Source organism: Cervus canadensis, chromosome 25 (assembly GCF_019320065.1).
Source record: "Cervus canadensis isolate Bull #8, Minnesota chromosome 25, ASM1932006v1, whole genome shotgun sequence".
Lineage (NCBI taxonomy): Eukaryota > Metazoa > Chordata > Mammalia > Artiodactyla > Cervidae > Cervus > Cervus canadensis.
The window spans coordinates 24,495,906-24,567,994 of NC_057410.1; the positions used below are offsets into that span (position 1 = coordinate 24,495,906).

Sequence of the window (72,089 nt, forward strand, 5' to 3'; positions counted from 1 at the left end):
AAAAAAGAGTAATTAGAGGGAATGATAGTGTGGTTTAGTGGTTAAAGACTTGGCCTGAAGAATTAAAAACTTTTACTCCCACTCTCTGAGCTGGTGCTATGTCCTGGGTTAACCCTTTAATTCTCCTAAGTGCAGAGCTATCAAAAGGAAAACTAACACTTCTTCAGAGGTGATGAGGTAAGTGTTTTCCAGAATAGAACCACTATGGTACTTGTCTTGGGTGACTGTAATTTATTCTGAGGTTTTACAATCAGTGGTAGATTTTGAGGGCAGCTATTAAGACATCATGACCTGGACTGAGCAAAAGGAACATGCTCTGGCTGGCCTGGGTTGACTACAGCATGCCTGGGAAGCGACAGCAGACTCTGGGAGGCTTACTCAGTTTTATAAAACCTGGGTATTCGAGGAAATCAACCCTGAAGATTCACTGGAAGGACTGATGCTGAAGCTGAAACTCCAATACTTAGGCCACCTGGTGCAAAGAGCTGACTCATTGGGAAAGACCCTGATTCTGGGAGAGATTGAAGGCAAAAGGAGAAGGGGACGACAGAGGATGAGATGGTTGGGTGGCATCATTAAGTCAATGGACATGAATTTGAGCAAACTCCGGAAGTTAGCGAAGGACAGAGAACCTGTTGTGAGGTTGCAAAGAGTCGGACACGACTTAGTGACTGAACAACAACAAAGCACAAATTGAGCCCAGCTAATGGAGAACATCAGGGGCTTTCAAATAGCACGGTAAGTAAAACAATTGTAAAAATCGTGTATTCCATGAACAATTTTCAGATTACACAATTTTCATTCATGGAAATTAAAGAACATAAGACAAGAGAATGATGTAAATGAGAAGTTATTTATCCAAAGGAAAAAATTACAAGGAAAGATAAAATTTCAAAACATGAGTAGAACTGACTTTGGAGAAAATAAAACTAATAACATTGAGATATGAAAAAAGAGTAAAAAGAAGACTTACAACTCAACAATAAACAAGTTAAAACCTCTTTTTTAAAATGTGCAAAGGATCTAAAGAGGTATTTCTCCAAAAGAGAAGGCCGTGAGCACATAAAAAGATGCTAAGTCATTAGTCATCAAGGAAATGCAATCAAAACCACAATAAGGTACCAATTTACACCCACTTGGATGGCAAAAATAAAAAAGACACACAAGAAGAGAGTTAATGAGGATGTGGAAAACTTGGAAACCTCACACATTACTTGTGGGAATGTGAAATGGTGCAGCCACATTCTGGAAATTTAATCATGGAGTTGCGATATGACCCAACACTTCCACTTGGATAGACATCCAAGACAGATGAAGAAGTGTATACACAAGAGCTCTGTACAAACACTCATAGCAATATCAATCACAACAGCCAAAAGTGGAAAAAACCCGAATGCCCATTAGATGAACGGACACACACAGTGTGGCCTGTGCATACAAATGAATATTATTCAGCCCTAAAAATGAGGAAAGTTTGACACATGCCACTCCATGCATGAAGCTTTATGACATTATGCTAAGTAAAGTAAGCTGATCACAAAGGGATAATATTGTATCATTCCAAACAAGGTCACATTCTGAATTTCTGAGTGGACATCAATTTTTGAGGGATACTATTCAAAACATAGTTATTTCTGTGCTAAACAATATTCTAAGAATATTTTCAGATATCATTTATTCCTCATTATAACCATGAGGTCAGGCTTCCCAGGTGGCTCAGTGGTAAATAATCTGCCTGCCAATGCAGGAGACACAAGAGAAATGAGTTCGATCCCTGGGTTGGGAAGATCCCCCAGAGAAGGAAATGGCAACCCACTCCAGTATTCTTACCTGGAGGATCCCACAGTCAGAGGAGCCTGGTGGGCTACTGTCCATGGGGTTGCAAAGAGTTGGACACAGCTGAGTGACTGAGCATACATGATGCTCCTACAGGTGATGACTTTTACAGATATGTCACTAGTTTTTGGTTTTCAGCTCAACTCTTGGAATCTAAAGAGTTGTTTGGACTTTCCTGATGGTCCAGTGGTTAACAATCTGCCTGCCAGTGCAGGAGATGCAGAAGACGTGGGTTCAATCCCTGCATCAGGAAGATCCCATAGAGGAGGAAATCGCAATCCACTCCAGTATTCTTGCCTGGGAAAATCCCATGGACAGAGGGTTACAGTCCATGGGGGTCGAAAATAATCAGACAGGATTGAGCATGGACACAGGCTGCACTTGCTGCAAATTCCTAGAAAACACAGAAAATAATGTTAAAATTTGTAATCCCACTGTAATACAAAAGAGAAATACAAAAGATTTCTTGAGAAATCTGTATGCAGGTTAGGAGGCAACAGTTAGAACTGGACATGGAACAACAGACTGGTTCCAAATAGGGAAAGGAGTACGTCAAGGCTGTATACTGTCACCTGACTTATTTAACATATATGCAGAGCACATCATGTGAAATGTCAGGCTGGATGAAGCACAAGCTGGAATCAAGATTGCCAGGAGAAATATCAATAACCTCAGATATTCAAATAATACCTCCCTTATGGCAGAAATCAAAGAAGAACTAAAGAGCTTCTTGATGAAAGTGAAAGAAGAGAGTGAAAAGTTGGCTTAAAACTCAACATTCAGAAAACTAAGATTATATCATCTAGTCCCATCACTTCTTGGCAAATAGATGGGGAAACAGTGGAAACAGTGAGAGACTTTATTTTGGGGGGCTCCAGAATCACTGCAGATGGTGATTGCAGCCATGAAATTAAACGATGCTTGCTCCTTGGAAGAAAAGTTATGACCAACCTAGACAGCCTATTTAAAAATAAAGACATTACTTTGCCAAAAAAGGTCCATCTAGTCAAAGCTATGGTTTTTCCAGTAGTCATGTATGGATGTGAGAGTTGGACTATAAAGAAAGCTGAGAACTGAAGACTTGATGCTTTTGAACTGTGGTGTTACAGAAGACTCTTGAGAGTCCCTTGGACTGCAAGGAGATCCAACCAGTCCATACTAAAGAAAATCAGTCCTGAATATTCATTGGAAGGACTGATGCTGAAGCTGAAACTCCAATACTTTGGCCACCTGATGCAAAGAACTGACTCATTTGAAAAGACCCTGATGCTGGGAAAGATTGAAGGCAGGAGGAGAAGGGGATGACAGAGGATGAGATGGTTGGATGGCATCACCAACTCAATGGACATGAGTTTGAGTAAACTCCAGGAGCTGGCGATGGACAGGGAGGCCTGGCGTGCTGCAATCCATGGGGTCCCAAAGAGCTGGACACAACTGAGCGACTGAACTGAACTGAATAGAAAAGAGAAACTAGAAGCTGTGAGGAGTCTCTATATGTTGTAAAATAAACAGGATCAGCCTGAGAAATGAGATGAGAGATGAAATTGTGCATAAGCCAATTACAGCAAAACTAAGCATTGGAGCAAGACCCAGAGTGTCCCCCACCCAGAGTGGAGAGAGACGGAAAGAGGAAGGGACCCAGCGGGAATCTACAGAAGCCTTCCTGGAGATGCTCCATCAGAAGTGGTCAAACGGTCCCCACTCTCACAGCCACTCCTCAGGGCTCAGGCCAGGCTGCAAGCCAGAGCTCTGCCTCTGCCCGGGACTCGGCAAAGCCCCAGGCTGCACCCCGCAGGGCTACAGCTGGAAGGACCTTGGAGGGCACGCACAGGAGACCAGCCAGATGGCACGTCAAGAACATCCGTTGTCTCCTGAGAAAACGCTGAGTGTGACTCACAACAGCCTCTCCCTGTCGCCAGTGGGCTGCATAAACACACACAGCAGGTAAATGAAATTCTGCATCCTGACTCCAAACTTGCCTGGAGAGTGAGAGGAACTCAACAAACCAGAGAACTCACACCTGAAGAAACAAAGTTTATAGAGCGGTGAAACAGGGCTTTAAAATAAGACTTTGCTCAAAGCCAAAGGAGAGTGTCAATAAAAATGTATCTAAGGAAAATGGACATTGAAGAAAGGAGATAGAGTAAGCTAAAGAAGTAAGTTAACTTTCCCACAGTGTCATTCAAATGGATAAAGAGAGAGAAATCATAAAAGAGAGACATAGAATAAAACCAGAATACTGACCTCTAATTAAAAACAGTGTCAGTGGGAGAGAATGTGAAGAATAAACATTTAAAGAAGCAATAAAAGAATGTGTGTAATAATGGGAGAATGGATTTTCAAACTGAAAAGGCCAATTAAGTGCTGAGTTGAATTTATAACGCAAGCAAGCCAACCCCTCACACAAACACAGGAAATCAGTGGTAAAGTGAAAATCTTAAAATTTCCCAGAGGGAAGGAACAGATTATTTATAAAGAAAGGAGAAACAGGTGGACATTAAGACTCTTGGCAACACTACTGAAAGACAATGAGGTAGTATCTTCCATATTCCAAGGGAAAATAACGTTGAACATAGAACTTTAAACTAAGACATTCAAGCCCTATTTATAAAATGAGAGGTAAAAAGACAACATTTATGCATGCATAGAGCAAAAACTCTATCAACTACCTTTCTTTTCTGAAATATGTATTAGAGGATAAACTTCAGAAAGAAGAAAATAAATCCTTGAGGAGGAAGCACACAGAAATCAGAGTTGTTGTTTAGTTGCTCAGTCATGCCCAACTCTTTTTCTACTCCATATTCTGTAGCCCGCCAGGCTCCTCTATCCATGGGATTCTCCAGGCAAGAACACTGGAGTGGGTTGCCATTTCCTCCTCCCGGAGATCTTCCTGACCCATGAGCTGCAGCATGCCAGGCCTCCCTGTCCCCCACTTTCTCCCAGAGTTTGCCCAAGTTCACATCCATTGAGTTGGTGATGCTATCTAACCACTCATCCTCTGCCACCCCCTTCTCCTCCTGTCCTCAATCTTTTCCAGCATACAGGTCTTTTCCAGTGAGTCAGTTCTTCACATCAGGTGGCCAAAGTATTGGAGCTTCAGCTTCAGCATCAGTCCTTCCAATGAATATTCAGGGTTGACCACCATGCTTTCCTACCACCTTCAGTTGACTCATTGTGAGTCAGGATTCAGTCAGGTGCTATCAGCCTTTGATCATTTTCCAGAGTTCTGACCAGGTTGGTTCTGTTTCCACTTGAGTTTTTAACAGTTCTTTGTAGGCTCGGGCACCTGGAGCTGCCCACGGGGCCATTAATGCTGACATACCTCTTTCACACCCACATACTTTTATATAGTGGGGAGATGGTACATTTTTCTTGGAAAACACAAATTATAATTGGCTGAAGAAAGGGTAGAAAATTGGACAAGAACCATAAATAAAGAAGAGATTGAAGTCACAATGAAGCTGTGACCCAGAGTGGAACAAGGCTCTGGAGGTTTTATAGTTGATTTTCTGCAAAACTTCCAAGACATGAATAATCCTGAGCACATAAGAAGTCACCCCAGGGGGGAGGAGCCAAGATGGCGGAGGAGTAGGACAGGGAGACCACTTTCTCTCCTACAAATTCATCAAAAGAAGAACTGAACACAGAGCAAACTTCGCAAAACAACTTCTGATCACTAGCTGAGGTCATCAGGAGCCCAGAAAAGCAGCCCATTGTCTTCGAAAGGAGGTAGGACAAAATATAAAAGATTAAAAGGGAGACAAAAGAGCTAAGGACGGAGATCCGTCCCGGGAAGGGACTCTTAGGCGGCATTGCTTGGAGTAGGGTCCGGGCCTGAGTGCCCTGAGGGCAATCGGAGGGAGCTTCTGTGAGTTGCCAACTTGAACTGTGGGAGACCAAAGGAGAGAGAGTAAATTAACCGGCCCGAACACACTGCCGGCCGTTTGCAGAACAAAGAGACCGAGAAAATCCAGAGAAGAGCTCGCAGGCTGCGGACCGGCCCAGCCCCGTCGGAGGCAGGAGGCAGGGGGGAGGGGAAGGTCTCGGCGAGACACAGGGCGCAGGCACCCGACCGGCGCGGGGCGGGGACTGGGGCTGGGGACGCGGAGGGCGGAAGGCGCGCGCACCCGACTGGCGCCAGAGGAAACTGAGACTGGGTCCGCGGAAGGGAGTGGGCGCGCCACACCTGGGGAGAGTGCACCCATCAAACCCCTGGCTGCCTGGACCTCTCTGACGGGGAAGGCACGGAGAGCAGGCGCAGCTTTTCGTTCTGCGCTTTTGTGGAACACCCGAGGGCTGGACCTCGCGCAGCGCGGGGCGCGCTCCATATAGAACAGCCGGGAGCCTGAGCAGCGCAGACGGAGAAAGCAGCGTCAGCCCCTCCCGGCAGCGCCAGTCCGACCCCGCAGGGCCAGCCCCTCCCCGCAGCGTCAGCCCCGCCCCGCAGCGCCAGCCCATCCCCGCAGCGTCAGCCCCTCCCAGCAGCGCAACGGAACTAGCTAACTGAATAAGAGTCCACCTCCGCCCGCCTGTGTCAGGGCGGAAATGAGGCTCTGAAGAGACCGGCAAACAGAAGCCAAATAAACAAAGGGAACCGCTTCAGAAGGGACTGGTGCAACAGATTAAAATCCCTGTAGAAAACACCGACTTCACGGAAGGGCCCTGTAGATATCGAGAAGTGTAAGCTGGAACGAGGAGCTATCTGAAACTGAGCCGAACCCACACTGACCGCAACAGCTCCAGAGAAACTCCTAGATATATTTTTACTTTTTTTTTTCTAAGTAAGGAAAAAAAAAAAAATTTTTTTTTCTTTTTATATTTTTCTTTTTTATTTTTTCTCTTTTATTTTCCTTTAAAATTCCCTATTACTCCCCCATTACTCCTTAACTTTGATTTTCATAGATTTTTACGATTTTTTTTAATTAGGGGGAAAAATTTTTTTTTTTTCTTTCTTTTTTTTTTTTTTTTTTTTTTTTTTTTTTTTTTTTTTTTTTTTTTTTTTTTTTCTTTTTTCTTCTTTTTTTTCTTTCCGTTTTCTCTTTTATTTTCTATTTTTCTTTTTCTCTTATTTCTTTTAAAGTCCTCTAGTACTCCTCTACTACTCTTCATTTTCATTTTCACTACACTATAACCTTACCAAAAAAAAAAAAAGAGAAGCCCTATCTTTAAACCGAAGATTATTCTCTCCCAATCTTGACTCTCTGTTTTCTACCTCAGAACAATCTTGACTCTCTGTTTTCTACCTCAGAACACCTCTTTTCCCCTTTCCCCTTCTCTTCCCAATCCAATTCTGTGAATCCTTGTAGGTGTCTGAGATACGGAGAACACTCTGGGAACAGACAGCTGCGTAGATCTGTCTCTCTCCTCTTGAGTCCCCCTTTTTTTCTTTTTTTTCATCTCTATCTCCCTCCTCCCTTTTCTCCTGTTCATGTAACTCTGTGAACCTCTCTGGGTGTCCCTAACGGGGGAGAATCTTTTCGCCATTAACCTAGAAGTTTTATTATCAGTGCTGTATAGTTGGAGAAGTCCTGAGACTACAGGAAGAATAAAACTGAAATCCAGAGGCAGGAAACTTAAGCCCAAAACCTGAGAACACCAGAAAACTCCTGACTACATGGAACTTTAAGTAATAAGTGACCGTCCAAAAGCCTCCATACCTACACTGAAACCAACCACCACCCAAGAGCCAATAAGTTTTAGAGCAAGACATACCACGCAAATTCTCCAGCAACACAGGAACATAGCCCCGAATGTCAACATACAGGCTGCCCAAGGTCACACCTAACACATAGACCCATTTCAAAACTCATCACTGGGCACTCCATTGCTCTCCAAAAAGAAGAAATCAAGTTCCACGCACCAGTACACTGACGCAAGCTTCCCTAACCGGGAAACCTTGACAAGCCAATCGTCTAACCCCACCCACTGGGTAAATCCTCCACAATAAAAAGGAACCACAGACCTCCAGAATACAGAAAGTCCACTCCAGACACAGCAATCTAAACAAGATGAAAAGGCAAAGAAATACACAACAGGTAAAGGAACAGGAAAAATGCCCACCAAGTCAAACAAAAGAGGAGGAGATAGGGAATCTACCTGAAAAAGAATTTAGAATAATGATAATAAAAATGATCCAAAATCTTGAAAACAAAATGGAGTTACAGATAAATAGCCTGGGAACAAAGATTGAAAAGATACAAGAATTGTTTAATAAAGACCTAGAAGAAATAAAAAAGAGTCAATTAAAAATGAATAATGCAATGAATGAGATCAAAAACACTTTGGAGGGAACCAAGAGTAGAATAACGGAGGCAGAAGATAGGATAAGTGAGGTAGAAGATAAAATGGTGGAAATAAATGAAGCAGAGAGGAAAAAAGAAAAAAGGATCAAAAGAAATGAGGACAACCTCAGGGACCTCTGGGACACTGTGAAACGCCCCAACATTCGACTCATAGGAGTTCCAGAAGAAGAAGACAAAAAGAAAGGCCATGAGAAAATACTCGAGGAGATAATAGCTGAAAACTTCCCTAAAATGGGGAAGGAAATAGCCACTCAAGTCCAAGAAACCCAGAGAGTCCCAAACAGGATAAACCCAAGGCGAAACACCCCAAGACACATATTAATCAAACTAACAAAGATCAAACACAAAGAACAAATATTAAAAGCAGCAAGGGAAAAACAACAAATAACACACAAAGGGATTCCCATAAGGATAACAGCAGACCTATCAATAGAAACCCTCCAGGCCAGAAGGGAATGGCAGGACGTCCTGAAAGTAATGAAAGAGAATAACCTACAACCTAGATTACTGTATCCAGCAAGGATCTCATTCAGATATGAAGGAGAACTCAAAAGCTTTACAGACAAGCAAAAGCTGAGAGAATTCAGCACCACCAAACCAGCTCTTCAACAAATGCTAAAGGATCTTCTCTAGACAGGAAATGCAGAAAGGTTGTATAAACGTGAACCCAAAACAACAAAGTAAATGGCAACGGGACCACACCTATCAATAATTACCTTAAATGTAAATGGGTTGAATGCCCCAACCAAAAGACAAAGATTGGCTGAATGGATACAAAAACAAGACCCCCATATATGCTGTCTACAAGAGACCCACCTCAAAACAAGAGACACATACAGACTAAAAGTGAAGGGCTGGAAAAAAATATTTCATGCAAATGGAGACCAAAAGAAAGCAGGAGTCGCAATACTCATATCAGATAAAATAGACTTTCAAATAAAGGATGTGAAAAGAGACAAAGAAGGACACTACATAATGATCAAAGGATCAATCAAAGAAGAAGATATAACAATTATAAATATATATGCACCCAACATAGGAGCACCGCAATATGTACGGCAAACACTAACGAGTATGAAAGAGGAAATTAATAGTAACACAATAATAGTGGGAGACTTTAATACCCCACTCACAACTATGGATAGATCAACTAAACAGAAAATTAACAAGGAAACACAAACTTTAAATGACACAATGGACCAGCTAGACCTAATTGATATCTATAGGACATTTCACCCCAAAACAATCAACTTCACCTTTTTCTCAAGTGGCACACGGAACCTTCTCCAGAATAAGATCACATCCTGGGCCATAAATCTGGTCTTGGAAAATTCAAAAAAATTGAAATCATTCCAGTCATCTTTTCTGACCACAGTGCAGTAAGATTAGATCTCAATTACAGGAAAAAAAATTGTTAAAAATTCAAACATATGGAGGCTAAATAACACGCTTCTGAATAACCAACAAATCATAGAAGAAATTCAAAAAAAGAAATCAAAATATGTATAGAAATGAATGAAAATGAAAACACAACCAACCCAAAACCTATGGGACACTGTAAAAGCAGTGCTAAGGGGAAGGTTCATAGCATTACAGGCTTACATCAAGAAACAAGAAAAAAAACCAAATAAATAACCTAACTCTACACCTAAAGCAATTAGAGAAGGAAGAAATGAAGAACCCCAGGGTTAGCAGAAGGAAAGAAATCTTAAAAATTAGGGCAGAAATAAATGCAAAAGAAACTAAAGAGACCATAGCAAAAATCAACAAAGCTAAAAGCTGGTTTTTTGAAAAAATAAACAAAATTGACAAACCATTAGCAAGACTCATTAAGAAACAAAGAGAGAAGAACCAAATTAACAAAATTAGAAATGAAAATGGAGAGATCACAACAGACAACACTGAAATACAAAGGATCATAAGAGACTACTACCAGCAGCTCTATGCCAATAAAATGGACAACTTGGATGAAATGGACAAATTCTTAGAAAAGTATAACTTTCCAAAACTGAACCAGGAAGAAATAGAAGATCTTAACAGACCCATCACAAGCAAGGAAATCGAAACTGTAATCAAAAATCTTCCAGCAAACAAAAGCCCAGGACCAGATGGCTTCACAGCTGAATTCTACCAAAAATTTAGAGAAGAGCTAACACCTATCTTACTCAAACTCTTCCAGAAAATTGCAGAGAAGGTAAACTTCCAAACTCATTCTATGAGGCCACCATCACCCTAATTCCAAAACCAGACAAAGATGCCACAAAAAAAGAAAACTACAGGCCAATATCACTGATGAACATAGATGCAAAAATCTTAACAAAATTCTAGCAAACAGAATCCAACAACATATTAGAAAAATCATACATCATGACCAAGTGGGCTTTATCCAGGAATGCAAGGATTCTTTAATATCCGCAAATCAATCATGTAAATACAGCCACATTAACAAATTGAAAGATAAAAACCATATGATTATCTCCAATAGCATGCCAGAGAAAGCCTTTGACAAAATTCAACACTCATTTATGATTAAAAACTCTCCAGAAAGCAGCGAATAGAAGGGAACATACCTCAACATAATAAAAGCTATATATGACAAACCACAGCGAAGCATCACCCTCAATGGTGAAAAATTGAAAGCATTTCCCTGAATTCAGGAAGACAAGGGTGCCACTCTCTCTCAACCACTTACTATTCCCAACATAGTGTTGGAAGTTCCTGGCCACAGCAATCAGCGCAGAAAAAGAAATAGAAGGAATCCAGATAGGAAAAAGAAGAAGTGAAACTCTCACTGTTTGCAGACGACATGATCCTCTACATAGAAAACCCTAAAGACTCTACCAGAAAATTACTAGAGCTAATCATGAATACAGTAATGTTGCAGGATATAAAATTAAGACACAGAAATCCCTTGCATTCCTATACACTAACAATGAGAAAACAGAGAAATTAAGGAAACAATACCATTCACCATTGCAACAAAAAGAATAAAATACTTAGGAGTATATCTACCTAAAGAAATGAAAAACCTATATATAGAAAACTTAAACATGATGAAAGAAAATCAAAAGAGGACACAAACAGATGGAGAAACATACCGTGTTCATGATTGGAAGAATCAAATATTGTCAAAATGGCTTTGCTACCAAAGCAGTCTAGTAGATTCAATGCAATCCCTATCAAGCTACCAACGGTATTTTTCACAGAACTAGAACAAATAATTTCACAATTTGTATGGAAATACAAAAAACCTCGAATAGCCAAAGTAATCTTGAGAAAGAAGAATGGAACTGGAGGGAATCAACCTGCCTGACTTCAGACTCTACTACAAAGCCACAGTCATCAAGACAGTATGGTAATGGCACAAAGACAGAAATATAGATCAATGGAACAGAATAGAAAGCCCAGAGATAAATCCACGAACCTATGGACACCTTATCTTTGACAAAGGAGGCAAGGAAATACAATGGAAAAAAGACAACCTCTTTAACAAGTGGTGCTGGGAAAACTGGTCAACCACTTGTAAAAGAATGAAACTAGAACACTTTCTAACACCATACACAAAAATAAACTCAAAATGGATTAAAGATCTAAATGTAAGACCAGAAACTATAAAACTCCTAGAGGAGAACATAGGCAAAACACTCTCCGACATAAATCACAGCAAGATCCTCTATGACCCACCTCCCAGAATATTGGAAATAAAAGCAAAACTAAACAAATGGGACCTAATGAAACTTAAAGCTTTTGCACTACAAAGGAAACTATAAGTAAGGTGAAAAGACAGCCCTCAGATTGGGAGAAAATAATAGCAAATGAAGAAACAGACAAAGGATTAATCTCAAAAATATACAAGCAATTCCTAAAGCTCAATTCCAGAAAAATAAATGACCCAATCAAAAAATGGGCCAAAGAACTAAACAGACATTTCTCCAAAGAAGACATACAGATGGCTGACAAACACATGAAAAGATGCTCAACATCACTCTTCATCAGAGAAATGCAAATCAAAAAACCACAATGAGGCACCATTACACACCAGTCAGGATGGCTGCTATCCAAAAGTCTACAAGCAATAAATGCTGGAGAGGGTGTGGAGAAAAGGGAACCTTCTTACACTGTTGGTGGGAATGCAAACTAGTACAGCCTATGGAAAACAGTGTGGAGATTCCTTAAAAAACTGGAAATAGAACTGCCATATGACCCAGCAATCCCACTTCTGGGCATACACACTGAGGAAACCAGATCTGAAAGAGACACGTGCACCCCAATGTTCATCGCAGCACTGTTTATAATAGCAGGACATGGAAGCAACCTAGATGCCCATCAGCAGATGAATGGATAAGGAAGCTGTGGTACATATACACCATGGAATTTTACTCAGCCATCAAAAAGAATTCATTTGAACCAGTCCTAATGAGATGGATGAAACTGGAGCCCCTTATACAGAGTGAAGTAAGCCAGAAAGATAAAGAACATTACAGCATACTAACACATATATATGGAATTTAGAAAGATGGTAACGATAACCCTATATGCAAAACAGAAAAAGAGACACAGAAATACAGAACAGACTTTTGAACTCTGTGGGAGAAGGTGAGGGTGGGATGTTTCAAAAGAACAGCATGTATACTATCTACGGTGAAACAGATCACCAGCCCAGGTGGGATGCATGAGACAAGTGCTCGGGCCTGGTGCACTGGGAAGACCCAGAGGAATCGGGTGGAGAGGGAGGTGGGAGGGGGGATCGGGATGGGGAATAAGTGTAAATCTATGGCTGATTCATATCAATGTATGACAAAACCCACTGAAATGTTGTGAAGCAATTAGCCTCCAACTAATAAAAAAATTAAAAAAAAAAAAAAACAAAAAAAAACCTATAAATAGAAGTCCACTTTTCCAGAGCATGGATTTAATACAATGTGGTTCCCTAGGATACATTCTGCATAAAAGTCTTACAATCCCTGGGGCAAACACAGCACCAGTTTTGTAACAGTGAAGAGCAAATCTGACTCCATATGAGATCTGTTTCTTTTACTTTAACCTTTGTATTCTATTGCCTTTGCTGCCAGATAAGAATGCTACCTATATCCTGAAATAGATAGGACAGCCCATTCTCAAGATTCTGACCTTTTATTTTTCCATTCATACAGAGATAAAAAGTTGCAAAATAAAGGATAACATTAGTCATGCTGAAAGTTTACAAGTACAGCATGACCTGACCTGTGGGGGTAGCTGTTAAGAACAAGGGATTCCCCCACCAAGAAGTTTCCCACAACCAACCCTCCTTCACCCTGCTTTTAAAAATGTTTTGCTGAAACCCTTCTGGGTGTTCAAAGTTTTGGGGGACATGAGTCACCAATTCTCCTTGTATGGCCCTGCACTAAACCTTTCTCTATTTCAAACTCCAATATTTCAGTTTGCTTGGCCTCACTATGGATCGAGCACATGAACTTGTGTTTGGTAAGTTTTTTCAAACCAGAAATAGGAAGTTGGAAATGTGTTGTTATTGTTAACAGAAAATATTTAAAGTATCGCAAGTATGCAAGAAAAGATACAGAATCTGAATAGCCACAGTCCAACAGTTATCTTGGCAGCAAGTGTGTAGTACTTGGTTACACTGAAACAAATGCCTTAGGACTGTCTGTCTTTTGCTGAACAAGCCTCAGCTATATACACTCAGAGAGTTGAATATTTATGAGAGAAATTAATAGAAGCAATCACTCAAATGTCATCTCTGAATAGGGAATGGTACTTATCCTGATATTCCTAAAGGACTTTGTTGAAAGATTTAGAAACCTGGGATATTAATACTAGGAACACTATCAATTCATTTAATTTTTCTGGGCATAAGAGAACGGTGCAAAGGTGGACAGAGTGTGGTTTGCCAGATCCTATGAAACCAGATTTTTTCGTCTTTCTCCTTCCCCCACCCAAACATTTGAAAAATGAAAAGATTTAGACTTTCTCTTTAAGTCACCTCACACTGCCCAATTATCACAGAGGTGAAAGTGGAGCATCCAGAGAAAAGCAACTAAGAGCCGAATGATAGAGAAATATAAGACAGCCCAAACTGAGACTTTTGGGGAAGTCAAGGCTTTAGTTAAAAAGTTAGGCCATCATTCTAGAAATCTCATGTTTTCTGAGTTATAAACAATGTAGACACCTTACTTCTGATCATACAGGGCCAGCTTTATCTGATCAACATTCCCTTTGAGAACTAGAAAAACATAAATGAAAAGGAAAATGCATTTGTTTGAAAGTACTGGAAAGTCTCACAAGTCTTTCAAGAGTCAGAGAATAAGACCTCACAGGGAAGAGAAGAACACCGAGATGAGCTTGATATTCTGCATTAACTGTCTCCTCAAGGCCTCTGACTATTTGTAAGTGGTACATGGCAAAGAGACTGAGAAGCCTAGCAGAAACTGATAGCTAAGAGGCTGAGAACATTAGCTGTGCTTTTGGCAGTTCATGGGTATATGGACACAAAACTTGAAGTTCAGGGATACCAAAACAGCCCAGATTTATTGGGCCAAGATTCCCAAAAGAAGCAAAATGTTTTAAGGTTAGCTCGACACTCTTCATCAATTTTCCCCAGGAGATACGTTTATGCCATATGCAGCACAAGATAAGAGGATAATAAGATGAACAGAAAGTAGAGGCTATAAGGTTGAGAACCCAAGCAGATCTATCTGTAGAGCTGAGGACCCACCAAGAAGGGGTGAGTGGTAATTATTCCTCTAGTTAGAACCATGGAAGGTCATGGAAGCACTATACCATAAGAATAATGCTGAACAAGAAATAGGACAAAGCAAAAGTCATTCTTTTCTGTACTAAGATAACATAAGCCAGAGTCTCAATTTCATTTCTAAAAGTGTCAGATATTCCTTAAGACAGAACTAAATGAGTCAAAAAAAAAAAAAACCATAGGAACAGATTCACTGGAGATCTCAGATAGTAGTTATTAGACATGTATTTTATATTTTTCATATTCATTCATCCGTTTGTTCAATAAACATTTGCCTTTTTTCCTACCTTTATATAATTGACAAATAGCATTGTGTGAGTATAAAGCACACAGCAGGATGATTTGATATACATGTATATTATGAAATAATTACCGCAATAACAGTTCTGTCCCTGGGTCAGGAAGAATCCCTGGAGTAGGAAATGGCAACACACTCCACTATTCTTGCCTGGAAAATTCCATGGACAGCAAAGCCTGGCAGGCTACAGTCAATGGGGTTATAAAGAGTCAAACCTGATCAAGCGAATGAGCACAGCAAGGTTAATTAACACATTCATCACCTAAAGTAATTACCATTTTGTGGATATATGCTAAGGACATTTAAGACCTACTCTGTTAGAAAATCTAAAGAATGTAATACAATGTTAACTAGTCACCATGTTGTACAATAGGTTCCCATAATTTATTCATCTTGTAATTTGAAGTTCATACCCTCTGACCAGCAACTCATTTCCCCCAATCCTCAGCCCCTGGCAACCACCAATCTTCTCTCTGTTTCTAATTTAGATTTTTTAGATTCTATATATAAGTAAGATTATACAGTATTTTTCTTTCCCTTTTTGACTTATTTCACTTAGCTTACTGCCCTCCAGATCTATCCATTTTGTCACAAATGGTAGGATTTCCTTTTTATGGCTGAATAATATTTCATTGTATAGATATACCACATTTTCTTTAACCATTCATCCACTGGCATACACTTAGATTGTGTCCACGTCTTGGCCCTTGTGAGTAAACTGCAGCGAACACAGTAATGCAGATATCTCTTCAATTAATTATTTCTCTTCCTTTGGGTACATACTCAGAAGTAGGATGCTGAATCATACATCAGTCCTATTTCTTTCATTTTTTGAGGACCCTCCATACCGTTTTCTATAATGGCTATACTAATTTATATTCCCAACAACAGTGCACAAGGGTTCCTTTTTCTCCACATCCTTGGCAACACTTGTTATCTATTCAGACATGCATTTTTAAATGACTTTGATTAATATGTTCAAGAAAATATATGACAAAATGGAGAAAGAGGACTGCGACCTGGGGACCTTTGCTGCAGTGCTTACACCTGGACAAACATCTCCTCCAGAGACAGAATACATAAAGGACTGAAATTAACTGCAAAATATAACCAACAGTAAACTCTAGAATTGAAAAATATAATAACCAAAATTAAACAGATTAGAAACAGAAGAAGATAATAAAACTAGAATGTGGGTCAACAGAAAATATCCTAACTGAAAGAGATTTTTTTAAGAGAGAAATATAGCATAAAATCATCGAAGTCTTGTGGGAAATAGTAAAGATCTAATATATTTAGGGTTATAGAAAGAGAGGACAGCCAGAATGGGACAGAGCAATATAATTTAATATGGAAAGTAGTTAAACAGAAGTTGGAAAATTAGAAAAGTGAACATTATAGTAATATGGAGATAGTAATCACAGGAACTGGGGCTAAGGGAACAAAGATAAGAGGTTGGATCATCAGTAACTGAAAGCCTGCAGGAGATCTCTGTGATCTGGGATTCAGATCCCTAAGGGGGATGCTGTCCATATGTGTTGCCATCTCAGGAGCTCAGAGAAGGGGGTGTTTTATAGACCTGGGAAGGGGTGCTCTCTTGCTGCTGCTATGTCTGAGAGGGTATGGGGAGCCTAGTTCAGGAGTGCTGAAAAAAGCTGAAACTGGAACCCCAGCTATGTGGTGAGCACAGGGGGTGATGTTAACAGAAACATCAAGTAGTCTGCCTTTGGTGCCACAGCCTAAGAGCAGTGGTATGTCAAAGAAGAAATATACTTTCCATATTCTGCACATCACAAAGCATAAGAGTGGGTTTAGAGACAAGAGTAGTTCAGTAACTACTATGAAGCTCCAGAAAGATCAATACAAAAGAAACCACATCTAGGCATTCGTAATAAAATACTGAAAACCAAAGACACAAAGAACAATTTTAAAACAGCCTGAGGCAAAAGACAAATTGCCTTTAAGCAGTACAGAGACAGGCTGCGACCTGGGGACCTTTGCTACAGTGCTTGCCCCAGGACAAACATCTCCTCCAGAACAGAATACATAAAGGACTGAAATTAACTGCAAGCATGTGCAGCTGGGGCAAATCAAGAGCAACAACATACAAAAAGACCAAAACCCAACTGCTACTTCTGAGGTGTCAGTAGCAAAAACAGGGTATGACCTAGGACCCCTGCAAACAGCACCATCAAGGGAGTGGGCAGACCATCTAAGTCACCCACTGGCCTGAGCCATGTGTCTGCCCCTACCCTCAGCCCATTTAAGGGACTAGGTCACCCCACCATCTCACAGAGCAAGCAAGGGCCCCTGTTACTTGTTTTCACTTCCTCCAGCTGCAGCGAGTCCCAGTAAAGCCTTGCCTGAATTTCTTATCTGACCTCACATCAATTTGTATTGATTAAATAAAGAGTTTAAGAACCCAGGCTGGTAAGGGTACCACCTTTAGACACGGGGCAACTGTGGTCCAGGCCTGAAACTGTGTTTTAGGACTTGTTTGACCTCCTTCCCCGCCTGTTACTCTTAACAGGGTGAGGGTCTTGCAGAGTTAAGTGGATACAGCCAATCACAGCCAGCACACTCTGTATCTCGAGCTCCAAAGATCTGGGCCTCAGAAATCTCTGCCCAAACAACCTCAGGTCGCTTCTGGGTCTCAGGGCCCTCTTTCCACAGAAGCGCAGGCACCAGGCCAGAGGAGTGAGCATTGAGCTCGACGGTGTGTGCTGAATTATGCAACCATGTACAGACTCCCTCACTTCATGAAAGACCCAAGGGCCTCCATCTGTACTTTTTATTCGGGAAATAAAGTAAATACGAGCCTGCCTTCCAAGGAGCCAACATTAGACTGAAACTGATTTCCCAACAGAAGTGATGGAAGCCTAGAGACTGTGGGTTAATATTCTGGAAAGCATTAAAGAAAATAAGTGAAACGCGCTCTATAATCAAAATGTACCTCAAAGGGAAAGAAAACATACCTCATAAAGCCCTGGCGAGGAGAGGCGACAGGAGGCCCAGCCCCGCACGCTGGACGCCTGGTTCCACACCACGCTTTACCGTGTTGTTTGGCACCAACAGACGGATTCGGCTCCTCCAGATCAGGTATCCGGTGGCAAGAAGCGAGAGGACTGTGAAGAAGGCTCGAAGCTTAGAGGAGCCTGCCCCAGGGCCAACGAAAGCACACCTCTCCTCGTGGCCCCGACGCAGCACTCACCCGTGCCTTGGCCTCTGGCCTCCATCCAACCACGCAGGCCGGCTCCGCCCACCTGGCTGCACCATAGCAACCGTGATGAAACGTAAAACTGGTTTCTCCAAGCTGGCTCCTTCGGCCATGGCGCTAGCATAATGGAGGACAAGCTGATGGAAGTCGTCGAGACCTGGGAGAGTGAGGAGCAGAAGCGGTGCATGGCATCCTGAGAATCATCAAACCCTGCAACCAAGTGCTTATCCGGTCCATCCCCATCCTGCACCATGGCGGCTCCTGGGAGGTCACTGAGGGCTACTGGGTCCAGCAGAGCTTAGCATTGCACGCCCTGCAAAGTAATTATTGGTTAGTGAGAAGATGTGAGTGTAGATGAAGTAAAAGCTTTGGTTTGTCTAATGGCGTATAAATGTGCTGTGTTGATGTGCCACTTGGCGGTGCTAAAGCTGATGTTAAGATCAATCCCAGGAATCATACTGATAATAAAGTGGAAAAGATCACAAGGAGGTTCACCATGGAGCTGGCAAAACAGAGCTTTATTGGTCCTGGCATTGATGTGCCTTCCCCAGTCAGGGTCACAGGTGAGCGAGAAAATGTCCTGGATTGCTGATACCTGTGCCAGCACCCTTGGGCCCTGAGATATTAATGCACATGCCTGCTATTACTGGTAAATCCATCTGTCAGAGTGGCATTTGCAGAGGTATCTCTGCCACTGGTCATGGTGTTTGCCATGGGGTTGAAAATTTCCTCAATGAAGTTTCTTACATGAGCATTTTACAAATGACACCAGGGTTTGGAGATAAAGCATTTTTTCAGGGATTTGGCAATGTGGGCCTATACTCTATAGTATATTTACATCTTGTTGGTGCTAAATGTGTTGATGGTGGTGAAGTCGATGGGAGCATATGAAATTCAGATGGCATGACCCAAAGGAACTAGAAGACTTCAAATTGCAACATGAATCAATTCTGGACTTCCCCAAGGCAAAACCCTTGGAAGGAAGCATCTTGGAAGCAGACTGTGACATACCTGTCCCTGCAGCCAGTGAGAAGCAGTTTAGCAAATCCAGTGCACTGAAAGCAATGAACATTGCTGAAGCTGCCAGTGGCTCAACAACTCCAGAGCCTTAGGATTTTCTGGGGAAGAACAGTATGGTTATTTCTGATCTCTCCTTGAATGCTAAGGGCTTCCCTGGTGACTCAGATAGTAAAGAATCTGCCCACAACGCAGGAGACCAGGGTTCGATCCCTGGGTCGGGAAGATCCCCTAGAGAAGGGAATGGCAACCCACTCCAGTATTCTTGCCTGGAGAATCCCATGGACAGAGAAGCCTGGCAGGCTACAGTTCATGGGGTCACAAGAGTTGGACACAACTGAGCGACTAACACACATGCACACACTTGAATGCGAAGGGAGTGGCTGAGAAGTATAATCATGTCAGCTGTGGCCATTTGACCTTCAAATATGACAGATTCTAACCACCACTTGCTCACGTTTTTTCAAGAGAATTTAGAAAGAAAATTTGGAAGGTGTGGTGGAAATATTCCCATTGTACCCACAGCAGATTCTAAAACAGAGTACCAGGTAATCCAAGAAAGATATTGTGTAGTTTGGTTTAGCTTACACTATGGAATTTTCTGCCAGGCAAATCATGCTCACAGTCACAAAGTATAACCTAGGATTGGCTGCCTATGTCTGTGCCATTGAGAAAGTCTTTGGGGTATACAATGAAGCTGGTTAACTTCTTCACTACCCTATTTATCCATAACTTCTGTAAAACTATCATAAGTTCTATAACCACAGATATCTTTTTCTGTTACGGACATCATTCTCAACAAGTCAACCCAAATCAGCCCTTTAAGAAAGAAATTAAGGTTTAGAATATCATAGACAGGTTGAAGAGTGTGAAAGTATTACAGAAATTAACTGTGCCAGGGGGCTGTTTGGGATATTATACCTTTAAATAAAAAGACTCTTCTGATCTAGTCATGCTCCCTTGCTCCATAGCTTGTTCTCAATATGTTAGTTACCTGTTGTTTGACCTCAGTAATCAGTTGCTTGCAATATTTTGCTCTGGCCAAGTCTGAGATGGGACTATAACTTTGCATTTAAGAAGTGGGTGTGTGGCATTTTCGGCAAGTGGTATGGTCCTTAAGTGAGTTTTATTACTTCACATCAGCAAAATAACTTAATTTCACAGGTTGCAAGCAAAAATAACAGTTGTTTCTCTTTATGCAATCTATTATTTTAGAATGAAATAAGGACACGATGCTGTAATAAAATTGCCTTTAATCACTTAAGCCTATACTGGAAGCAATGAATGCTTATAAACATGAATTTAGAAAGCTAGCATTTTTATGGTATCAGCAGTATCATTTGTAGCTCATCAGTTCTATATTGTCATCCTGCAAACATTAAAAGCTAGATGGATAATTGCTACAGTTTTGAATATAACAACTATCCATCTATAGAGGATAGATGGTGGAAGCTGTTTTTGTTATGGCTCTTTGAATTTGCTAAATGCAAATATGACATGCAGTCCAAATAATGCAGTAATCTCCTTATGATGTTAATTAGTTTTTCATTTCTCTAATTATCTATTGAATTCAAGTAGAGTATAATAATTCAAGTAGAGTAACCCAGAAAATTACTACTTAGTCTCCTTGTCTGGAGTCTGCCTGATAGCTCTAAGCATTGCCAATTTCCCCAACCCTGCCTGATTTTGTATCCCTTTTCTTTTAGAGGCCTCACATGTACACACAAGCTTAATTAACACAGTGGAGCTTAAAACACTGAGTTGAGTGTTTTGTTTGGGATTTTTTGGTTAAGGCCTTTTGAACAGCAGAATATCAGTGAAATACTATACATTATTTATGTAATGAGTGAGTCATTTTTTAAAAACAGTCATTCTCTTTCAGAAATTTCTAATTACTTTGTAACTTTATGACTTAAACTGGTAATAAAAGTAACTGTTTAAAATTTACCTTTTCAAAACAAAACAAAAAAAAAATGAAAGGGAAATATTTTCAGATAAGAAATAGCTGAAGACATTTGGCACCAGTATACTTTCCCAACAGAAATAACTGAAAGTTTTTCTTTATACAGAAGGAATAAGTCCCTAAATGGAAACATTTTGAAATAGAGGAATAAATTTAGAGCAGCTAAAAGTTTGAACATGTAGGTAAATTTAAACGGCTATTGATCTCATAATAACAGTAATGTCTTGAGGCATTATACACACATGTAATATGTATACATACATACACACATAATCAAAATACATGATAATAACTTTACAAAAGGCTGGAGAAGGGTGAAAGTTTAAAACTATGCTGAGATCTTTATATTGTCCCCAAAATACTATAAAGTACTCATTTACTGGATGCATATGCCAATATGGGGCTTCCTAGGTGGCTCAGTAGTAAAGAAAATGCCTGCCAAGCAGGAGACACAGGTTTTATCCTTGGGTCAGAAATATTCCTTGGAGAGGGAAATGGAAACCCACTCCAATATTCTTGCCTGGGAAATCCCTTGGACAGAGGAGCCAGGTGGGCTACAGTCAATGGGGTCACAAAGTGTCGGACATGATTTAGTGAAACAACATCAACATATGCTAATATCCAGGGTAACAACTAAAACAAGGGTAAAATTTTGTTTTTTAACAGAAAGAAAAGATTTTTCTTTTTTCTTTTCAAGATTTAAGAAGAAAAAAAGGTTAATCCAAAACAAAGTAGTAGAGAAAAAGGATATCAAACAGGTATGACAGTAGTAAGGTGGGAAGTTAAATCCAACACATCACTAAGTATATTAAATGTGATGGACTAAATACTGACTAAAAGAGATTATCAACCAAATTCTGCTTTAAAGAGTTACATCTTAAATATAAGATACAGAAAGTTTGACAAAAAAAGCACAAAAAAATGCTACATCTTCTAAATTAAAAAAAAAAAAAAAGCTTGTAAGGCAACAATAGGGCCACCCCTGTGGTTTAGCTGGTAAAGTACGTACCTGCCAATGCAGGAGATGGAAGAGACACAGGTTCATCCCCTAGGTCAGGAAGATTCCCTGGAGAAGGGAATGGCAACCCACTCCAGTATTCTTGCCTGGAAAATTCCACAAACAAAGGAGCCCTTGGCTTTGAAGAGTTGGACATGACTGAGCACACACACACCGCCACCACCAAGGCAGCAATAAGAACTCGGTCAAAGGCTCTCCTATGTCTTTCTCCAGGGAGGGATGTTGGAGTTGGAGGGGTAAATCTAAGATTATTGAAGTGGGGTGGCACTTAACAATCAATTCTAGTTTGTACACATGAGGCAATATCAATAACCTACCCAGAGGTGCTTTTGGAAAATACGCAGTCTAATTCAAGAGAATAGCTGTTGTTCAGTTGGTAAGGCATGTCCTACTGTTTGCAACCCCATGAACTGCAGCATGCCAGGCTTCCCTGTCCTTCACTATTTCCCCAAGTTTGCTCAAATTCATGTCACTTGAGTTGGTGACACCATCCAACCATTTCATCTCCTGTCACCCCCCTTCTCCTCCTGCCCTCAATCTTTTCCAGAATCAGGGTCTCTTCCAAAGAGTCACCTCTTCACATCAGGTGGCCAAAGTATTGGATCTTCAGTTTCAGCATCAGTCTTTCCAATGAATATTTTGTGTTGACTTCCTTTAGGATTGGCTGGTTTGATCTCTTTGCTGTCCAAGGGACTCTCAAGGGTCTTCTTCAGCACCAATTCGAAAGCATCAATTCTTTGGTGCTCGGCCTTCTTTATGGTCCAAAACAACAGAGATAGTAGTATTTGAGAAGCAATATTCTCTTTAGCTCAAACATACAGGTATGGGCCTGGGCCTGGGATCACTGGAGCTGCTTAAAATAAAATAAAGTCCTTTTAAAAGCCCAGTGTCCAGAAATTTCTTTTAAAAGGCTCCACATTTACCACTCCTCATTTTCAGGTCAGACACACAATGACTTAATTGAGTTAGGAAGCCTTTTATGATCCTATCATGTCTTTAATTAAAATGTCTGAATTGCATATTCTAATTGTTAAATTAAGTCACTGCTTTATGGATTTTAAAGGGTCCTTAAAATACCTGTTTCCAGGACCTTGATAGTATTTCAGCGACTGTTTCAGTTAAAGAGTAAGCAAAGTACTAAGGAGAAATAAGTGTCTATTTTTACTGAAATCTTTTTTGAATCTTCCATAAACATTGGGAGTGGCCCTATGTCAACCACATTTTAGCATTATGTCACTCTTTATTCTTGGGAGATTCTCTACTGGGCCAATTTTGAGTAGTTTTTCTCCCGTTAACATCCGGGATATTGCATTAGTAATTTCCACAGCAGAGACTTTGGTGAGTGACAGGAGACTATGTTTTTGTAACAGGCATGTTGCATGGCTTGGACACCTCCATTCCTATCCATAGCATGTATCCAACTGGCTGCCTTCAGAAAGTAGACCAATGCATCACCTTAGTATGCCCCTACTCTGAGCCAGTAATTGGGTTATTTTGATGAGTATCTGTGTGATCTACTCTAATTTTCTTTCTAAAAAGTCTTCCACAGCTGTTCTTTACATACAGCATTCTTTAATTGTTCATCCATCAGACATTTATTAGCTAGACCATTGGGCCATTGGCTATGGCCTAAGTCTGTGATAACCTGACTTTTTATGTACCATTTTACTGATTAGGACTTTGGTCTAGAGCAGAATTATTTTTGTACTGCTAGTGAACTGCTTTCACCTCAGTACATTGTGCAGAATACTTTTGCCTTTTCAACTAGGGATTTACTGTCCCCTGGGCACATAGCTGGAGAAGGAAATGGCAACCCACTCTAGGATTCTTGCCTGGAAAATCCCATGGACAGAAGAGCCTGGCGGGCTACAGTCCTTGGGGTTGCAAAGAGTCAGACAGAATAGCCACTGAGCAGGCATGCATGGCCACATAGCAGCAGGATGCTACAAGAAATGTTATTTTTCAATACAGGAGCTCCCACTGGTGGAGCAAGCAGACTATTACACTTCCATGAGAAGGGGGTCATAAAAGTCAGATCATTCAGATCCCTACCAATAGAGAGGCTGCTGCTAAGTCACTTCAGTCATGTCCGACTCTGTGCCACCCCGTAGACGTCACCCCACCAGGCTCCGCTGTCCCTGGCACTCTCCAGGCAAGAACACTGGAGTGGGTTGCCTACTCATGAATATTAGGCCACGTACAAGCCACTGTGTCCTTGTCTTTTGAAGTAAAATGCTGATTCAAGAATTAATGATTGGGAAATGTGAAGATACAGAAACAAAGAATAGTTGTTGGACTAGGGAACTGATAACAATTTAGACTATAATTCTGCCACATAACAGTATTACCAGACTCCCAGTTCCCTGAAAGATAGAAAGGCCTGACACACATTCCTAAGTTGTTTTACAGAAAGCAGACTCCCCTACAGTTGAAAACTGCTGACCACAAGAACATACACCCTAGACTGGTTGAAACCAGAAAGCTGATGATGCTTGAAACTTCACCTTGATGCCAACCAATTCCAGAACTGTACACAAGCTGATCACGCCCTGCTCCTTGGACATTATAAAACTATTCACTACCTCCTCTGGGGTGGGTCAGATGGTCTTCAGGGAATTAGCCCACTGCAGCCCCTTTTCCCTGGCAAAGCAATACAAGCTACTCTTTTCTACTTCACCCAGAACTCTGTCTCTGTTTCTATTTGCCACCAGTGACGAGAGGCTGAGTTTCAGCAACAAATAAGGTACACTCACTCCATCTCAGCATATTCCTAAGTATAGCATTTACATTTTTCCAAGGAATTTTGTTATACAGTGCTCTCTTTATATGAATGTTTTTCTTAAATCTCTCATATCTTGGTAATTTGTTGTCCTTCAGCCAAATGGGTTGTTTCCACCAGAGCTTAAAAGCTTGCTAGGAGCTGTGTGTGAAGTGGGTTGTACTTCAGTTCAGTCAGTTCAGTTGCTCAGTCGTGTCCGACTCTTTGCGACCCCATGAATCACAGCACGCCAAGTCTCCCTGTCCATCACCTACTCCCAGAGTTTACTCAAACTCGTGTCCATCGATTCGGTGATGCCATCCAGCCATCTCATCCTCTGTCGTCCCCTTCTCCTCCTGCCCCCAATCCCTCCCAGCATCAGGGTCTTTTCAAATGAGTCAACTCTTCGCATGAGGTGGCCAAAGTATTGGAGTTTCAGCTTCAGCATCAGTCCTTCCAGTGAACAACCAGCACTGATCTCCTTTAGGATGGACTGGTTGGATCTCCTTGCAGTCCAAGGGACTCTCAAGAGTCTTCTCCAACATCACAGTTCAAAAGCATCAATTTTTCGGCACTCAGCTTTCTTCACAGTCCAGCTCTCACATCCATACATAACCACTGGAAAAACCATAGCCTTGACTAGATGGACCTTTGTTGGCAAAGTAATGTCTCTGTTTTTTAATATGCTATCTAGGTTGGTCATAACTTTCCTAGTCACAGCATAGTTTTCAAATTCAAAACACCACTAACTGCCATTGGATGGCAGAATTAGACTTTTGCTAATAACTTCAGTCTACCTGAATGGTAATAGTAGGCACGTGTAAAATCATTGGTCCGTTAGTATTATATAGTCACAGAGGTGCAGCTTGTATTATTACCCTTTGAATATCCTCAAAGATATCCTTTGTTCCAGTTTATTCATATTTAGTCTTTTCCCCTAGTTAACTCTATGAGAGATGACAGGATACCCACATGTGGTATGTGTCCATTAGAACCTACAGCTCCACAAGACCTTGTCCCTTTTCTTGTTACTAGGACCCACTACAGATAGTAATTCATTCCTTACTATTTATGAAATACCACTAGAGGCCTCAACCTGGGATATCCCCAAATATTTTATTTGTTTCAGCCCTAAATCAGTCATCCTTGACTACTCCTTCACACGGTAATTTCCAAATTCTTTTGACTTCCTTTTCCAAAGAGGAAATTTTATTATCAATAATATTGATAATAATAATATTATCATCATTATTATATTGATAATAATATTGAGGATATTATCAATGTCATGAATCAGCTTATTTTGGAAGTGATCATATCTAAATCTCATCAGGTGTGACAATGACAGTACAATGTGTAATTCAGGCGCCCTTGTAGAAGGGCGGTAATTGAATAATGGAATCCATCTTGCAGGAAGAGGAACTGTATTTGGCCTGCTTTCCAGAATGAGGTATAAAAAAACCAAGTCACTTTAAGCAAAGCATTGACATTTAACCTGCTGAACTATCCCCATATCTGGCATAGCCAAGGTTGTGGATAGAAGCACTTAAAAATTCAATAGTCAATAGTCAGCTGTTTGATGTTTTCCATAAGCCATATAGGAATGTTACAGAGAGAGTTAGAGGAGACTTGCACGCCTATTCTTTCGCTTCTTAATAAGGACTGAGTTTCACTGTTCTCTTGTACTCGGGTACTGACTAATAATTACTATAAAAGAGGGTGCGGGCAGTGCTAATGGCTCCCACTTAGCATGTAATTGGAACCAAGCAAAGGGTGAACTTTCCCAACATTTGGCTACAAGCTGATAATAGCAAGGCCCTCTACTCAAGTATCTCCTCTCTTCAACACATTTGGGCCACTGTGATGTCATCTCGAGATGTACATCTCTCACTTCTCATTTCCTGTCTACACTTTTACTTGACCTTGGTACCTTCTGCCACAAAATCAGCATAACACCTCAAGGTTTATTTTGGGTCCCTGAACATTGCTTTCTGATTTCCCTGCAAATACAACTGACATCATGCAGCAGAATTCCTAGAGAAGTTAGGATGTTTTCAGTGTTAAAAAGCATGGAAGTTATAATACTAATTTGGGGATGATCATGGACAAATTTTTTTTTCATTTATTTTTATTAGTTGGAGGCTAATTACTTTACAGTATTGTAGTGGTTTTTGCCATACATTGACATGAATCAGCCATGGATGTGCATGTATTCCCCATCCTGACCCCCCCTCCCACCTCCCTCTCCACCTGATTCTTCTGGGTCTTCCCAGTGCACCAGGCCCGAGCACTTGTCTTATGCATCCAACCTGGGCTGGTGATCTGTTTCACTATAGATAAGATACATGTTTCGATGCTGTTCTCTCGAAACATCCCACCCTTGCCTTCTCCCACAAAGTCCAAAAGTCTGTTCTGTACATCTGTGTCTCTTTTTCTGTTTTGCATATAGGGTTATCATTACCATCTTTCTAAATTCCATATATATGTGTTAGTATGCTGTAATGTTCTTTATCTTTCTGGCTTACTTCACTCTGTATAATGGGCTCCAGATTCATCCATCTCATTAGAACTGATTCAAATGAATTCTTTTTAATGGCTGAGTAATATTCCATAGTGTATATGTACCACAGCTTCCTTATCCATTCGTCTGCTGATGGGCATCTAGGTTGCTTCCATGTCCTGGCTATTATAAACAGTGCTGCAATAAACATTGGAGTCTACAAGCAATAAATGCTGGAGAGGGTGTGGAGAAAAGGGAACCCTCTTACACTGTTGGTGGGAATGCAAACTAGTACAGCCACTATGGAGAACAGTGTGGAGATTTCTTAAAAAACTGGAAATAGAACTGCCATATGACCCAGCAATCCCACTTCTGGGCATACACACCGAGGAGATCATGGACAAATTTAAGAGATGAGATCAGAAAGATTAGAAATGAGGTTTTTCATGCCTATACACAGAACTGCCAGAGCCAAGTATCTTCAACAGCCATATGGTTTTCAATTAAAAAAAAAAAATGTTCTGCTTAATAAGCTGAGACATTTGGAGAATTGATATCCTTTTTCACACTGTAGCAGCTAATGGCGTGATGTGCTGTGTTCAATCACATATGTCTGACTCTGAAACCCCCTGGCAGCCTGCCAGGCTCCTCTGTCCATGGGATTTTCCAGTCAAGAATAGTGGGTGGAGTGGGTTGCCATTTCCTTCTCGAGAGGATCTTCCTGACCCACAGATAGAACTTGTATTTCCTGCATTGCAGGCAGAATCTTTACCACTGAGTCACCTGGGAAGCCCTCTATTTCTTATGCTTATATACAAAACTGACAAAGGGAGAATGAAAATCACTAGGAAACACTGCAGTCTGAAAACACTTCAACACATCATAATCTATTAAGACTCAACACATGATCCATTCAACAAGTAAATACTTCTTTAAATAAAATCTTAATCACTAATCCTTGAAATTGTCCTACAGCTATTGCAAGGCCTGAGAATATATAGATTCTGCTGCTGCTGCTAAGTCACTTTGGTGGTGTCCAACTCTGTGTGACCCCATAGACAGCAGCCCACCAGGCTCCCCCATCCCTGGGATTCTCCAGGCAAGAACACTGGAGTGGGTTGCCATTCCCTTCTCCAATGCATGAAAGTGAAAAGTGAAAGTGAAGTCGCTCAGTCGTACCTGACTCTTAGCAACACAGTGGACTGCAGCCTACCAGGCTCCTCTGTCCATGGGATTTTCCAGGCAAGAGTACTGGAGTTGGGTGTCATTGCCTTCTCCGATATATAGATTCATCATACTACAAAAAGTTTACTGGGTGGTTTAAGCAAATGACTGGTTACTGAGTTTTTTCTCCTTTAAGTTTGTCATAATTTTCTACTCATTTTATATTCAACTCACATGTCCTTTGGAGTAGGAAATGGCAAGCTACTCCAGTATTCCTGTCTGAAAAATCCCATGAACAGATGAGTCTGGTGGGCTATGGTCCATGGGGTTGCAAAGAGTTAGACATGACTGAGCATGCACACACACACACACACACACACGCATGCATGCACCTGCGCTAAGTCACTTCAGCCGTGTCTGACTCTTTGCAACCCTATTGGCCATAGCCTGCCAGGCTCCTCTATCCTTGGAATTCTCCAGGCAAGAACACTGGAGTGAGTTTCCATGCCCTCCTGTAGGGGATCTCCCTGACCCAGGAATCGAACCATGTCTGTAGGTCTCCTTCATTGGCAGTCTGGTTCTTTACCACTGGTGCCACGTGGGAAACCCACATACACATATGCATAGTGTCAACTGAAAAATATTTTCTATAAGGAAAATAGTTAAACATCCTCTGCCTCCTCTTTTCCTATGAAACTCCTTAGCAAGAGTTCACATTTTGTAGTTCTGGTCATTGCTTCAACTTAGAAATTCCAAAAGCCACATTTAAGAGAGTCCCATTGACACCACTGACTACAAAGTCTTACCTCAAGTTCTCACCACAGGGAATAACTGCCTCTGCTTCAGCCATCCTCTGGGCAAGTGATGCCTGGGAGTCAAACTCCGACTACCTAAGCACAGCTGGGGATCAATTAGACTGATGTATTCTATAAATGGTTGAGACCAACCATTTAGAAAAACAGGTACAAATGAAGAGGTGGCAGGATGATGGTGTCTCGGACAATCTGAGAGAATTTCCCTATATTATTTCATTTTAACAATGAAGAACACAAGAAAACATTATCAGTAGAATTGTATAACATCAGTCATAAAGCCAGATGTAAAGCAAATATTTTCTCCAGATTATTTTCATTCTTAGCAGGTGAATCAAACATAAGCCCTGCAGCCACACTGGGGAACAGACTGTCTTCTGAAGCAGATGTACAGGTAACATACATTTGGGTACTGGGAAAGTACTTGGGATGTGTTCATGACTGAACAGCTGAAAAGTAAGGACTCAAAGTCCCCCTTGGATGGGTTATGGGTCTATTGGAAAGAAGGCAGTAAAGGAATGGCCAGGGACAGAAAAATAGACTCAGCCACTATGGCAAGTCCTACAAGTGACCCAAAGGTCCAATTCTAGCACATCAGACCAAAGCTGGAACTCACAGATAATATCTAGTGTTCAAATAGAGTATTTCTGTATATCAGACCTGAGCAAGTAAAAACCAAGTCAAGGAACACAGAAAAGTCTTGGTACTGGAATATTGAGAAAAGTGTATTAGGATGAAAGTCAAAGGATAAATCCAAATATCTGCACAATTGAGATATATAGGACTGAATACTAGCTCTGTTTCCCTCCTTAGGAAGCCTTCTTAGGGGAATTAACATATACACACTATTATATATAAAATAAGCAACAAGACCTACTGTATAATACTCCAGTGCATGCATGCTCAATCATGTCTGACCCTTTGTGACCCTGTGGACTAAAGCCTGCCGGGGTCCTCTGCCATGGAATTTTCCAGACAAGAATACTGGAGTGGGTTGCCATTTCCTCTTCCAGGGGATCTTCCCAACGCAGGAATTGAACCCACGTCTCCTGCACTGCAGATGGATTCTTTACTGGATGTATTGTATAGTACAGGGAACCATATTCAATTTCTTATAATAACCTATAATAGAAAGGAATCTGAATATATGTATATATCACTGAATATCACTGAATCACTTTGCTATATGCCCAAAACCAACACACTGAATTAGCTGTACTTCAATTAAAAAATAGTAAAAAAATAAATAAAATTTTTAAAAAGAAGCCTTAGAATGAGCACAGAAATATTATTTAGTAAGGATTTCTTCTTGTGGCACAGGAAACAGCCACAACTGGTGATTCCAAAACAATTTAGGTGTCCTTGCAAGCTCTCAAAGTTCTAGGAACATGGGACCCTACCCTGGGTGCCTGCTCAGTCGTATCCAACTCTTTGCAATCCCATGGACTGTAGCCTGCCAGGCTCCTCTGTCCATGGAATTTCCCAGGCAAGAATACTAGAATGGGTAGCCATTTCCTTCTCCAGGGGATCTTCCCGACCCAGGGCTCAAACCGACGTTTCGTACATTGCAGGCAGATGCTTTTCCACTGAACCACCAGGGAAGCCCACTTGTGTCCCTACTTTACTACCGTGCCCGAGTGAGTGGTCCATGCCATGAACCCTGGCACAGTACTCCTTTAAATCACCTCTTCCTTATTCGAATGGAGGCTTGACACTTCATGGAATACACATCCACCCCAGAAAGTAATTTTAGGACAGGAGCCAAGGGTCCTAGTTCTCTTTTCCTTGTCATTTCTTGAGTCTGGCTGCCCTTTCCTCCTGAACAATGCTGTCCTCGGCAACTTCAAGTTATTTGATACTTGGACACATCAGTGTGATTCCAAATGCCAGAGTGTTTCCAAATGCCATCTCTTCAACTGGAAGATGGGAAAAGGAGAACAGCTACCTTTAGTGATTTCAAAATGACTTTATTACACCCCCTTCAGTAAAGTAAGAGGATCAAAAGTGGAAAGAACAGCTTTAACTCTGATAGAGGATCATCCTACCTGAGGATATTATTTTTGTAGGCTATATTATAATTACAAATAATAATGATGATTATTACATTGAGTAATACTATACAGATTTTTTTTAACACAATTCATGTGTTATCACACCTAACTCTCATAACAGCTCTAACAGAGTAATTTATTGTTACCCCAATTTTCAGCAAGGAAACGGAAGTCTAGGAAAATTATGTAACATGCACAAGGTGGAGCTGGGATTTGATCCTAGTCTAATGCAAGAGCCTACATCTTTAGACATTGTACTAGGTTTTTTGCCCATATTCTGAGCTCTAGCTATCAAGAAATGTCCATGTTTTACCAAACATATCTTGCTGCTTCTCAACCCTAAACCTCCTGGTACACAGCTTTGTTGTTGTTCAGTTGCTCAGTGGTGTCCGACTCTTTGCAACCCCATGGACTGCAGCACGCCAGGCTTCTCTGTCCTTTGCCATCTCCCAGAGCTTGCTCAAACTCATGTCCATTGAGTCAGTGAGGCCAACCAACCACCTTGTCCTCTGTTGTCCCCTTCTCCTCCTGCCTTCAATCTTTCCCAGCATCAGGTTCTTTTCTAATTAGTCCGCTCTTCCCATCAGGTGGTTAAAGTATTGAAGCTTCAGCTTCAGCATGAATCCTTCCTATGAATATTCAGTACCGATTTCCTTTAGGATTGACTGGTTTGCTCTTTCTGCAGTCAAAGGGACTCTCAAGAGTCTTCTCCAACACCACAGTTCAAAAGCATCAATTCTTCAGCACTCAGCCTTCTTTATGGTCCATCAGCCATACATGACTATTGGAAAAACCATAGCTTTAACTAGACAGACTTTTGTTGGCAAAGTAATGTCTCTGCTTTTTAATATGCTGTCTAGGTTTGTCATAGCTTTTCTTCCAAGGAGCAAGCGTCTTTAATTTCATGGCTGCAGTCACCATCTGCAGTGATTTTGGAGCCCAAGAAGATAAAGTCTGTCACTATTTCTATTGTTTCCCCATCTATTTGCCATGAAGTGATGGGACCAGATGCCACATTCTTAGTTTTTTGAATGTTGGGTTACTGCAAGCATCTAGAATGCAGTAGTTTTAAGCCAGGTTTTTCACTCTCCTCTTTCACCTTCATCAAGAGACTTCATCAAGGTCCTCTTCGCTTTCTGCTTTAAGGGTGGTGTCGTCTGCATATCTGAGGTTGCTGATATTTCTCCCAGCAATCTTGATTCCAATTTCTGCTTCATCCAGCCTCACATTTTGCATGATGTACTCTGCATTTAAGTTAAATAAGCAGGGTGACAATATATATCCTTGACGTACTCCTTTCCCAATTTGGAACCAGTCTGTTGTTCCATATCTGGTTCTAACTTGCTTCTTGACCTGCATACAGGTTTCGCAGGAGGCATGTCAGGTGATCTGGTATTTTCATCTCTTTAAACATTTTCCAGTTTGTTGAGACCCACCCAAAGGCTTTAACCTAGTCAATGAAGCAGAAGTAGATGTTTTCTGGAATTCTCTTGCTTTTTCTATGATCCAACAGATGTTGGCAAATTTATCTCTGGTTCCTTTGCCTTTTCTAAATCCAGCTTGAACATCTGAGAGTTCTTGGTTCGCATACTGTTGAAGCCTAACTTGGAGAATTTTGAGCATTACTTTGCTAGCTTGTGAAATGAGTGCAACTGTGCAGTAGTTTGAGCATTCTTTGGCATTGCCTTTCCTTGAGACTGGAATGAAAACTGACCTTTTCCAGTCCTGTGGCCACTGCTGAGTTTTCCAAATTTGCTGGTATATTGAGTCTAGCACTTTAATAGCATCATATTTTAGGATTTGAAATAGCTCAGCTGGATTTCCATCACTTCCTCTACCTTTGTTCATAGTGATGCTTTCTAAGGCCCATTTGACTTCACACTACAGGATGTCTGGCTCTAGGTGAGTAATCACACCATCATGTTATCCAAGTCATTAAGATCTTTTCTGGATAGTTCTTCTACGTATCCTTGCCACCTCTTAACATCTCCTGCCTCTGTTAGGTCCATACCATTGCTGTCCTTTATTGTGCCCATCTTTGCATGAAATGTTCCCTTGGTACGTCTAATTTTCTTGAAGAGATCTCTAGTCTTTCCCATTTTATTGTTTTTCTCTATTTCTTTGCATTGTTCACCTAGGAAGTCTTTCTAATCTCTCCTTGCTATTTTTTGGAACTCTGCATTCAGATGGCTATATCTTTCCTTTTCTCCTTTGCCTTTCACTTCTCCTCTTTCTCAGCTATTTTAAGGCCTCCTCAGACAACCATTTTGCCTTTTTGCATTTCTTTTTCTTGGGAATGGTTTTGATCACTGCCTCCTGTACAATGTTATGAACCTCCGTCCATGGTTCTTCAGGCACTCTAATCCTGAAGATTAGATCTAATTCAGATCTAATTCCTTGAATATTTGTCATTTAAACTGTATAATCATTAAGGATTCAATTCAGGTCATACCTGAATGGTCTAATAGTTTTGCCTACTTTCTTCAATATAAGTCTGAATTTTACAATAAGGATTTTGTGATCTGAACCACAGTCAGCTTCCAGTCTTGTTTTTGCTGACTGTATAGAGCTTCTCCAACTTCAGCTGCAAAGAATATAATCAATCTGACTTTGGTATTGACCATCCAGTGATGTTCATGTGTAGCGTCATCTCTTATATTGTTAGAAGAGGGTGTTTGCTATGACCAGTGCATTCTCTTGGCAAAACTCTGTTAGTGTATGCCCTGCTCCATTTTGTACTCCAAGGCCAAATTTGCCTGTTATTCCAGGTATCTCTTGACTTCCTACTTTTGCATTCTAGTCTCCTATGATGAAAAGAACATTTTTTTGCGGTGTCAATTCTAGGTCTTGAAGGCCTTGAAGGTCTACACAGGAGATCTTCCCGACCCAGGGATTGAACCTGGGTCTCCTGCATTGTAGGCAGACACTTTACTGTCTGAGCCACAGGGAAGTCCATCTACACAGCTACCTCAATCTAAACGTGCTTCCATTCCATGGCTCCATAGAGAAATGATACTTATCCTTAACAATTTTGCTCCACTACCTTAAATTAGATGATATCACCAACTTTTCTCTAAATCACAGCATTTCCATTGCAGTTAATCACACTCTGTTTCAACTACTTACCTCTATTTTTATATTCTTTTTTGAACTACTGCCTTTTAAAAAATTAGCAGTGAATTTTATTCTCTATGTTCCACGAGACTGACACAAAACTTGACCCAAGTTGAAGTCATATTTCCTGAATGCTTGTGATATTAAAAGACAATCAGTACAGTATGAAAATTGCTTGGAGAAGGATAGTAGAAATTTCACTGTCATGCTTTTCTTTATCATATTTAGGGACAAGTCTCTGTACATGGCCTTGGGAAACCACAGCACCATCATGGAATTTATCCTCCTCGGGCTGTCTAGTGATCCCCATGTCCAGGCTCTGCTCTGTGTGCTGTTCCTGCTGGTTTACCTCCTGACCTTGACGGGAAACATGACAATGATGCTGGTAATCGGGGCTGATTCTCACCTTCACACCCCCATGTACTACTTCCTGAGTCACCTCTCCTTCTTAGATCTCTGTTTCTCTTCTGTTACTGTGCCCAAGATGTTGGAAAACCTCCTTGCTAAAAGGAAAACCATCTCAGTAGAGAGCTGTCTGGCTCAGGTTTTCTTTGTGTTTATCACTGCAGGGACTGAAGCCTATCTACTCTCAGTCATGGCCTATGGCCGCTATGTCGCCATCTGCCAACCACTACTCTATGACCAGGTGATGAGTAAACAGCGGTATGTACTGCTTGTGTGGGGTTCATGGAGCCTGGGCATTCTGAACACACTCATCAATGTCCCTCTGGCAACGAAAATGGACTTCTGTGATACCCATATCATTCCACACTACAGCTGTGAACTGCCCTCTCTCTTCCTTCTCTCTTGCTCAGATGTTTCCACCAACCTCATTGTCATGTTCTGTTCCCTCATCCCACATGGCCTTGTAACTTCCCTCTCAATCTTGTTCTCTTACGCCTGCATAGTCTCCACCATCTTGAGCATCACCTCTACCTCTGGCAGAAGCAAAGCTTTTTCTACATGCTCCTCCCACCTCACCACAGTAATCTTGTTCTATGGTTCAGGTTTTCTCCGTTATTTCATGCCAACCTCAGGATCCTCTCTGGAGCTGGTCTTCTCCGTGCTGTATAGTGTAGTCATTCCCATGCTGAATCCTCTCATCTACAGCCTGAGGAACAAGGAGGTGAAAGCAGCTCTGCAAAGAACACTGGGAAAGCATTTACAGTGTTTTTGAAGGCAGAATAAAGAGAGATAATGACAAGTAATTGTAAGAGAAATACATAAAGCAAGATATCACATCACTGACATTAGGAATTTTCTGACTGCTCATAATGTCAAATTTGGAAAAATCAATCAGAAAGGACTAAAGAAAAAAGAATATAGATCTATTATACAGTGGATCATTCAGTTCAGTCTTCTCAGAGGCAAAAAATTGATTAAATATTCATGTGACACTGTAAAAATTTGCTTAGACCGTATTCATCAATATTCCCACTTGTTCGCATATATGCGTATTAAGGTGAGTTTGGTGTAAATTAGATATCAGAATTTGTAGCTGAGTTTGCAAAAGCCACTGAAAGCTATAGTTTTCCTAAGCAGAAAATTTCCTGGATCTTTAAAGGACAAAGGTCATAGTTCATAGGGCCATTGGATAATGAGTTCAGGTTAAAGTTACAGGGAGATAAATGAGTGAGTCATCATAATGGGGCTAAAGCCATCCCAGATGTTTTCTCTTACAGGGAGCTTAGGTTGGGAACAAAGCCTGTGGAGAATTCCACCCCTAGTGTGTGTGTGTGTGCACGGTCGCTTCAGCCAAGTCTGACTCTTTGTAACCCCAAGGACTGTAGCCCGCCAGGTTCCTCTGTCCTAGAGTGGCATAGCAAACCTACCCACCATTTCCTGGATTTAAGTAGGGCCCACAGCTACAAGTAGAAGGATACTGCTTGAAAAACCCAAGTACTGGGGTGATGCACTCCTGTTTCTAAAATGACCATACAGAAGTTAGGTTCTAGACAGAATTGCAAAGACAACATGGTCAGCGACTTCTTCCTTTCCTTTGTGGATCCTTTCCAATCCTTGATGCCTCTTCCGATCTAAGTGATCAGGGCAACATTTTTATTCCCTGAAGGAATCTTGCATTTCCTTAGGTTAGCAGTTGAAAAATAACTCACTGAAACTGAATATTCCTAAATGTCCTTAATCTCAATGATACATTTCTCATTTAAATTCTATCATCAAAATATTTTAAAATTTCTTATAGGAGAAAAACATTTGAGCACCTATAGTATTTTGAGATGTTTTTCACTTGGTTTTTGGAGAATGTGAAGGATTACTAGCCAACTGAGAAAAACCATTTTATGTTTAAATCATTTTAAATGCTTATCAGTAGGCCATCCTTAACATAAAATTCATCAAGTATGCATTTTTTAAAATTATTTATCTGTTTTTTCTATTCATTCATATTTGTATACACATTCTATCACAAGAAATTATAGATCAATTTAACTGCTGCTCAATATTCATTTCTGAATAATGAGGTATTGCTCTGTGGACAGCAAATGTGACAGATGGTAATAGCTACAATAAAACATTTGCTGTTAAGGTTCCATTAACTTTTCACTACATTCAAAATAAAATGTTTTGTTACTATATCAAGAAATACACATTACCATGAACCAATTTGAAAAAAATAGAATTTATCAAAAGTTTCCAGAGAAATGACAGATCAGTCTCCCCTCCTTTCATGAATCACTGTGTTTTATAAATAAATTTCTTAGTGCTTCCTTTACTTGATATCCAGGAAGAGAGTCATCCATGTCTCAGCTACAAGAAGGGGAGGAAATGTTTGTCCATCAAACATACTTTGGAATTCCACACAAGGACAAAAGCATCAAGGCTCACTCTCCTGCCTTGAAGACTTCAGAATTTCTTTTACGTATTGTTCAGTGTGTGTTAGAATAGTAGTATGAGATCTTTTTTATCACCTGTTAGAAAGCTGAAGGGGAAAGGATCTAATCACAGCTGCTGACAGTTTTATTTAAAATGAGGAATTTAGCATCTCTTCCACTGTGAGCACAATAAGTACATTTAATCTGGTCTGGCATAGCTGATTCCAACTTGTAGATTTTCTTAGAATGTGTTTTAATACCATGGGCTTCTTCTTTTTGATAGAATGTTAATTTTTATGCATTCAAATATGCTTAACTTCTTTTACAAAGATTCTTTTTACCCTAAGCTTATAAAATGCTTTCATTAATATGAGGTAAACAATAATATCAACCATGTTTTGACAATTTGTCTCAGAACTCAAATGCTTTACATTCACCCTCCCATTAATTATTGACATTATACCTTATTACATATAAGGTAGAGTTTGATCAGCCATGTTATATGGACAAGGAAACTCAAAATGAAAGAGGTTAATAAAAATAACTCAATCATCCATATTAAATGGTGTAACTCTGAAATCAAACTAGGCAACTCAGAATCTAGAGGCCATGTTCTTAACTATTGCAAAACAGACAAACTGAAACAAATGTGACTTGATTACTGATGTAAATAATGACTTGCTCTAGCGTTCTATATACACACATGCAGACACACACATACACTTACAGAGAACTATGTGTTGTCCACTTGTACAAGCAAGCAAATTTCAAGTCTGAAATGCTACAAAGAAGCTTTGCAATATAGAAATTTCTATGCCTCATATAATCTTCATTGTCTGATAAGGAAAACTTTTTTCAATTCCTTTTTATTTTCACATCCATTCTTCTTAAGGTATAAGGGTGCATGCACTTGCAGAACACAGGGTATATATAGTAGCCCAGACTAGTCGTCTGGTTTTGTGCTTATCTTTAATGGGTCCTGAGACCATCTTGGTGGTTCTCTGTTTGTCAAATAGGCAACTAGTGAATGTTTAGTGCATGCTGTGTTAGATGATTCTAATGCCAGTGCTTAAGTCTGCTACAAGAAGTCATGTCTTTCTAAAAATTACAAATACATTTTAACATGGCTTTGCATATTTCATTTATATTTAAAATTATCTGATTTACTGTTATCATAAACTCCCTTGGACTGCAAGGAGATCCAACCAGTCCATCCTAAAGGAGATTAGTCCTGAGTGTTCATTGGAAGGACTGATGTTGAAGCTGAAACTCCAATACTTTGGCCACCTGATGTGAAGAGCTGACTCATTTGAAAAGATCCTGATGCTGAGAAAGATTGAAGGCAGGAGAAGAAGGGGATGACAGAGGATGAGATGGTTGGATGGCATCACCGACTCAATGGACATGAGTTTGAGTAAACTCTGGGAGCTGGTGATGGACAGGGAGGCCTGGCGTGCTGCAGTCCATGGGGTCACAAAGAGTCGGACACGACTGAGCGACTGAACTTACTGGCTGTTATTATGTGAAAAGTGATGCTAGAGGAATCAGAATTTCCAGAATTATTTAATGTCAATTTATACCTTTCTCAAGCCCCATTTACAAACTCATATTTAATGATTTGACTTGAATAATGGCCTTTCTTACTCTTTTCTCATTTGACGTCCTTCAAGTGGAGTCTTTTCACAATCACTACTTTTAAAAAATAAACAGGTAAACAGACAAAAAATTCTGAAAGCTTTATAACCTTCCATAGAACGTTCCAGATGTCCACCTAGTATGGGGCAGTTTAGGGTTGCCAGATAAAACTGAACTTTAGGGCCAGTCAAAAGGGAATTATTATTTATTCTTTTGATGTTTATTTTGGTGAGCAGTTTTTAATTGTTATGGGGCTTTCTAGGTGGCTTAGTGGTAAAGAACCCACCTGCCAATGCAGGAGACACAAGAGACAAGGTTTCGATCCCTGAGACAGAAATATCCCCTGGAGTAGGAAATGGCAACCGCTCCAGTATTCTTGCCTGGAAAATACCTATGGACAGGGGAGCCTGGTGGGCTACAGTCCACAGGGTCACAAAGAGTAGGCCAAATTCATCAATCTTTTCTTTTATGTTTAATTAGACTTTTTCTTTCCATTTAAGAATCATTGCATATCTGAAAGTCATAAGAAATTATCCTTTTTTCTCTACAGCATTTATTGTTTTACCTTTATATTTGTGTCTCTGCAATAAATTGATTATAATATGAGTCAGGAGTCAAGATTTACTTTGTATATAATATATTTGACTTGTCAAAAAGACTTTTAATACCCCCCCACTGAATTTGAATGTAATCTTTGTTATAAATCAGAAGATTTTATATGAATCAATCTGTTTCCAGACTCTCAACTCTCTACAGTTTGTCTATTTCTCTCTCCACCAATATGAATCCATACTCTAAGTTTTACACTTTCTTGTTTTTAAGATTGTTTCTAGTCTGTTCTAGGTTCTTTGCATTTTTATATAAATTTTAAAACAATGATGTCAATTTTTATACAAATAATTGCTAGACTTTTACATTAAAGATCAATTTAAGGAGAAATGAAAGCTTATATTTATAGTCTTCCAGTACATGAATATGGTATATTACTCAGTTTATTTAGGTCTTCTTTATCTCTGCAAAGTTTATCGTTTGATGTGTAGAAGTTGTCTGTGTCTTCTGTAAAATTTATTCCTAGGAAAATGACTTTTTTATTCCATTGAATTCGAATTATTCTTGATTTTTCAAACTGATTAATACTTATAGTTATGAACAAAATAGACTTTTGTATATAGAGCCTATATATCAGCTACTTTGCTAACTTTACTTGGTTCTAGAGGGATGGGTGAGATTTTAGGCTTTTTTTTTTTTTTTTTACATTCACTGTTATATTATCGGGTGGTTTTATTCTTCATTTCCAGGTCACTATGCACAAAGTTTCTTTGTCCTATTGCACTGACTAGGAACTCTAGTAAAAATACTTAGAAGTTCTGAAAGTATTAATGGACATCCACTTCATTTTCCTAAATTCAGAGGGAAAAATATTTAGCATTTGATCTGCTTCCCTGGTGGCTCAGAGGTTAAAGCGTCTGCCTGGAATGTGGGAGACCTGGGTTCAATCCCTGAGTTGGGAAGATCCCCTGGAGAAGGAAATGGCAACCCACTCCAGTACTCTTGCCTGGAGAATCCCATGGAGGGAGGAGCCTGGTAGTCTACAGTCCACAGCGTTGACAAAGAGTCGGACACAACTGAGCGACTTCACTTTCAATGTTACCTGTAGATTTTTTTGTAAATGCCTTTTATCATATTGAGAATGTGTGCTTACATTCCTAGTTTGTTGAGAATTATAGTCATTATTGAATGCTGAATCCTGTAGGTTGCTTTTCATAAATCTATTGATATGACCTTATATTTGTATTATGTTTTTAATTTGATGAATTACATTGATTCTTTAAATTTTAAAATTGTGGTAAAATAGTCATGACACAAAATTTACCATTTTAACCATTTTCTGGTGCAAATTCAATCCAGAGGCATTAAGAACATTACTTTGTTGTGTAACCATCACCACAATCCATCTCCAGGACTTTTTCATCTTCCAAAACAGAAACTCTATAGCCATTAAATAATAACTCCCATTTCTCCTTCCTTTAGTCCATGTCAACCACCATTCTACTTTCTGTCTCTATGAATTTGATTATTCTAGATGTCTCATATAAGTGAAATCATACAATATCTGTGACTGGTTTATTTCACTTAATTTCATCAAAGTTCACCTTTATTGGAGCATATATCAGAATTTCCATTCCTTCCTTTGTAAGGTTGAACAATCTTCCATCTATGTATATACCATGTGTTGTTTATCCATTCATCCACTGATGGACATTTGGATTTTTTCCACCTTTTGGCTATTGTGAATAATACTGCTTTGAACAATGGGCTCTGAGTATTTGTTTGAGTCCTCGCTCTCAATTCCTTTGGGTATATACTTAGAGGGAGAATTGCTGGATCACATCATAATTCTGTGTTTAATTTTGTTTTGAGGAACCAGCATACTGTTTTCCACAGTATCTACACCATTTTAGATTTTCACCAACTTATAGGATTCCAATCTCTCCACATCCTAGCTAACACTTCTTATTTTCTGGGTTTTGTTGTTTTTCTATTATAACAGCTATTCTAACAGATGTGAAGTGTTTTCTCATAGTGATTTATATTTATTTCCCATTGATTTTTGACTGCTATTAGATTAATCTAGCATCCCCAAAATGCACTCATTATAGTAGGTTATCTTTTTTAATGCACATACTTCTGAAACTTTTTAAGCTTTTATTTTGAAATATATATACTTTTAAAATCTTTTATTTTTTTTATTAAAGTGCAGTTGATTTACAATGTTTCAGGTGTATACAGCAAAGTGATTCAGCTATATACATGAATATATATATATACACTATTCTTTTTTAGATCCTTTTTCATTACAAGTTGTTATAAAATGTTGAATATGGTTTCCTGTGCTATACAGTAGGTTCTTGTTGGTTATCTTTTTTATACATAGCAGTATCTATTAATCCAAAATTCCAAATTTATCCCTCCTTTTCCTTTTCCCTTTGGTCACCATAAGTTTACTTCCTATGTCTGTGAGTCTAGTTCTGTTTTGTAAATAAGTTCATTTGTACAATTTTTTAGATTCTACATCTAAGTGACATTGTATGACATTTATCTTTTCCTGTCTGACTTATTTCACTTAGTATGATAATCTCTAAGAGAGCCATTGCCCTCTCCCAGAGGAAACATACCTCAACATAATAAAAGCTATATATGACAGACCCACAGCTAACATCATACTCAATGGTGAAAACCTCAAAGTATTCCATATAAGATCAGGAACAAGACAAAATGCCCTCTCTCACCACTTTTTGGAGAAGGCAATGGAACCCCACTCCAGTAATCTTTTGCCTTGAGAATCCCATGGACAGAAGAGCTGGCAGGCCTCAGTCCATGGGGTCGCTGGGAGTTAGACATGACTAAACGACTTCACTTTCACCTTTCACTTTCATGCATTGGAGAAGGAAATGGCAACCCACTCCAGTGTTCTTGCCTGGAGAATCCCAGGGAAGGGGGAGCCTGGTGGGCTGCCCTCTATGGGGCTGCACAGAGTCAGACACGACTGAAGCGACTTAGCAGCAGCAGCACCACTTTTGCTCAATGTAATTTTGGAAATTCTAACCACTGCAATCATAGTAGAAAAGGAAATACAAGAAATGCAAATTGAAAAAAAAAAAAAAGTAAAATTGTCGCTTTTGCAGATGACATAATACTACACATAAAAAATCCTAAGTGTACTATCAGAAAATTGTTAGCACTCATCAATGAATCTGGGAAAGTTGCAGGATACAAAATTAATATACAGAAATCTATTGCATTTCTATACACTAACAACAAAAGAAACAGTCCCTTTTACCATCATAAAGAATAAAATATCTCGGAATAAATCTACCTAAAGAGGCAAAAGACCTGTACCCCAATAGTTATAAGACAATGAGGAAAGAAAATTGAAGATGACATAAACAGATGGAAAGATGGATTGGAAGACTCATTACTTTAAAATGAGCATACAACCAAAGGCAATCTATAGATTCAGTGCAATCCATATCAAATTACCAATGGCATTTTTCAGAGAACTAAAACAGAACAAAATATTACATTTGCATGGAAACACAAAAGACCCTAAATAGCCAAAACAACCTTTAGAAAGAAGAATGGAGCTGGAGGAATCATGCTCCCTGACTTCAGATTATATTGTAAAGCTACACTAACAAAAACAGTATGGTACTGGCACAAAAAAATAGACACATAGATCAATGGAACAGGATAGAAAGTCCATAAATAGACCATGCATTTATGGCCAATTAATATACAACAAAGGAGGCAAAAATATAAATAGGAATAAGTCTCTTTAATAAGTGGTGCTGAGAAAACTGGACAACTACATGTAAAAGACTCAGAACTGACTTGACAAACCTATATGTTTTACTCATACATTGCTCTCCTAATCTATGTTAATGAAACTATATATTTACTTGGAAAACTGCCTTTCTTCAAGATACATGGCTCTGGATGATTATGACCTGAATGACTCACCTGGTGCCAATGTAATCTCAAAATGCCTGCTGTGGGTGACAGGCCTGGTGCCAGTCTCTGAGTTTTGCAATATTTCCTTCCTCTAATTAGCAGAATGCTACTAGTTATATAACATCTGGCTAAAGACTAGAAGTGGGGTGCTCTTTCTGACCCCTTCTGATGTCTATGTCAGAAGCTTTCTCTATCTCTTTACTTTAATAAAATTTATTACACAAAAGCTCTGAGCAATCGAGCCTTGTCACTGGCCCTGGATTGAATTCCTCTCCTCCGGAGGCCAAGAATCCCAGCTTTGTTCATGTTTCAGCAACAACCATTCACAGTCATCTCATCCTCTGTCGTCCCCTTCTCCTCCTGCCTTCAATCTTTCCCAGCATCAGGATGTTTTCCAATGAGTCAGTTCTGCCAGAGTATTGGAGTTTCCAGCATCAGTCCTTCCAATGAATACTCAGGACTGATTTCCTTTAGAATTGACTGGTTGGATCTCCTTGCACCAAGGGACTCTCAAGAGTCTTCTCCAACACCACAGTTCAAAAGCATTAATTCTCTGGCACTCAGATTTCTTTATAGCCCAACTCTCACATCCATACATGACTACTGGAAAAACCATAGCTTTGATTAGACAGACCTTTGTTGGCAAAGTAATGTCTCTGCTTCTTAATATGATGTCTAGGTTGGTCATAACTTTTCTTCCAAGGGGCAAGGGTCTTTTAATTTCATAGCTGCAGTCACCATCTGTAGTGATTTTGGAGCCCCCCAAAATAAAATCTCTCACTGTTTCCATTGTTTCCCATCTATTTGCCATGAAGTGATGGGACTAGATGACATGATCTTCATTTTCTGAATGTTGAGTTTTAAACCAACTTTTTGACTCTTTCACTTTCACAAGAGGATCTTTACTTCTTCTTAGCTTTCTGCCAAAAGGGTGGTGTCATCTGTATATCTGAGGTTATTGATATTTCTCCTGGTAATCTTGATTCCAGCTTGTGCTTCACCCAGCCCTGTATTTCACATGATGTACTCTGCACATAAGTTAAATAAGCAGGGTGACAATATACAGCCTTGACGTACTCCTTTCCTGATTTGAAACTAGTCTGTTTTTCCATGTCCAGTGCTAACTGTTGTTTCTTGTCCTGTATACAGATTTCTCAGGAGGCAAGCCAGGTGGTCTGGTATCACCATCTCTTGAATAATTCTTTTCCACAGCTTGTTGTGATCCACCCAGCCAAAGGCTTTGGTGTAGTCAATAAAGCAGAAATAGATGTTTTTCTGGAATTCTCTTGTTTTTTCTATTATCCAGCGGATGTTGGCAATTTGATCTCTGGTTCCTCTGCCTTTTTTAAATCCAGCTTGAACATCTGGAAGTTCTCAGTTAATGTACTGTTGAAGTCTGGCTTGGAGAATTTGGGCATTACTTTGCTAGCGTGTGAGATAAGTGCAATTGTGCTGTAGTTTGAACATTCTTTGGCATTGCCTTCATTTGGGATTGGAATGAAAACTGACCTTTTCCAGTCCTGTGGCCACTGCTGCTGAGTTTTCCAAATTTGCTGGCGTATTGAGTGCAGCAGTTTCATAGCATCATCTTTCAGGATTTGAAATAGCTCAACTGGAATTCCATCACCTCCACTAACTTTTTTCGTAGTGATGCTTCATAAGGCCCACTTGACTTCACATTCCAAGATGTCTGGCTCTAGGTGAGTGATCACACCACGTGGTTATCTGGGTCATGAAGATCTTTTTTGTATCATTCTTCTGTGTATTCTTGCCATCTCTTTGTAATATCTTCTGCTTCTGTTAGGTCCATACCCTTTCTGTCCTTTATTGTGCCCATCTTTGCATGAAATATTCCCTTGGTATCTCTAATTTTCTTGAAGAGATCTCTAGTCTGTCCCATTTTATTGTTTCCCTCTATTTGTTTGCATTGATCACTGAAGAAGGCTTTCTTATCTCTCTATCCATGCTATTCTTTGGAACTCTGCATTCAAAAGGGTATCTTTTCTTTTCTCCTTTGCCTTTAGCTTCTCTTCTTTTCTCAGCTATTTGTAAGGCCTCCTTGGACAACCATTTTGCCTTTTTGTTTTTCTTTTTCTTGGGGATGGTCTTGATCACTACCTCCTGTACAATGTCACGAACCTCCATCCATAGTTCTTCATGCACTCTGTCTATAAGAGCTAACCCCTTGAATCTATTTGTCATTTCTACTGCATAATCATAAGGGAGTTGATTTAAGTCATACCTGAATGGTCTAGTGGTTTTCCCTACTTTCTTCAATTTAAGCCTGAATTTGGCAATAAGGAGTTCATGATCTGAGCCACAGTCAGCTCCCAGTCTTTATTTTTTTTTTCTTTTTTGCTGACTGTATAGAGCTTCTCCATCTTTGGCTGCAAAAAATATAATCAGTCTATTTCAGTATTGACCATCTGGTGCTATCCATGTGTAGAGTCTTCTCTTGTGTTGTTGGAAAAGGGTGTTTGCTATGACCAGTGTGTTCTCTTGGCAAAACAGTGTTAGCTTTTAACCTGTTTTGTTTTGTACTCCAAGGCCAAATTTGCCTGTTACTCCAGGTATCTCCTACTTTTGCATTGTATAGTAAATATCCAAAATTATATTCACCCTAGTGAATATAAAGTGAAATAAAATTTTTATGAATAAATTATAAAATTAATTGTACTAGTAATATTCAATGTTGGTGAAAATCTAAAGAGATAAGCATAATCATATGCTTTAGGCCAAAGTGTAAACTGGTTCAATATTTCTAGATGTGTGGTTAAATGCATCACAAAGCTCATATTCTTTTCCCCTGCATTTGTAGTTTCACTTAATAAATCATATATTGCATCAACGTTTAGCCACCAGATTGCTTATTAGGATTTTTCATGATAGTGATGAAAATTGTAAACTCTTTAATTGATATACTAGGGAATGAACAGCTTGATTAAGGTAAATCCATTCTATTGAATACTGTAATCCATGTTTTGAAATCACATTTAGAAAAGTGTAGTCATGTATGGATATGAGAGTTGGACTATAAAGAAAGCTGAGCACTGAAGAATTGATGCTTTTGAACTGTGGCACTGGAGAAGATTCCTGAGAGTTACTTGGACTGCAAGGAGATCCAACCAGTCAATCCTAAAAGAAATCAGTCCTGAATATTCATTGGAAGGACTAATGCTGAAGCTGAAATTCCAATACTTTGGCCACCTGATGCAAAGAACTGACTCACTGGAAAACACCCTGATGCTGGGTGATTCAAGGCAGGAGGAGAAGGGGACAACAGAGGATGAGATGGTTGGATGGCATCACTGACTTGATGAACACAAGTTTGAGTAAGCTCAGGAGTTGGTGATGGACAGGGAAGCCTGGCGTGCTGCAGCCCATGGTGTCACAAAGAGTTGGACACAACTGAGCCACTGCACTGAACTGAACATAGAAAAGTATCTAATATAGGAAAAATTTACATGTTAAAATCCTCCATAAAAATGAAACTAAATTATATTTGGATGTAATCCACTGTTTACCAAGCTTTTATGCACAAATGAAGATGTGGTGAATGTAAATCTTAATTTGATAAAGCAAGCATGGAGCCTTAGAGTCTGGTTTTCTAACAAATTCCCAGATGATGCAATTAATGCTGGCCCATAGACCATAGTTTGAGTTGAGAAGCAAGGGTGTAATCATTTTTGAGGGGAAAGTTGATGGTAGATAGAGAAGTGAATACGTGGATGGTAGATGGATGAAAGATAGATGAGTAGAATTAAAAGAAAAATATTAATACCTTAATACTAGAATATTTATCTCTGTGGTAAATAAAGAGGGCTTTCTATCAGTGCAGGAGATATAAGAGACAGGGGTCAATCCCTGGGTCAGGAAGATCCCCTGGAGGAGGAAATAGCAATCCACTCACAGTATTCGTGCCTGGAGAATTCCCTGGACAGAGGAGCCTGGTGAGCTATAGTCCATAGCATTACAAAGAGTCAGATGTGACTGAAGTGCTTTAGCACGCACCAGAGTATTTGTCTCTGTTGCAAATAAAGAGGGCTTTATATCTTCTTATGCTTTTATTTTACTTAAGCTTGCATTACTTTTGTTCTGACACTTTTTATTTCCTTATTTTAGTAGATGCTCAATATAGAAACACAGAGAATCCCCTTAAAAAGAATAATTAATGAAAATAATATATAATATTGTTCATTAAGAGATAACTACTGTTAATACTTGGTACATGTTCTACAACACATGCAGATACCATCACATATAAAAATATATTCTTAGATTATATATATAGCTTTTATAACCAGAGAAATAAATGAAAATTTTACTTTTTTGCGTAGATTTTTCTATAGAGAATCAGTGGTCTGTACCTGAACTGTCCAATGTGGTAGATACTAATCACATGACTATTTAAATTTTATTTTTAATTAATTTAAATTAAATAAAATTAAAAATGCACTTCCTCAGTCTCACTGGCCATATTTCAAAGGCTCAATAACCACATGTGTCTAGTGGCTACTTTACTGGACAGTGTGTATATCAAACATTTTCCTTATGGTAGAAATTTCTTCTGGACCACACCTCTCTCTAGACAGAGAGGTGGACCTGAGTTTTCCAATTTTCTTGGAATTTTGTTTGCTCTCCTAGTAAATATTAAGGATTACTTTTTATTCTAGAGTTAGTAGTATTAATAAGCTTAAAACTCATTTTAATAAATAAATGGAAATCTGTTTTATATCAGGAACATGATAACTTAAACAAATGATTTTCACATGATATCTCAATCTGTGAGTACTCAAACTTTAACAGAACCCTTAAGTGGACTGAATCTACACAGATGTATCACACAAGGGCAGTCAAACTGTTTAGAAAAATGACTGAGTTCACACATTTTTTTTCTCTTTACTAATTTGATAATCAATTTAGTGAGTCAGCAACTCACTTTCAAGTGAATTCCCATTGCCTCATGGGGACCAATCAAATATTCTTGGTACAGTCTATCTCCAATTAACTCCCTCTAGACTAACAAAGGAGAAGGCAATGGCACCCCACTCTAGTACTCTTGCCTGGAAAATCCTGGGCAGAGGAGCCTGGTGGGCTGCAGTCCATGGGGTCACGAAGAGTCAGACACGACTGAGCGACTTCACTTTTTACTTTTTCACAGACTAACAAAGGTTCATGTGTAGTGCTTCATGGTCATTTCCTCAAGCCAGTAGTTCCATAGTAATTCCACATTCAGGCATGCTTTCTGAATTTTAACTTGCTGACATTCTTGAATACAGCTGCTGAAGTTCTTAAGTACAAGATTGGCTTCAAATTGTGACTACTGGGAATAGCAGAGTTGTCATTCCTCTGAACCTCTAAAGCCAGGGAGTCAATGCTTAGGCTGTCTAAACTTAACTGTTCTGAGAATCAGGTAGACAAGATAGGCACATGTGTGGCTGAGACATGTTATAAAGAAATACGTGGAAATCCAAGTGAAGAAATGCCTGGAAGAAAGCATTTGAAGTCATTTGAAAGAAGCCAACTGTCCTGTGGTTGTTTCATGTTGTCAAGTACTGACTCCAGTAATATATCCAAAGATCAATAGATTTCACAAACTTAACCATGTTTCAGGATGCAGAAAACTACCTTCCCCAACTCATTCATCATCTTAGAAGCTAGCCTTAAATCGTCTTCCTACACCTTCTTGGGCATCAGGTTGCCCTGTTGGACAGAATTTATAGGTAATCAGAATTGGGGTTTTGAGAAGGGCTTCAAAGCTGGGATTGTGGATGAAGAATTGCTAAGTAAGGGCTCATCTTTGCTAGGTATTTACACCTGGGCCAGACCTTGCATAATCAGGTACCAAGCAACTCATGACTAGGTAAAACCAGGAATCAATTTGGGACACCGTGATGAATCTTGAGCTACCTAACGCATAGGCCCTAGGCTAGACCAGAGTTGGAAACAGGGTAACAAAGTTTAACTAGACTCCCTGATGTTATAAACTAGTTATAAAGTCTAAGAATAAAAGAGGCTTCCCCAGTGGCTTAGTGGTAAAGAATCTGTCTGCAAGGCAGGAGGTTCAGGTTTAATCCCTGAGTTGGGAAGATCCCCTAGAGAAGGAAATGGCAACCCACTCCAGTATTCTTGCCTGGAAAATTCCATGGACAGAGGAGCCAGGCGGACTACAGTCTATGGGGTCACAAAGAGTCAGACTCGACTAAGTGACTGAACAACAATAGCAAATGAAAAATAAAAGTAGATCTGAGGGCAGGGACATAAGCGGGTATGAGAAAGGTCTGGAACTGAACACAGAAAGTGTTTAAGGATCAAGATCAGAGAGGTACACAACTCAGGTACATAGAGGGCTGAATGTTTTAAGTATGCCTTTCTGGAGAAAGAAGGGTGAGATCCCCTTTATCTGGACAGAGTAAACAGCAACTGGCAATTTCAACAGAAGACAGGGTCCCTCATTAAGCACCAGCTGGTACAGGATCAAGAGGGTGAGTTCCCTATATTCTCTTACATTCTCTCTGTTCTCCTCTGTTTCAGGGAACTGTCCAGAGTCTTGCTCTAGAGAGGACCTTCTGTCCCAGCTGCTCCTCTGAGTACTGGCATAATTTCCATTTGTGTCATTCACTTCCTTCTTTGTCTGGAGTTTTCTGCCCAACTGAGCTATGTATCCATCCCATAAGTAATACAAGGGCAAGTGCCAAAGATAAAGATACACCGAGCATCCCTAATACTGACTGCCCTGTCTCATTACAGCTGCTCTTCCCTTCGAGAATAATCACATGCCCTCCCCTTCTGAGTCAAACTGCCCACAGTGGTGTAGCTTTGGAGGGCTTCCCAGGTGGCACAGGGAACCACTCCAGAGTGACTGCAAAATGCCAATCTTCAGCTAACTTAGTGATCTCTACATGATTTTCTTGTACCTCCTTTACAAAATAAGTGCAGTAATTATCATAGCAAAAACTTGAATTCCTGATGGTGCATCACCCTGCAAGAGGATTTATTTATTATGTAACGTCTGCCTACACTTGTAGCCTATAATAACAATGAAAATAATAATCATAATAGGTGAGTGTTATATAGCATTTCTCTAAATACTTTACATATAAATATATTTTATTCTTACAGAAAGCTTATGAGATTGAGATAGTTATTCCACATAGGCAAGAAAACTGAGATACAGTTAAATCATTTGTACAAGGTTTCAGAGGGAATTAGTAGTGGAGCTGAGATTTGAACCTATACCGATGCTTACCCGTAAGTACTACACTATGCTGCTCATTCATACTCCGCAGTCCAGCTATAAAGAAAATTTCCTATCTTCACCTCTGATTCTCAATCTGCTGCTTTCTCAATCACTGTTCTCTCAATCTGCATGTCTCTCTAGAGAAAGCTTACTCTTTCTCTAAATCTTTTCTCAAAGACCTCAGTATTAATTCATGCACAGCTCTTTCAAAAGTCACCTCTAGGTCTCCCACTGCACTAATCATAATGGTTTCTAATAACCTGTATTCATATATGTATCTCACAGAAGTGTGATCTTTAAAATGAGCAAGACCATGCTTAGTTCTTCATCATATTTAAAGTGACTGATATAATATGTGGCTTAGTTTAGAACATAAATATTCATTTGCTGATTGACAGTATAATAAAAGAAAATCAACACAATGTGAAAAACTGAAGGATAAAGAAAACATCAGTGATATGATTTTTTGAATAACATTTAGGAAACAGCCTTTGTCAATGACTTTGGGGAACCACAGCATCACCACTCAATTCCTCCTCCTCGGGCTGTCTACTGACCCACACATCCAGGCTCTGCTCTTTCTGTTGTTCCTAGAGATTTACCTCCTGACACTAATGGGGAACCTGATGCTGCTGCTGGTGATCAGGGCTGATTCTCACCTTCACACGCCCATGTTCTTTCTTCTTCCTGAGTCATCTCTCTCTGTCTCCTGGATCTTTGTTTATCTTCAGTCACTGTGCCCAAGATGCTGAAGGAACCCCTGTCTGAGACAAAAACCATCTCAGTAAGGGGCTGCCTGCCTCAAGGCTTCTTTGTGTTTATCACTGCAGGGACTGAAGCCTGTCTGCTCTCAGTGATGGCCTAGGACCGCTATGCCACCATCTGCCACCCTCTGCTCTACAGACAGATGATAAAGAAACAGCTGTGTGTGCAGCTTGTGTGGGGCTCATGGGGCTTGGGTTTCTTGAATGCTGTTACCAATATCCTCCTAGCTGCCAACCTGGACTTCTGTGAGAACCATACCATTAGCCACTACAGCTGTGAGGTGCCCTCTCTCTTCCCTCTGTCCTGCTTTGATGTCTCCATCAGCCTCAGTCCTGCTGTGTGCCAGCCTGATGCCTGGGTTTGGGACCCTCCTCCCAATCGTCTTTTCCTGTGCTTATATTGTCTCCACCATCCTGAGCATCAGCTCCACCCCAGGCTGAAGGAAGGCCTTCTCCACCTGCTCCTCCCATGTCATTGTGGTGAGCTTCTTCTACGTATCTGCTTTCCTCTGCTATCTCACACCAACTACAGGATCCCCTCTGGAGCTGATCAATATGGTGTGGTCAGTCCCATGGGGAATCTCTCATCTACAGCCTGAGGAACAAGAAGTTAAAGGCAGCTGTGAGAAGAACACTGATTATGTACTTGCTATGTTCCAGATGGGGGAGAAAAAAAAGCCAGAGGAAAATGGGGAATTAGAATAATATGACACTGTGAAAGTTCACATTAAGAAAACTTTCTGGCTCCACAGTGTCAGATGGCAAAGGTAAATTAGCAGTGCATAAGAAATGAATACAAAGATAGTAGGAAAGTGTTTGCTTAGGCAAAATAGAGGGAAAACTATGGGTTAAATAACCATCTGAATCCAGATAATGTGGTCATGAAAGTATTAATTCTTCATTTTCTTGTGTGCTCAGTTGCTTAGTCGTGTCTGACTCTGCGACCCTCTGAATTACAGCTCCAGGCTCCTCTGTGCATGGAATTTTCCAGGCAATAATACTGGAGCAGGTTGCATTTCCTACTCCAGGGGATCTTCCTGACCCAGGGATCAAACCCGCATCTCCCTGTGTCTCCTGAAGTGGCAGATGGATTCCTTATCTCAGAGCCACCTGGGAAACCCTCATCATTCTCAGCACTTCACAATAATCACTTTGGTCTACTTACAAGGTAAAATACTTGTATCTTAAATTATTACTTTTAATTGAACTTAGGGAAGGTAGTGAAAGCTGTAACTTCACTATTAAGAGAGTATTCAGATATTGGGTAAAAAGAATCATAGATTTGGGGACCAGGAAGTAAGAGAAAAATGAGCATCAACTGGAGTGACCCTTGGAGACAAGCAAAAGGAAGGAGGTACAGGCTCTGGAGACCATGAGTTCCTGTATTAGGACAGAGGCCAGGCTCACAGAAACCTTCCAAGAACCTTGCTATTTCTTGCCAGCACTGGTCTATGGAGAATGCCACATCTCAAGCTGCACAGGAGTCCTGATCATTCCCTTTTCCAGACACTGCCTGGGGCACACATCCCTAAAGACAAGGACTCTTTTGGGAAGATGGAAAAAGGAAAACAAATCCACTGGTACAATTCAGAACTGCTGGTGACTTAAGGTGTGGTTTGTTTCAAGACAGTCACTGAAGCAGCACCTTCATGGTCCTGCAGGTGAAAGTCAGGTTTTCTCCTCAAAACTCCGCAGTAAGCAAGTGAGTCCCAGGACAGGATAAGAGGGATCAACAATAAGTTTGTGGGGGTTTGGGGCCATGCTCTGTGGCATATGGGATCTCACTTCCCCAACCAGGGATGGAACCTGTGTCCTCTGCATTGTGAGCTCAGAGTTAACTGCTGGACCACCAGGAAGTCTGACAATAGCTCTTTAAAATATGGGAAGACAGTGTGGGTTCTGGGCAGAATTTAAAAACCAAACAACATAGATGGTCTCACCCATCTTCCTTTTGTGCACCCAGTTCCTCTTCATCCAGTTCTGTTCTCTACTTTCTGCAGAACTTTCCCAGCATCTTGCTAACTATCTACCTTTATCAATAACAATTTACTCAGGAAACATTAAATGTCCTCTTTTCTAATAACAAATTTCTATCATGATAGAAATAATCATGCATATTATTATGCAACCATAATGCATATTTCATGTAGACATATTTTATCATGTTATGTATATCTCCTTTGCATAAATAATTTTAAAAATTATTAACCAATTACTCAAAATTATTAACCAACTGCATTTTCTCCTAAAGACTATATTCTAAAAAGTGCTTAACAGTAAGCGGATATTATGACATGATATATTTAAGTGTATTTTTAGAAACTTTGTTGCCTTTAAGCTTTTTATTCACATTTGATTATACTTACTGGTCTAGGAGCTTGTCAGTCACAGCAACTACCACATATTCCTTTCTGTATAGTGAGATATTACTCTTTTGCCAGTGGAATCAGAATGCATACATTAAATTATTTGAAGTTGCATTTCACTTAATTTTCACTGTAATTAGAACATAATCATTTGATCCTCTAATACTAGTATGCTTCAATTTTTAATGAAAAAAAATATTTTTCAAAAGTCTATGAAGAGTTTTCATTCTGCTGTGTAGGCATGCATGCTAAGTTGCTTCAGCTGTGTCCGACTCTTTGTGACCCTATGGACTGTAACCTTCCAGACTCCTCTGTCCATGGGATTCTCCAGGCCAGAATACCAGATTGTGTAGCTATTCTCTTTCTCCAGGGGATCTTCTTGACCCAGGGATCAAACCTGAGTCTCCTGAATTGCAGGTAGATTCTTCACCATCTGAGCCATCAGGGAAGCCCAGTTCCTCAGCTGGGCTTCCTGTTCTGCTAGTCTTCACGTTGTTCTCAGAGATAGTTCTCAGGTTGTTTTATATGTAGTTGTAGTTTTGACATGTCCATGGGAGAAAGTGAGCTCAGCATTTCCCTACTCTGCAGTCTGAATCCAGTCCTTCAAGCAACCCTAAACAACATCTTTATCTATTCAACTATTGATGGACATTGAGATTGTTTCCACATCTTGGCTCTTGTACATAGTGCTGCAATGAACATAAGGGTGAAAATATCTTTTCAAGGCAGTGTTTGCATTTTCTTGGGACAGATACCCAGATGTGGAATTTCTGGAGTATATGATAGTTCTATTATTAATTTTTCAGGAAACTCCACACTGGTTTCCATAGTAGTTACACCAATTCATATTCCACCAACAATGCCCAAGAGTTCCACATGACTTCACTTACATGTGTAATCTAAAAAACAAGACAAACAAAACAAAACTCAGACTCATAAATACAGAGAACAAATTTGTGGTTACCAGAGGAAAGAGGGGTTGAGAGGGGTGAAATGGGTGAAGGGAATCAAGAGGCACAAACTTCCAGTTACAGAATAAATATCATGGATATGTAATGCACAGCATAGGAGATACAGTCAACGTTATTTTATTAACTTTTATGGAGACAGATGACTACTAGACTTATTATTGTGATCATTTCACAATGTATACAAATGTAAAGTCATTGTATTGTACACATGAAACTAATAAAATATGGTATGTTGTTGTTCAGTCGCTCAGTCATGTCCGACTCTTTGTTACCCCGTGGACAGCAGCATGCCAGGCTTCCTGTTCTTTACCATCTCCTGGAGTTTGCTCAAACCCATGTCCATTGAGTCAATGATGCCATCCAACTATCTCATCCTCTGTCGTCCCCTTCTCCTCCTGCCTTCAATCGTTCCCAGCATCAGGGTCTTTTCAAATGAGTCGGCTCATAGCATCAAGTGGCCAAAGTATTGGAGCTTCAGCATCAGCATCAGTCCTTCCAATGAATATTCAGGATTGATTCCCTTTAGGATTGACTGGTTTGATCTCCGTGTAGTCCAAGGGGCTCTCAAGAGTCTTCTCTAACATCACAGTTCAAAAGCACCATTTCTTCAGTGCTCAGCCTTGTTTACGGTCCAACTCTCATATCCATACATGACTACTGGGAAAACCATAGCTTTGACTATACGGACCTTTTTTGGCAAAGTAAATATGGTATAATCAATTATAATTAAATAAAAATAATAAATAATTTAAGTGTGCAAATGACCAATTATGATATGTATATAAAATTATCTCATACTGATTTAAATTGTATTCTCCTAATAATGTTAAATGCATACTAATTTGCTTACTATTTTGAAATCTTTTATGAAAGGACAGTTTAACTCTTTTGCCTAATTATAAATTTACTATTTGACATTTTGTTATTTATTTAAAGGATATCTTTTTATACCCTACATATATCTTATCACATGTATGAACTGTATTTATCTTCTCTCAGGTATTGCTTTATTTTCACTTTCACTTTTATTTTTACTTTCACTTTCATAATAATGACTTTCATAATTGTCATTCAATTCATAGAAATTCTTTTTAATTTCAATGAATCCCAATTACTCTTTTATTTTAGGAAATAACTGGCAAGAAAGGTATAATAGATGTCATTCATCATGTTTTATTATACCAAAGCCACCATAACACTTTTTAAAAAGTAATTAATTTATTGTTGTGCTGGGCCTTCATTGCTGCATAGACTTGTCTCTAGTTGTGGCAAGCAGGGGCTACTTTCTAGTTTCAGTGAGTGGGCTTCTCACTTTGGCGGCTTCTCTTGCTATGGAGCACAGGCTTAGTTGCTCCACTGCATGTGGGATCATCCCGGATCAGGGATTGAATCCACATCTCCTGCACTGGCAGGCGATTCTTTACCACTGAGCCACCTGGGAAGCCCTATCATAACACTTTGAATCACGTTCTCTACACTTACACACACACACACATACACACACATGTGTGTAGATATAATTAAAAATTAATTCAAATGATTTTATATGGGCAAATAACCATATCAAATATTCATGGAACTCTTTTATATACACATACATGCATGTATAAATTCTTAGGTACATGAATAAATGCATATGGCCAACAAACACATGAAAAGATGTCCAATATCACTAATTATTAGATAAATGCAAATCGAACTACAGTGAGGTTATCACCTCACATTCATCAGAATGGATGTCATTAAAAAAATCTACAAACAATAAATGCTGGAGAGGATGGGGAGAAAATGAACACTCTTACACTGCTGGAGGGAATGTAAACTGATAAAACCACTATGGAGAAGAGTATGGAGATTCATTTAAAAACTAGGAATAAAACTACCATATGACCCTGCTAACCCACTACTGGGCATATACCTGAGATAACCATAATCCAAAAGATACATGTACTCCAGTGTTCAGTGCAGCACTATTTATGATAGCCAGGATATGGGAGCAACCTAGATATCCACTGACACATGAATGGATAAAGAAGGTATGGTGTGTGTATGTATGTATGTATGTATATATATACACACACACACACACATACATACATACAATGGAATATGACTCAGCCATAAAAAGGAACAAATTTGAGTCAGTTGAAATAAGATGTATAAACCTACACTTGTTATATGGAGTGAAGTAAGTCAGAAAGAGAAAAACAAGTATTGCATATTAGAGCATATATATGGAATCTAGAAAAATGGTACTGAGGAACCTATTTGCAGAGCAGGAGTAGAGACTCAGACGTAGAGAACAGACTTGTGGACACAGCGGGAAGGAGAAAGTGGGATGAGCTGAGAGGGTAGCACTGACACATATATACATTACCATGTGTAAAACAGCTAGCTAGTGGGAAGCGGCTATATAGCACAGGGAGCTCACCTCCATGCTCTGTGATGACCGAGAGGGGTGGAATGGAGGGTAGGTGGGAAGGAGGCCCAAGAGGAGGGAATAAAGGTACACTTACAGCTGATTCGTATTGTTGTATGGTGGAAAGCAACACAACATTGTAAAGTAATTATCCTCCAATAAAAATAAAGTTTAAAAATATTATAAACAAGAGAATAAACTAAAAATAAAATACTTTACAATGCCATATAAAGAAAGAAAATATTTATAAATGTGAACTTCATTATTTCAAACATTCACCAATTATACTACCACTGCTTACTTATTTAATTGATAAGTGATCATGAGGAAAAATATTATGCCAGAGCAGTCTCATTTGACTAAAAACCTTATAGCTCATTGTAATAGAAAAGCAGACATTTTCATCTATAAAACAGTTTTTATCCTACATAAGACTATCAAAAACTTTTTAAACAAATACTTCCCAAAATACACCCAAATTTTGGAGCTCACAAATAATAAAAGGGCCCTGTGTGGGAATCTAATCAGATCCAGCAAGGCAAATAGAGTTGAATAGATATTTTAGGCAAATATTATACTATGTTTAACTTACTTGTTTCTTTTCACTTCTTTGATCAACAAATTACTTTTACACACCAAATTTAACTGGACATGATTTCACCTAAGAAATCCCACAGAGATGAGACAGCCTTTAGAGTGCAAATTGAAAACTTTTCTTTTCCTGCTTGGGGAGCCAGGCAAATACCCACTTGGCCAGTCTGCCTACTTTCAACTCCCACTAGATTCAGAAGAGTTTAGAATTCATGATTAAAGGTCATTACATCACCCAGATATTCCAAAGGTCACACAAAGATGAGATCCCCACTTCCTCAAAAAAGTCAACGTTGCTGAAGTTCTTGACAACTTAGTCCAACTTCAAGTTGTAACTTTATAATATAAAAACCAATGCCCTTGATATTCATGACCTACCAGGAGCATGGAATCAAATCAACAGGCTAAATATAGCTGCTCTGCAGACTGCTTAAACCAAAGCAATACTATGTGCGACTGAGATATGATATTAGAAACAGGGAAAACTAAAGCATATTTGAGACTCCTTGAAAAAGGAACTGCTCTACAGCTATTTAACTTTACAAGTGAAATTGAGTAAAACATTTCATCATCAACAGGATTTTTTTTTTTTTTATCAAGAGGATTTTATAAACTCTACCATGATATGGGACTTAGAAGCCACATTCTTCAGTCCATCTTTCCTCCTAGTAAATGAATCTAAATAAAAACCCTGGAATCAAGTTGGAGAGCAGATTATCTTATTGACAAGAAATACAGGTAATGTGTGTTTGAAGTATGGGAAGCATTTTAAGTCTGGGATTATGGCTAAAAGGCTACTAAGGAATCAGAACTTCTCATTGGTTGAACGCTGGACTTACTGAGAAATGGATAGGACCAGGAAACTGACTTCACTACCAAAGTAAGTGCTATGGGTGACCATGGTCAGATTTTAGGATGTAAAGTCAAAGCTGAGAATCATGAATAAACGTTCAGTATTCTAGGAGATACAGCGTTGTAATCCACAGCTGAAGGCTGATAAGAAAGAGAGTTGAGAGATATGAACAGAATCTAGCTGTTAAAGAGAAATTCAGAATTTGGAGATAGAGGATAATGTCCCAGTATGAAAGTCAAAAAGTTCATCTAAACATCTGTACAAAAGAGGACTAGAAAGGACTGAATGTTCTATTTTGATTTTAAACACGTCTCTGAACATGAGCAGAGAAAAATTAGTAGATGGAAATTTCTTCCTCAAGAACAGAGAGGAGCAGCAGTGGGTCTCTCCAACAGAACGTAAGAACTCTGAGTTAAACTCTAACTGCCCTGTGGTATGAATTGCCACACTTGCTTCCTGTGCTGTCTGGGAACAAGGTATGGAAAATGTAGTAATGGGTAAAGTCCTTTATAGAGGACTTTAGAGGACTTATCCTCTGTAGAGGACTATAGAGGACTTATCCTCTATAGATACCCATTCCTTTATTCCTGGCATGAAACTTGAAAGGTTTCATTCCTCTTGCTTACTTTTCTAGGGATCTAGCCTATTCTAGGATACATGTACATCCCAGTAATGCTTTTCTGGGTGGGTCCGAGGAGCTCACCGAGTCCCAACACTTTCTCTCCCACTTGACATCCCTGCAGTTTGGCAGCTATTAGTGGCAATAGCTGCCCTCCTTTCTGTGAAGGTACCCACAATAATTATAAAGTAAAGACAGGCTTCACTCAAATAATTATAAACCTCCAATTTATCTTACAATTAGACTCATGAACAGACGAGAGCAGCTACTGTGAGTGATTTCAGTGTGATTTTCTCACATCCCTCTTCATAAAGGAACAGAAAGGGCACAAAACAGCAGCACTAGCAGCAATAACTTTGATCTTTGATAGCACCTCACAACATATTCGGCTTCCCAGGTGGTACTAGTGGTAAGGAACCCACCTGCCAATGAAGGGGACATAAGAGACATGGGTTTGATTCCTGGGTCAAGAAGATTCCCTGAAGAAGGAAATGGCAATCCACTCTAGTATTCTTGCCTGGAGAATCCCATGAACAGAGGAGCCTTGGCAGGCTATAGTCCATAAGGTCACAAACAGTTGGACATGACTGAGGCAACTTAGCATGCACGCACAACATATGAGAATGTATTTGACTTTTGCCTCAATCTCAAGAAATAATAATGATTTTTCCACAAAAGATACACTTTTAACTGACAAAATAATATATGTATGTGACTTAAAAGAAAAGATGCAGAATGATATAAAATTAAAAAGTAGTCAGCAAATGTTTTTAAAACATGGTGTGTGTATGGCTAGAGTGGGTGGGAGTCATATATATATGACTAGATCATCAAGCAGGTCTTAACTCAACAGCTAATTATTTTTTCAATGTCTGTTTTCCCCCTTGCTTTATCCAATATTAGTTTTCCATCCCTTAATGATCCCTCAGAATTATTCACAACTTATCAGTTATTTGCAATTATTAAAAGTCTGTGCACGCCAATATTTTAATCTCAAACTCAATGCACACTGCACCTGCCCAGGCTTGATCTGGGCTTTTGGGGGGATCTGCAGTGGGCGAGAGGGTTTTTCAGTCCTTTGCTCCTCATCCCACTCCAGCACTTGAAGCAAAGAAAAATGGCTTTGTCTGTCTCCCAGACATCTTTTCTGTCTCCCACTTCTAAGTGTAGATTCTCCACTGTTAAGGGAGAAAAGGAGATTTGAGTAAGAATGTTTAATCTGCCTGGTGTGAATTTAATTCTCTGTCTGAAAGGCATACCTGTTCAAGCCCAGAGACCTTCTGAGTGACCTTCTGATGCACCAGATACTCACGCTTTTTAAAAACACCCTTCTTAGGATGCAGGCCTCTCCTCTGTTGTCAGTCCACTCCTATTCACTTTCTGTGCCCTGCCATCTGTTTCTACTCCCCTTTCTGGCTCAATTCTTCACTTATCCAGGAAGAGAAGAACATCAATCCATGGAGAAGGAGCCAGTCTCTTCATCTTTTTCTTTTTCAGTATACAGAGCAGTATTATTAACTATTGTCCAATAGGTTGCAAGACTTATTCATCCTACATAATTCAGTCTGTAGCCGTTATGGGTACCAATATATCTCCATTTCCCCACCTTCCTGTCCCTGGTAATGCTCTTTCTACTCTCTGACTCTATGATTTCACATTTTTAGATTCCACAGACAAATTAGACCATGCAGTATTTTTCATTCTGTGTCTGGCATACTTCATGTATCATAATGTCCTCTCAATTCTTTCATTTTGCAAAATTACAGGGTCCCCTTCTTTTCTAAGGCTAAATGATATTCCAATTATATATTTTAATAAATATATCTAATTATAATAAATAATAATGTGTTAGATTTCTTACTGTCATTGAATAGTTTCTTATAGGAATAGATTCTTTTGAAGAGTTTTATATATAAGTTAATATTTAGGGACTTCCCTGTGGTCCAGTGGTTAAGAATACATGTTCGCAATGCAGGGAGCCCAGATTTGATCCCTGGTCAGGGAACTAGATCCCACACACCACAACTGAGTGTTCTCATGCTGCAACTAAAAAAAGATCCTGCATCCCACAACCAAAATGCAGTGTAGCCAAATTAAAAAATAATAATAAGTTAATATTTTCCCCCAAACTCTCCACAGTACTGTGATTTTTTTCCCATGCTTCTAATATCTATTTTGATTTTTCAGACATCTGCTACTGGAACACATGTTGTATTTCATTCTTGTTTGGAAATATTAAGAATATTACCATAACAAAGATTTGAGACAAATAGGCAAGTGGCTGTCTAATACGTATCTTTAAAAGTTGGGCCCAAACTGGTTTCTTATCCATTAGTAACTCAGAGTTTATTCAAAATTCTCTACAGAACTTCCTCCTAGATAACCATTGTCCACAATGCTGTTATTAACTGCATTTTACACATGAGGCAAATGAGGCAAAGAGTTTTACGTATCTTATACAATGTCACACAGTTAATCAGTGGTAGGGCTGAGATTTGAACTTAGTCCGAAGGACAAGCCCACATGGTTAGCCACAGGTCAACAATGCCCACTCAAGCCCTAGGAATTAGTTTTTCAGAACTACTCATGTTTTTACCAAACATGGCTTGATTTTTTTCAGTCTTGAACCTCAGTTCATGCAAACCACATGTCTCTGATAAATGTTTTCCAAGCTCAATCAGATAATTTCTTTAAAATTGTGCTCAAATAAAATGTCACTACTGAACCCTCTCAAAATTGCAATTGTATTATCCATTACATAAATAATACTGTGTTATTATTGGGCTGGCCAAAAAAGTTTGTTTGTGTTTTTCCATACCAACTTATGAGAAAATCCAAATGAACTTTCTTACCAACCCAATATTTATTGGTGTTAAATCCATATTATTCCATGGAGTGGGACCATTTTAAGAGCTGAAACCACCCCTTGATGATCTTTATATTCCAGATACCTAGGTCTAACAGAGAGCAAAAATGTTTACTGAATAATAGTGATACAAGAAGAGAATAAATGCTTTGAGAAAATCATTGGGTGATATCAGAACTTTGCTGTCACACCTTTTTATATTATTTCTAGGGAATAACCTGTGCAAATGACTTTGGGGAACCACAGCATCATCACTCAATTCCTCCTCCTCGGGCTGTCTACTGACCCACACATCCAGGCTCTGCTTTTTGTGTTGTTCCTAAAGATTTACCTCCTGACACTAATGGGGAACCTGATGATGCTGCTGGTGATCAGGGCTGATTCTCACCTTCACACGCCCATGTTCTTCTTCCTGAGTCATCTCTCTCTACTGGATCTTTGTTTATCTTCAGTCACTGTGCCCAAGATGCTGAAGGACCTCCTGTCTGAGACAAAAACCATCTCAGTAAGGGGCTGCCTGGCTCAAGGCTTCTTTGCGCTTATTACTGCTGGAACTGAGTGCTTTCTGCTCTCAGCAATGGCCTATGACCGCTATGCCGCCATCTGCCACCCTCTACTCTATGGACAAATGATGAAGAAACAGTTGTGTGTACAGCTTGTATGGGGTTCTTGGGGTTTGGCTTCTTTGAACGCATTTATTAACACCCTTCTAGCTGCCAACCTGGACTTCTGTGAGAACCATACCATTAGCCACTACAGCTGTGAGGTGCCCTCTCTCTTCCCTCTGTCCTGCTCTGATGTCTCCATCAACCTCACAGTCCTGCTGTGTTCCAGCCTGATGCATGGATTTGGGACCCTCTTCCCAATAGTCTTTTCCTATGCTCGTATTGTCTCCACCATTCTGAGCATCAGCTCCACCAAAGGCCGAAGCAAGACCTTCTCCACCTGCTCGTCCCACCTCACTGCAGTGAGCTTCTTCTTTGGCTCTGGGTTTCTCCGCTATCTCATGCCAACTTCAGGATCCCGTCTGGAGTTGATCTTCTCTGTGCAGTATGGTGTGGTCACTCCCATGATGAATCCTCTCATCTATAGCCTGAAGAACAAGAAAGTAAAGGCAGCTGTGAGAAGAACACTGGGAAAATATATGCGATGGTCCAGATGAAAAAATAAAGCCAGAGGAGAATGGAGAATCAGGATAAAATGATGCCAGTTAGACATTATGAGAGTTCTCACTAAGAAAAATTTCCTGGCTCTATGCAAAGTGATATGTTACAAGATAAATTAGCAGTGCATATGAAATGAGCACAGACATAGCAGAGAGATGTTGGGGTAGTCTAAATACAGGGGAAATGATGAACTAAATAACTATCTCAATCCAGAAAATATGGTCATGAAAGTGTTGACTCATTGTTCCCAGTACTCCCCAAATATTCACTTTGGTCTTATTAGGTAAAGTATTTGTATATTGAATCACTACTTAAAATTGAATTTAGAAAAATGCACTGAGAAGGTCTTCCCTGATAGCTCAATTGGAAAAAAATCTGCCTGTAATGCAGGAGACCCCGGTTTGATTCCTGAGTCAGGAAGATCTGCTGGAGGAGGGGTAGGCTACCCACTCCAGTATTCTTGGGCCTCCCTTGTGGCTCAGCTGGTAAAGAACCTGCCTGCAATGCAGGAGACCTGGGTTCTATCGATGAGTTGGGAAGATCCTCCGGAGAAGGCAAAGGCTACCCACTCCAGTATTCTGGCCTGGAGAATTCCAAGGACTGTATAGTCCATGGGGTTGCAAAGAGTCAGACACGACTGAGCAACTTTCACTTTTTCTAAGTAAACTTTACTATTAAGAAAATATAGATTATTGGGTAAAGAGTCATAAACTTGGAGGCCACAGGAAGGAAAACAATGAACTTCAACTGAGTGGCCTTTGACATAAGTAAAAGAGATAAAGGTTCTGAAGAAAAGTTGAGTTTGCTTTCAGGGATAGATGTATCATGTAAACCTTCCCCAGACTCTTCCGTTTCTTGCCAGCAGTGGCTCACAGATTAATTTCAGCTCCTGGGAGTCCTACTAATTTCTTTTACCAAGATTTACCTGGGAACACATCACTGGAGAGGGGAACACTCTGGAAACACAGAATAAGGAAAGTCAGACTCACTGGTACAATACAGAACCACGAGCTATGGTTTGGGTCAAGATGGTTACTGGTCCAAAAATGCCTGCCTGGATCTGCAACTGAAGGGCAGTCATTCTCCATTTGAGTTTTTAAAAGTCATTACAGTTTTTTAAAAATATGGTAAAACAGCATGGGCTCTGGGCATAATTTTTGTTGTTGTTCAGTCGCTTGGTCGTGTCTGACTCTTTGTGACCACATGGACTGCTGCACACCAGGCTTCCCTGTCCTTCACCATCTCCCAGAATTTGCTCAAACTTATGTTCATTGAGTTAGCAATGCCATTCAACCATCTCATCCTCTGTCATCCCCTTTTCCTCCTGCCTCCTTTTAAAATTTTAAAGTGAACAATTTTAAATCATAATTTTAGAGCATAATTTTTAAAGTGAATAATTTGATAATATCTGCCTACCCATTGTATAATTGTTCTACTTCTTGGTGACCCCCTTTCATCCATTTCCATCCTCTGAACTTTGCAGAACTGTTCCAGCCTCTCACTAGCTGCCCATCCTACAATAACAATTTACTCAAAAAGAGGCTTATTAAATTCCTTTTCTCTAATAATAAATTTTGTCTATAATAATAAAATCAAACCAGTCAATCCTAAAAGAAATCAATCCTGAACATTCATTGGAAGGACTGATGCTGAAGCTGAAACTCCAAAACTTTGGCCACTTGATGCGACAGGCTGACTCATTAGAAGAGACCCTGATGCTGGGAAAGATTGAAGGCAGGAGGAGAAGGTGAACGACAGAGGATGAGATGGTTGAATGGCATCACCAACTCAATGGACATGAGTTTGAGCAAGCTCTGGGAGCTGGTGATGGACAGGGAAACCTGGTGTGCTACAGTCCATGTGGTTGCAAAGAGTTGGACATGACTGAGCGATTGAACTGAACTGACTGAATAATAAAATAATAAATAATAAATTTTACCAAATACATTGATTTGGTAATATCACAAATTTTGCATAGAAACATATTATACCTTTTAATATCTTAGCATTTATTTTTCCTTGGCATTTGATTAACTTCCAGAATAATTAAATTATAGATTTTACACATATATTTTCTCCTAGATGTCATATAGTACTAAAATTATTTATCAATAGGCAGACATTGATGTATGACATACTAACTGTGGTTTTTTAAAAAATATTTCATTACCCATAGCTGTTTCTACTCACATTTGGTAACACTTTTTGTGACATAAGCTTATCAATCATAGCACCTACCACACATTCATTTCCTTATAGTAAGGGACTACTCTGTGACCAGTGGACTTAGAATATATACAGCAAATTATTGGAAGTTTATTTTATTTTCACTGTAATAATCACTTGATTCTATATGACTAATAAGGTTTTTCATTTCCCAATGTTAAAAACATAAATTTAAATTTATAAAATTTAAATTCCTCTACTTACTACAAATAGAAGAATGAGCTCTCATATTACCCTACTAATAGTCATCTGTCTGATTTAGACATGGAAAAGATCTTACGGGAAATAATTTTGTGGTCAAATCAAACACCACTCTTTTCCACATGATGAAGACATCATAGACTTCTGCACTCTCTCAAAATATCTTCCAGATTTCTTAGACACATTGGAAACAGGAGTGGCATGGTTAACACTGGCAGATCTGGTCTGGCAACTATTACTAAGGCCATAGAAAAGGCATCTGACCACAACTGTTGGTCATAAAAATATAGATGCTGGGAAAGATTGAGGGCAGGAGAAGTGGGCAACAGAAGATGAGACAGTTGGATAGCATCCCTGACTCAATGGACAGGAGTTTGAGCAAACTCTGGGAGATAGTGAAGGACAGGGGAGCCTTGTATACTGCAGTCCATAGGGTCATAAAGAGCTGGACATGACTTGGCAACTGAACAGCAATGAAAACAAAGAATATAGCTTTTTCTTTGTGAGCCCTACTTTCAATTCTGGCATAAGAGGAGAAGTCCAGATCAATTTCTCATAATATTCTGTACTTTATGCCTGGTAACAATCATATAATTTGTGCAAGTGTGTATCCGACTTAAATACTTAATGTTGTAAGAGTTTTTCCATATTGACTCAAAGACATAGTAAACATAAGTTTTAGTTATCTTAACATTCTATTACACATCTTCTTCATAGTTGATTAATCCGTTTCCTGAGAATGTCATTAAAAGCATATTTCACTGTTACATTTTTAGAATTCACTTCTTTACACTGTTTAGAACACAGTTTGAGTTAGACTTTCACCCTTACAAGTAACATTTTATTAGACTTCTTTGCACCACATTTCCTCAGTTAGAATCACTCCTGAACCGGTTTAGTGGATTAATCGGTAATGGACCCAGTTTAAAGCCAGAAATGATGCTAACAACTGTTTCTCCTTTGCCTTAGATACCACTGTCTTCAAAATATAATGTACTAATTTGAAAAGCAAGAAACAATATGAATTTTATGATTTGTATTTCTTTGGTTATTAGTGATAATAAAACATTCTGTGCCTTACTAATTATATTTATTCTTCTGTAAATATTTTCTTCATTATATATTTTATCTATCTTAATATATAGCAGTCAATTTCCCAAGGTCTTTAACAAACTCACCTCATTACAATTGGTCTGATCATGGTTTTTCTTAACTTCATCATTGATCTCCCCCAGGTGAAGCCTCTTCTTAATTGCTGCCAAAATCAGAATAAATTTTTTTAAAAATTCAATAAGCACTGTAACCCTCCATGAATGTACCTTCCATGAATAATAGACTATTTCTATTGCTTTCCTAGGCTTAAATTGGGGCATAAACTCCATATATATGTGTAACTCCAGGAGTCAGCATTCCTTAGATCTGGGTCATAGGGTGATCTGTTGTTATCACTCTGAAAGAGGCTGGTTATAGTCAGCATTCTAGTATCACTTGGATGACAGTGATTGAGAGAAAAAATACTAAAGACTCAGGCATATACCTAAAAGGAAAGGGCACAGTAGAATAATAGCATAAAGACAATCCTATAGATCTCAAGGCTATCCCCTCTATCATATCTGAAGACTGTTCCTACTAGGCAGATAGAGGCAGGACAGATTCTTGAGAGGAAATTTTATTTCATTTTATTGTTATATTTTATTTGGTGGGACGTTTTAGGATCTCAAGTCCAGGAAGCAGCAAGAGAGAACTGCTCCAAGGAAGCTAGGGGAAGGGGACCCAAGATATACAGGAGTTTTGCATAAAGGGCAGGTAGTCTGAATAGCAAAAGATTATTGTTAATTAAAATATATATATATCTTAAGTAAAGGAATTCAGCACTCTTCTGTGTTGGGAAGATGTAAGAGCCTGGGCTCACTAAAATCATTTCTTTGATAAGAACCTTTAAAAAAACACAGGAGCCAGTATCCTGTGTTTTCACATCCTGAGTTTCCTCAGGGCTCAATGTAGGGAGTGGCTGCAGTCTGGTGGCTGCTAGATGGATGGTATTCTTTCCTTCCTCAGAGAGAGGGGCTCTTTTAAAGTGACCAGTTCGTGATGATGTTTCTCATTTAAAAATAATTTTTACACATTTTATCTCTTAATAAAGAGATTGAAGTATTAGTAACTTAATTTTTTGTTATGTTAAATAATTTAGTTGTAAAAGAGGATACAGTTTAAATAATAATTTTAAATGGACAAACAACAGATTCTGGTGTGTGTATAATAGTATCTCCTTGTGGTTTAAATTGCATCTCCCTTTCTTGGGCTCCAAAATCAATGCAGATGGTGACTGCAGTCATGAAATTAAAAGGCGCTTGCTCCTTGAAAGAAAAGTTATAACAACTCTAGACAGCATATTAAAAAGCAGAGACATTACTTTGCCAACAAAGGTCCATCTAGTCAAAGTTATGGTTTTTCCAGTAGTCATGTATGGATGTGAGATTTGGACCATAAACAAGGCTGAGCACTGAAGAACAAATGCTTTCAAACTGTGGTGTTGGAGAAGACTCTTGAGAGTCCCTTGGACTGCAGGGAGATCCAGCCAGTCAATACTAAAAGAAATCAATCCTGAATATTCATTGGAAGGACTGATGCTAAAGCTGAAACTCCAATACTTTGGCCACCTGATGTGAAGAACTGACTCATTGGAAAAGACCCTGATGCTGGGAAAGATTGAAAGCAGGATGAGAAAGGGACAAGAGGGTGAAATGGTCAGATGGCATCACCAATTCAATGGACATGAGTTTGAGTAAGCTCCGGGAGTTTGTGATGGACAGGGAAGCCTGGCATGCTGTAGTCTATGGGGCCACAAGGAGTCAGATACAATTGAGCAATTGAACAACATACACGAATAGTCTTAGAGACATATAAGAACAAAGGCTGTAAAGAGAAAATAAATAAACATAAAATTAGAATGTCATATAGGTTAACAAAAAAATCAAATGTCTAAAAAAAAGTACATTTAATTATCCCAAACATCTATTATATTTCTTTTGCTTACTAGTTTAATTGGCAAGTGACAGTAGGGAATAATTGTTAGATCACAAAAGTCTAGTTTGAATGAAAACCTTTTAACTCACTGTAACAAACAAATAGAAATTTTGGTTTATATGAGACTATTCCTACTTAAGACTATAATGAACTTACTAACAAGCATTCCCCTAAATGCTCCCAAACATGGGAGCACACAAACTGTAACACAACCCTGCTTAGGAATCTGATTGGATCTATCGAAAAAATAAAATCAGAACAGTTAGTTTAAGAAAATTATTATCCTTATTAACTTTTTTTGTCTTTTTACTTATTTGATCAACAAAATACTTTTACACAGCAAGTTCAACTGGAGGTGATTTCGCCAGAGAGAAGACCCAGCCCTTGGAGTGTCACTTGTGAACTATTCCTTTCCTGCCTGGGGAGCCAGATAAATACCCCTTTGGCCATTCTTATTTCTAACTCCCACTAGCTCAGGTGATTTTAGAATTAACATTTAAAGGTCATTGCATCACCTAGACGTTCCGAAGGACACACCTAAGAGATCCCCTTGGTCCTTATAAAACTCAGTGTTGAAAACAGTTCTTGAAAACTAAGTCCAGCTTCAGATGGTGACTATGTGATATAAAAGCTGTGCCCTTACCAACTCCTGGGCTGTTGAGGGCAAGGAATCAAACAAGCCAACTGACTAAACATAGCTGCTATGTGGAATAGTTAAACTCAAATAATACTACGTGTGGCTGGGATGTGATACTACACACAAAGAAAACTAAGGTGTATTTGAGACCCGCTGAAAGAAACTGCTCTCTGGCCATATAAGTTTATTAGTGTAGAATTCAGTGAAACACGTCATCACCGGGATTTTATAAATTCTCCCATGATACAAGACTTAGAAATCACTTTTTTTGGTAGATGAATCATCTTCCTTCTTAATAGATGAATCTAAATAAAAGTTCTGCAGCCACACTGGAAAGCAGAGTGCCTTATCCAACAGGATGTACAGGTAATCTGCTTTGGGGAAGTGGGGAGGATTCTGAGGTGGGTTTATGGCTAAGGAGTTAATGAGTAGGAATCAGAACTTCCCTTTGGCCGAGCTTTGGACTTGCTGGGAATGGACAGGACTGGGAAACTGACTGAGCCACCCCAATGAGTCCTGTGGGTAACCGAAGACCAGACTTCCAGGTGTGAGGACAAAGCTGGAAATCACTGGTAAATATTCAGCATTCAAGCGAAAAGAGCCTTGTTGTAATCAAGACCTGAAGACTTATAAGAAACAGAGTTGAGAGACATGAACAGAATCTGGCCACGGAGGAGAAATTTGGGATATGGAGAGTGAGGGCAGTATCTAAGAAAGACAAAAGTCCATCTAAATATCTGTGCAAAAGAGGAATATGAGTGAATGTTCTATTCCTATTTTAAACAGGCCTCTGAATGTGAGCAGAAAAAAATGGGTAGAGATTTCCTCCTAAGGGACCGACAGTAGCTGCAGTAGGTATTTCCAACAGAAGGTAAGAGCTCTCAGTCAAACTCTCACTGTCCTACAGGATTAATTTCCAAACCTGTTTGCTACACTGTATTGGAGGGAGGTCCAGAATGTGTGGTACTGGGCAGAGTCCTCTTTCCTGGACGCTACTCTTTCCTGCAGCATGAAACCTCTCAAGCACTCCTCTTGCTGACTTTCCTAGAGATTTCAAGCTGACCTGGGAACACAGCCATCCCAGTAATGCTCCTTCAGGTGGGCCCAGGGGCTCACACTGAGTCCCACCCATTTTTTTCCCCCAGTCATCTCTTTAGTCTTACAGCTATACTTACAGTAGAAAATACTTACATTAAAATATATATTACAAGCTACTAAAGAACTTATAAACACACAATTAAAATTGAAACATATTGAAGAATCTTGCTCTTTTTTGCAACCAGAGATCCCATCACCTATTACTGTTCCTCAAAATTGGCACATTATTATTACTGATTCACAAGATTGCTTTTTAAATATACCTTTACACCCTTTAGACCGGCAGAGATTCACTTTCTCTCTCCCTTATCCTAATCATATCGGGCCTCATAAAAGATTTCAATAGATTATGTTACCTCAAGGTATGCTTAAAAGTCCTGCTACTGCTACTGTTAAGTCACTTCGGTCGTATCCTACTCCATGCGACCCCATGGATGTCAGCCCGCCAGGCTCCCCCGTCCCTAGGATTCTCCAGGCAAGAGTACTGAAATAGGGTGCCATTGCCGTCTCCATAACAGTCCTAGTATTTGTCAGAATTTTGTAGCCAAGGCTTTACTTCCTATGTGACAACAATTCCCTCATGCATATATCATTAATAATATAATATAGCTACAAAAAAAAAAATGAATGATATTTTTGACACTGAATGGCTATGATATTCTTTAGACTCCGGAAGAAACTGATGAAAATAAAATATTTTTTGAAATTGCAAAACCGATTCTTCTTGCACGTGCAGTTAGGAAAAGGTTAACTTGTTAAATTTTTTTTTTTGGAGCTCCAGTTCTGCCTGGGAAACAAAAATAGGACTAAGAAAAAACCTTAAGTTAACTCTTATCATGTCCTTGGGATACACAGCCCACTCTATCTAGGACTCCAGCCATTAACAAATTGGTGGAGCTCAAAATAAATAAATAAAACAAAAGGATATTTTAAATTTCAAATGGAGAACTATGCCTATGTATCTAAAATTATCTATGTCTCAATGTATGTCTTTGTTTTTTAGATAGTGTGGAATTAATGAGCTCTATTTAGATTCAGCTTTACATGAACTGAAGGGTATTCAATGTTGGGTATAATGTTTATTTAAATGTGAATGTGATTTAAATATAATTATTTGTTAATCTAGTTGGGACATGTCTTGAGTCATTAACATTATATAATACTTTTATTATGCCTTAGTTTAAGGTAAACTAAGTTTGTCAACAAAAGGGTAACTCTTTATATATATATATATATATATACACAAATATATAGATGAGATAAAAACTT

At 39.4% G+C, this 72,089-nt stretch overlaps 2 protein-coding genes and 2 pseudogenes across 2 annotated transcripts; all 4 read left to right on the forward strand.

Moving 5' to 3' along the window:
* The first annotated feature begins 3,367 nt into the window (after positions 1–3,367).
* On the forward strand, positions 3,368–20,123 carry LOC122427158 (annotated as a pseudogene).
* A 14,919-nt stretch (positions 20,124–35,042) lies between these two features.
* Positions 35,043–35,975, forward strand: LOC122427159 (olfactory receptor 8S1-like). The gene has a single exon (XM_043446462.1). The coding sequence runs from the start codon at positions 35,043–35,045 to the stop codon at positions 35,973–35,975; it is 933 nt and encodes a 310-aa protein (XP_043302397.1).
* A 15,538-nt stretch (positions 35,976–51,513) lies between these two features.
* Positions 51,514–52,480, forward strand: LOC122427160 (annotated as a pseudogene).
* A 10,211-nt stretch (positions 52,481–62,691) lies between these two features.
* On the forward strand, positions 62,692–63,627 carry LOC122427361 (olfactory receptor 8S1-like). The gene has a single exon (XM_043446776.1). It carries the CDS (start codon positions 62,692–62,694, stop codon positions 63,625–63,627), a length of 936 nt encoding a protein of 311 aa, XP_043302711.1.
* The last annotated feature ends 8,462 nt before the right edge of the window (positions 63,628–72,089 follow it).

Bases quoted from the DNA above. Each gene is read 5' to 3' on its own strand.
- LOC122427159 (XM_043446462.1), top strand. From the start codon at position 35,043: ATGGCCTTGGGAAACCACAGCACCATCATGGAATTTATCCTCCTCGGG.
- LOC122427361 (XM_043446776.1), top strand. From the start codon at position 62,692: ATGACTTTGGGGAACCACAGCATCATCACTCAATTCCTCCTCCTCGGG.